At 37.2% G+C, this 71,192-nt stretch overlaps 7 protein-coding genes and 1 long non-coding RNA gene across 8 annotated transcripts; 5 read left to right on the forward strand and 3 right to left on the reverse strand.

Annotated features, from left to right (window-relative positions):
* Window positions 1-8,146: 8,146 nt before the first annotated feature.
* LOC110622398 (secoisolariciresinol dehydrogenase) lies at window positions 8,147-9,280 on the forward strand. The gene is made up of 2 exons (XM_021766889.2): window positions 8,147-8,256; window positions 8,334-9,280. Exons 1-2 carry the CDS (start codon window positions 8,219-8,221, stop codon window positions 9,127-9,129), a joined length of 834 nt encoding a protein of 277 aa, XP_021622581.1. The 5' UTR covers window positions 8,147-8,218; the 3' UTR covers window positions 9,130-9,280.
* A 3,243-nt stretch (window positions 9,281-12,523) lies between these two features.
* LOC110623587 (secoisolariciresinol dehydrogenase) lies at window positions 12,524-13,649 on the forward strand. Its single transcript, XM_021768581.2, has 2 exons — window positions 12,524-12,660; window positions 12,738-13,649. Exons 1-2 carry the CDS (start codon window positions 12,623-12,625, stop codon window positions 13,531-13,533), a joined length of 834 nt encoding a protein of 277 aa, XP_021624273.1. The 5' UTR covers window positions 12,524-12,622; the 3' UTR covers window positions 13,534-13,649.
* Window positions 13,650-14,878: 1,229 nt separating this feature from the next.
* LOC110623583 (secoisolariciresinol dehydrogenase) lies at window positions 14,879-16,032 on the forward strand. The gene is made up of 2 exons (XM_021768578.2): window positions 14,879-15,038; window positions 15,108-16,032. The coding sequence occupies exons 1-2, from the start codon at window positions 15,001-15,003 to the stop codon at window positions 15,907-15,909; spliced, it is 840 nt and encodes a 279-aa protein (XP_021624270.1). The 5' UTR covers window positions 14,879-15,000; the 3' UTR covers window positions 15,910-16,032.
* A 635-nt stretch (window positions 16,033-16,667) lies between these two features.
* On the reverse strand, window positions 16,668-21,302 carry LOC110623173 (secoisolariciresinol dehydrogenase). The gene is made up of 4 exons (XM_021768104.2): window positions 21,190-21,302; window positions 20,014-20,101; window positions 19,728-19,948; window positions 16,668-18,077 (listed from the first exon to the last, which is right to left on the reverse strand). Exons 1-4 carry the CDS (start codon window positions 21,300-21,302, stop codon window positions 17,660-17,662), a joined length of 840 nt encoding a protein of 279 aa, XP_021623796.1. The 3' UTR covers window positions 16,668-17,659.
* LOC110623548 (secoisolariciresinol dehydrogenase) lies at window positions 21,281-22,505 on the forward strand. The gene is made up of 2 exons (XM_021768535.2): window positions 21,281-21,473; window positions 21,583-22,505. Exons 1-2 carry the CDS (start codon window positions 21,454-21,456, stop codon window positions 22,379-22,381), a joined length of 819 nt encoding a protein of 272 aa, XP_021624227.1. The 5' UTR covers window positions 21,281-21,453; the 3' UTR covers window positions 22,382-22,505.
* A 15,404-nt stretch (window positions 22,506-37,909) lies between these two features.
* On the reverse strand, window positions 37,910-46,356 carry LOC122724504. Its single transcript, XR_006351951.1, has 3 exons — window positions 46,218-46,356; window positions 38,541-38,612; window positions 37,910-38,074 (listed from the first exon to the last, which is right to left on the reverse strand). It is a non-coding gene; the product is annotated as an uncharacterized LOC122724504 (long non-coding RNA).
* Window positions 46,220-47,511, forward strand: LOC110623158 (secoisolariciresinol dehydrogenase). Its single transcript, XM_021768080.2, has 2 exons — window positions 46,220-46,424; window positions 46,501-47,511. Exons 1-2 carry the CDS (start codon window positions 46,387-46,389, stop codon window positions 47,297-47,299), a joined length of 837 nt encoding a protein of 278 aa, XP_021623772.1. The 5' UTR covers window positions 46,220-46,386; the 3' UTR covers window positions 47,300-47,511.
* An 861-nt stretch (window positions 47,512-48,372) lies between these two features.
* Window positions 48,373-50,207, reverse strand: LOC110623516 (secoisolariciresinol dehydrogenase). The gene is made up of 2 exons (XM_021768493.2): window positions 50,053-50,207; window positions 48,373-49,278 (listed from the first exon to the last, which is right to left on the reverse strand). Exons 1-2 carry the CDS (start codon window positions 50,085-50,087, stop codon window positions 48,489-48,491), a joined length of 825 nt encoding a protein of 274 aa, XP_021624185.1. The 5' UTR covers window positions 50,088-50,207; the 3' UTR covers window positions 48,373-48,488.
* Window positions 50,208-71,192: the final 20,985 nt, after the last annotated feature.

Raw genomic sequence — 71,192 nt, forward strand, 5'->3', positions numbered from 1 at the left:
AAATAGTAAATAAAGATAAGGTCAATGATTAGGGTTGATCTTCAGAGTTTGATATAATTAGGGGTGAGCATTCGGTCGGTTAATCGAACCGAACCGAATAAATCGAAAATTGAAATTTTAATTTTTATAAAAATCGAACCGAATCGATTTTAGTCAGAAATCGAACCGAATCTAATCGGTCTGATTCGATTCGATTCGGTTCGGTTTGATCGGTTTTGATTTTTAAAAATTTTTTAATTTTTTATACTTTATTTTTAATATTTTAAAATTTAATTAAAATATTTTAATCTTAATATGATTTAATTTCTCTATATTATTAAAAAAACATATTATTATCACTAATCGGTTCGGTTCGATTTTTTTCTGATCAAAATCGAACCGAATCAAAATAACTGAAATTTCTGAAATTAAAAACCGAACCGAACCGAAATGTATAAAAAATCAAATTAAATTTTCAAATTGATTCGGTTCGATCGATTTTTTCAATTTGAACCGAATACTGCTCACCCCTAAATATAATTTACAGTTTTATTTTTATTTTTTAAATTAAAATGAAATCGGTTGTTATATTTAATTTCTTTTCAACTCAAATAAATTTTTATTATAATTTAATCGAATGATATTTATATTAACCGAAATCAACGTATTTTTCATTACATGCAATTTAAAACATGAAGAGTTAAGTGAAAATTTTTAAAAATATCACTTTAAAACAAAATACAAAAAAATTCAAAAATTCTAACACGCTTAAGTTAATAGAAGAATGCATCATTAAATTAGATCGTTTTCTAATTCAAAATAAAAGTCTAGTCAGTTACGTTGAATTAATTTGGATACTTTATTCAATTTCTATAATATTTTATTGGTTAACAAACAAATAATCATTTTATATTTAATTTTAAATTCTAATCTTAATTTTATCTGTGCTTCCTTAATGGCTTGATTTAGATATAATATTAATTAGATTTTTTTTATTTCTATTATTATAAAAATTGTACTATTTCAATTTAATTTTTTTTATTTTTTATTTTATAAAAATTAAAATTAGCCATATTTTTACACCTACAATATATTTTATAGAAATATTATTTTATTGTTCTGTAATTATTTTAGATGCAATAATTTTTTTATTTTTGTAAAATTAAAATTAGCCACATTTATAAAAAAATTTAAAATAATATAAAAAAATTATTATTTTTTAATTTTTAAAAATTAAAATTAGTCACGTTACTTAAAAAGTTATAATAATATGCAAGAATTATTTTAATTTTTTAGTTTGTGTAAAATTAAAATAAGCCACATCGTATTTTTTTTATTTTTTAATTTTAGTAAAATTAAAATTAATCATATTTATATTTATGAAAAAATAAAAATAATATTCACAAATTATTTAAAAAATTTTATTTCATTTTTTTAATTTCTAAAAAATTAAAACTAAAGTTATAATTTTTATTTTAATAGTATATCATTTATAAAATTAATTAGATATTTTTTCTTTATTATTTGAAATGTAATATTTAAATTTAATTATTTAATTTAATTTTTATAATAATTTTTAATTTATATTTTTCAATTGTGTTTTTATTATTTTAATAAATGTAACGTTTAAACTTGAATGAATAATTTTTCATTATATAATTAATATGATATTAATTAGATAAATTTTATTTTAATAGTTCTAGAATACGATATTATTAAATGGTTTGAATGATTAACTAATAAAGAGATATATTGAATTGGATTGGATTATGGTTATACATTCAAATAAATAGTTTTAAGACGACGAAGATGGTTTAGATTTAAATTGGATCCAAACTAACCATTCAACACCTCTAAATTTGACCAAACTCAAACCGATTATCATTGATGAACATGTGCAATAATTTTAGTGTCAAACTCAAAATGAACATTAGTAATATAATTATTTTAGAGCCAAAGTAGAGACTCTCACAAAGCTAAGACTTCAATTAAATTAATGGAAAAAATAGACTCGTAAAACTTAATTAGACCTATAAGAAGAAAAAGACTTCTTGAATCTCTTAAAACCGTTGCAAAAGCAGAGCAAGCACTTATTTACGGACACTAGCATCCACATCACATTTCAACTTTTATATGTATAGGTGGAATCTGGTTTCCTCTATTCTATCCGTTAGAGGGACATTTTTCTATTCACTTAAAACTATAAGTTTTGAAGCCATATCATTTGCACTAAAAGGAGAATTTTGCTAAAAGAGCTAATTATGTCATAACTAACTTCCCATATGAAAGCTCTGATAAAGTATATTATATTAAACGTATAAAAACAGAGGTTATATAATCTTTACAAATGATAAGATAACCTTTACAGATGATAAGATTCGTAGCTGTACGAAGTTCTATTTACAGTAAACTAACTATATTTAAAATACAATAGTTATCCTATCATTTCCCCTCAAGTTGAACTATCTAGAAGAAAGATAGACAACTTATCTCTGAGATCGTGAAACTGTATCCGTGTTAAAGGCTTGGTAAGAATATCTGCAATCTGATCTTTCATAGATATATAGCAAACTTGAATTTCATTGGCTGTAACTTTCTCATGAACGAAATGAAGATCAATTTGTACATGTTTCATACGATTATGATAGATTGGATTGACCATAAGAGATGTAGCTCCCAAATTATTACACTACAAAATCGAAATTATTGGTTTCACACCTAACTCACACAACAAATTACGAAACTGAAGTACCTCATATGTTGTATTTGCTACAACACGATATTCTGCCTCTGTGGAGGAACGAGAAACTGTGTTTTTCTTTTTCGAACTCCAAGAAGCAAAATTACAAATAAGGTAAATTGCAAAACCAGTAGTGGATTTTTGATCCTCCATACATTCAACCCAATCTGCATCATTATAAGCCGAGATATGAGATGGGTTTGTCGGTTTGAATAGTAGTCCATAAGTAGAAGTCCCTTACAAGTAACGAAGAACGCGCTTGACCTCCGACTAGTGGTCTTCAGTTGGTTCTTTCATATACTATGCCAACTTGTTAACCGAATAAAAAATTTCAGGTCTTGTAAAGGAGAGGTACTGAAGACTGCCGATAGTGCTATAATACAATGTAACATTAGCAAGTTTACTGAATTTACTCAGACCTGATTTTTGTAAAGCAACAGGGGTTGAAATCGGCTTGGACGCATGCATGTTGACGCGTTTCAGCAAGTCTAAAATATACTTGGTTTGTATGAGCAGTAAAGTACCTTTCGACCAGTGCCCTTAAATTCCAAAAAAGTACCAAAACTTCCCTAAGTTCTTTAGTAAAAAGAATTTCCCCAAATGTTGTTCCACCTATTGAATTAATTCAGAACTCTTGCCTATCAAGATAAGATCATCTATATAGGCTAAACAATACATAGTATGTTCATTTGAGCGAAAAATGAACAATGAGTGATCTAACTTGGATTGAGTGAAGCCAAACAAAAGGAGAGAATCTTTTAAACAATTATGCCATTCTCGTAGTGCTTGTTTTAGTCCATAAAGAGAACGATGCAACTTACATAAATGATATGGTTTAGAATTATCAACAAGCTGCGTTATGTAAATTGTCTCGTTTAGCTTACTATGCAGAAATACATTCACAACATCGTAGTGCTGAATATCTCAATTATGAGAAACCGTAATACTTCAGACTGTACTGATTGTCGTTGATTTCACAACAAGAGAAAACATTTCTCCAAAATCTACTCCCGACCATTGGTGGAACCCTTTTGCTACAAGCCGAGCTTTGTAACGAGCTATAGAACCATCTGAATGTTCGTTAATCCAAAATACCCATTTACTGCCAACCACATTCTCCCCTTGCGGAGGTACAACAAGGTCCCAAGTCCCCACTTTCTGTAGAGAATTGAGTTCACTCGTCAATGCTTTACGCCACTTAGGATACTTCTTAGCTTCAGTTACTGAACCAAGTTGCAAAGGAGGGGGAATTGCAGTAAGAACCTTCAGTTTGGAGTGTTTAGTTTATGACTTAGTCAACATGGGATGGGTATGAGTGGAGATCGGAACAGGGGGTGTAGGTAAAGGAAGGGGAGGAATAACGGGTTCAAATAGAGGAGGCCGAGTGGGAGCTACATTTAGTAGGGATGATGAGGCGGTGGGTTCGGTGGAAGGGAAAGCTGAAGGCATAGAAGGAGCTAGAGTAGGAGGGAAAAAAGGTTCAACAACAGTTCCAGTAACTGGAGTTGGTTTCGGAATTAAGTGAAGAGGTGAAGGTCCCAAAATACCTTGACTTGTGTTGAAAGGATAGTGAACAACCGGCGATGGCACTTAAGAAGATTTAAAGGGAAAGTGAATCTCATCAAATATCACATGGTGAGAAATAAATAGCTTTCTAGTAGTAATATTATAACACTTATAGCCTTTGTGGAAAGAGCTATGTCCAAGAAAAACACAAGGTGCAGAATAATTTTCAAGTTTATGATTAGTATATGGACGCAAGAAAGGGTAACACAAGCAACTAAAAACTCGACGCTCATATAAGTCATTATTTCTAGAAAATAATTTTTCAAAGGGAGATAGATTGGCCAACATTGGTGTAACAATACCATTTAGCGAATAGACAGCAGACTCGAAAGCAAAATCCCAATATGACAGGGGAACCGATGCACTAGTCATCATAGTAAGTCCGGTTTCAACAATATGATGATGTTTTCGCTCTGCACAACCATTATGTTGTAGAGTATATAGATAGGAGACTCGTAAAGAAATGCCATTGTCAGACAAATATTTCGACAGAGACCAAAATTCTCTCTCCAATCACACCGAAACATTTTAATTTTAACAGAAAACATGTTCTCAACTAGAGCACGAAACTGAACAAAAGTAGAACAAATATCAGACTTATGTTTTAGACAATATAACCATGTATATTTGCTATAATAATTATAAAATAAAATATAATAATGGTTACCATTAAGAGAAGGTACTGGAGAAAATCTCCAAATATCGGAACAAATAAGTTCTAAAGGAGTAGTAGCTTGAAATGAAGACAAAGCAAAAGAAAGTCTATGCGACTTGCTAACAGTATAAGATGCACATAATGACTTCTTATTGGAATTAAAAACAATATTATTGTGACGCAAAGTAGACAACATAGCACGATCATGAGCATGCCCAAGCCGTGAATGCCACGAGCAAAAAGAAACATGGTACACGGAAGCAGAAAACACAACACCAGCAATTTATAGAGACCGCGATCAACCAGACCTCTATGAAGAACTTTCCTCGTGCGGATACCTTAACAAGAAAATATTCAAAGAAAAATTCAAGTGAAACCTTATTATCACAAGAAAAATTGCGAACAGATAATAAACTATAAGGAGAATGCTTAGAAAATAAAATATTATTTAATCGAAAATTGGAACCAAACGAAAAAGTATAGCCACCAGTATGAGAGATAGGAATTGTTTTACCATTACTAACTATGACTTCGTCTAGGCCATGATACTCAGACTCAAGAGAGAGATTATTGAGAGACCCAGTAAGGTGGTGCGTAACGCCTGTGTCCACTATTCAAGGCTAGGAAGAATTATCAGATTGAGAGTTGATATGGTGAGCTTGGGAATTGGTTAGATGTCAACGTTAACTAGGACACTGTCTGGAGATATGTCTAGTTCTATTGCAATTGTAACAGGTCAGAAAGCTAACAAATTGGCTAGTATTAAAAGTATTCAAAGCTGGAGACCCATGCGATCTCCCTCTAGGTGAATACCGTCCTCCTCGATGACCTCCTCTATGGGTGCAAGAGGAGGGAGAGCTGCGCGATTGATCACGAAGACCAATAAAGCAATAGATGGCAACGAGATTGCTTATTTCAAGCTTCATCAGTTGTTTCTCCTCTAATAGAAGTAGTCCGAGCAGATCCTTAAAAGACACAGGCTGTAACATTGCCTCAATCGACCTCACAAATGGCCGATAATTCAAATGTAAACCATCAAGTATTGCCCCAACCAAGTCATTTTCAGAAATAGGATTTTGAAGTTATTGTAATTGATTTGAAAGAACCTTTGCTCGCGCCATATACACCTCAACTGTCTCGTCATTCTGTTCAAGGTGATGCACAACACTTTTGAGATGCCAAATTTGGGTGGCCGAACCAGCATAATAAGTTGATTCAAGCTTGATCAAACACCCAACGCTGTCGAAACTCCAACTACATTATTTATCACACTTTCGGAAAGAAAAGAAAGTAATCAACTAAGAACAATTTGATCCTCACGAAACCAAATTATATGATCTGGATTCAGTTCATGTGAGTTCGATAACAAAGCAAGAGGTGGAGTATAGGTTTTGTCGATGTGTTTCTCAAGATTATACCCACCCAAAAATGACAGGATTTATATTTTCTAAACAACATAATTTACAGAGGTAAACTTGATAGTAATTTGATTGGAAACGTTTGGAATAGAAGAAATAAATGAGAAAATTATGGAAGACTGAACCGCAGGAGAAGAAGTAGATGGAGAGGAAACAAAATTTATATACATGTGCTTCTGGTTGCAAACCCAAGATCGATAACATCATTGAGCATGAGGGCAGTTGATAAAAACATGATCTACACTTATGTGCAGTAAAGGCAACAAGCATCAACATCAACTGATTTTTTCTCAAGATTTATCAAGATACCTTGCAAGAGTCTCCGCATGAAATTCTTGATTTTTAGAAATATATGTAACTTTTAGCTTCCACTCACCAAGAGAAGCATAGCTAACGACCATATTATCAGAATGAATAACTAAAATGTCAAATAAACTTGTCTTCCCTGATTAGACGCACATAAAAGAATCTTAAAAGTTTTGTTCACAGATTAATATTTACTTTCATTAACAGATTAATTTTTCATTTAAATTAAATATAAATTATCCTTAGTAACAAATAAAATAATATTTAAAATATTTCTACTGAATTAATTTTCCTCTCTTTCTCATCCACTCCTAGTCTCTCTCTCTCTATTAATTTTATTTCTCCATTTTGCCTCTCTCCCTCCTAGTTTTTCTCATTTCAATTATCATTGTCATTGCAAAATATTCAACAAAATGAAAAAATTTATATATATAATTTAAATCAAAACGCAAAATAACAGCAATATATATATCTTTTGAAAAATTAAAGAGACCCTTATCTATTTATCAAATAAAATAATTATTTTTATAATTTACTAAAAGTTATTTCATCATTTTCTTCTCTCTTAACTAATTAATCTATTTGGGGAGTGAGTACGGAGTGAATTATTGAAATTTTAGCAATTAGAAAAAATTAATTCAATCAAATGAAGAATTATTTTATTATAATTTATATTATACAAAAACTTTAAATGATAAATAAAAATAGCAGTAATTCAATTTAATTCTTCAAAATTCTCCCAAAACACTCAAATTGAAGCAAAAACATTCAGTTAGCACAAAATTGAAGAAAACTTGAGTTAGAACATTCCAATAATACAAACTAGTTCAATATTGAAGAATAAAATATATAATCCCGTAAAATAAGAAAATGAAGAATACAAATGCTCTGAGAAATTTTATATTGTCATTTTATTGTAACCAAAATAAATGTTTCCAAGTTTTAAATCTTAGAATTTTGACATATAATAATTTATTTTAAATTTTATGCTAAATTTATATTGGATTTAATTTTTACTTTCGTAACTTTTCGAAAAAAATTTTTTAAGACAATTTTCAAAAATATGAAAAATACTGTAGGTTTATCACAAAATTTGATATGAAAATTACATTATTTAGGAGTTAATTTTATATTTTATTTATTTTTTAAAAAGTAATTTTTTAATTTTTAAAAATTTTAATAATATTTTTTAATTTTTAACATATCTGTCTCAGCCAATGATGATTAGTTAGAAAGATTAATAATTTCTAACGAAATCTAAATATTCTTTTATTAAGTTTTCAACCCATTTTATAATGCTATTCCTGATCTACGTGATTGGATTTGAAACTACCATTTGATTGATATGCAAAGTCTTCCAAAAACCTAATTTTCAAAAATGGTGGGTAATAACCTTTTTTGTTTTTCAAAAATAGTGGGCTATTGACTATTTATTTCAAATTTTTTCAAAAGACTACTTTTCAAACATACTAGGCTATTTAGCTTACCAATCGTAAATTTTTATATATAATTCTCTACTCCCTATTGCTAATCTCTGCATATGAGAAAATCGAGATGAGCACAGATTCTTTCCAAACCTCCAACACCAAGAGGTAACAAATAGCAGTAAACAGCAGAAATAGAAAGAGTTTTCATGAATTTAATATAAAATTTTTTTTAATTCTTGCAGGCTAGAAGGTTTGGTGGCTATAATAACTGGTGGAGCCAGTGGAATAGGCGAGTGCTGTGCAAAGGTGTTTGTTAAACAAGGAGCCAAAGTTGTGATTGCAGACGTTCAAGATGAGCTGGGCCACTCTCTTTGCAGACAACTTGGAACTGAAGAAACAATCTCTTACATCCATTGTGACGTGTCATGTGATTCTGATGTCCAAAACGCAGTGGATTTAGCCGTCTCCAGATATGGAAAGCTCGATATTATGTTCAGCAATGCTGGGATTTCAGGGAAGATGGAGTCTAGCATTTTATCCACAGAATATGACGATATCAAAAGGGTTTTTGATGTGAACGTTTATGGAGCTTTCTTGGCAGCCAAACATGCAGCTAGGGTCATGATTCCTGCCAAGAAAGGCTGTATTATCTTCACTGCAAGTTCAGCCACAGTTACTTGCACACAGGCTCCTCATCCATACGTGGCATCAAAACATGCCCTGGTTGGTTTGGCCAAGAACTTGTGTGTCGAGCTGGGCCAATGTGGGATAAGAGTGAACTCTATTTCTCCACATATGGTTATAACTCCATTGGTGAGAAAAACTATGAACATGACGGTGAAGGAGTTGGAGGATATGATTTCTGCAACGGCTAACTTGAAAGAGTCAGTATTTGAAGGAGAAGATGTAGCAGAGGCAGCTGTTTATTTGGGAAGTGATGAGTCCAAGTATGTGAGTGGGATAAATCTAGTGATTGATGGAGGTTTTAGTCTTACAAATCCATCTTTTGCTTTTGCAATGAAAGGCTTAATCTCTTGAAGTGTTCTTCGTTTTGATCCCTTCGATTTAAAAAATAAGTTGGTATTCTGTTTTGTTTGTGGATGTGATTTATTGATCATGATCCTGCCATTTTTTCTCCTGTTGGAAAAGTTTTTCTATTAAATAATATTTGAGGAAAATATTTGCTTAATCTCCATCTATATATGTAGATTCAAGAGGTTTATATATTTAGTTAAATCCTCAATAAATTATTGGAAAAAATTAAAAATAATACAGTTGTGATTTTATAATTTTATAATTTTTGAGTTTATGATTTAATTTGTGTTAAAATTGTATTTTTTCGATTAAAATATTTATAAAAATAAATAAAATTTTAGAAATACCCAAATCAAATCATGAAAGAAGATATTTTATAAAACATTGAAATCAGATTGCTTATTTATATATATAAAAAATTCCTAAAACAACAAATAAAAAAATAGTTAATGAAATAAGTGAAAGAATCCAAGAATCAACCTTGCAATACCTGTTTCCCCTTCTTCCTTTACTTCTTCTATTTTCCTTTGTCAGCATTGAAGCCAACTCTTTAAGCAACACTTCTAATTACTATCGATGATTAGAAGTCTAGTACTCGTTGCATATATATAGTCTCTCCATCTGCAAATGATCTCGTTGGTATTAACAACACATGAAGTGGCAAAGATTTATGGGTAATTCTAGGTGCTCATTCGATTGATTCAATTTTAAATCGAACTGAATAAATTAAAAATTGAAGTTTTAGTATTTATAAAAATCGAGCCGAACTGATTTTAATAAGAAATCAAATTGAATTAAATCGATATGATTCGGTCTGATTCGATTCAATTTGATCGATTTGAATTTTTAATAAATTTTTTATTTTTTATATTTTATTTTTAGTATTTTAAAATTTAATTAGAATATTTTAATTTTAATATGATATAATTTTTTATATTATTAAAAATAATATATTATTATCACTAATCGATTGGTTTGATTTTTTTAATTTTTTCTGATTAAAATCGAATCAAATCGAATCAAAATAACTAAAATTTTTAAAATTAAAAATCGAATCGAAATGAATAAAAAATTAAATCGAATTTTTAAATTAATTCGATTCAGTCAAATTTTCCAGTTTGATCAGAATATTGTTGATTTATGTAATCCTAACTGATTTTTTTTTTATTTAGTTTATCTCAACTGGAATCAATATTTATAGTTAAAACTTTATTTGTTTGGCGCATAATATTTTTTAGCAGAATATTTATATACTTTTTAATATTTAGAGTATTTAAAATAATTAGTTAATAAAAAATATATTCATCACTAAATAAAAAATTAAGTCATTTTCTCCGTTTAAATTTTTTTTTAACACTTTTATATAATTTTGTTAATCTATTTTATTTTTTAATTAAAATTAAATAACAAAAAAATATTTTGTACATCTAAATATTAATTATTTTCTGAAATCATACAGATATTTAAAACAAATATGTCATGTTAAGTAATTAAAATTTAATACTATTTTTAAAACAATTGTTTTATCTATTTTTAAAAAAAAACTTAAAAATTAATTAAAAATTTATTTTTATAGAAATTGAAAATTTGAATTATGAAATTACGAAACATAGTTTTTATTAATTGGATCAATACCTTCAATTTTTTAGTAAGTCATTCAAGAAAATGAAAAAATCAATTATATTTTTCATATGATCTCCCTTTTGTATAGATTATAAATAAAATGAAATATTTATGAAATTTCGAATCAAATCTTATTTTATTATTTTAGATCGAAACAAATTAATAGAATTTTTTTTTATGTCCCCATGTCCTTTACGTGTGGCGATATAAAGGTAAAATTAAAATTTTTCTAGAGATTAAATAATGATTTTTTATTTTATTATTGATAAGAGTATTTTTAATATTTTTTTTTATAATTTATTAATTTAAGTAGAAATTTTTGGTGAAAAAATTTAAAATTTAAAATTTTAATGGAATTAAATTTTAGAGATGAAATTATTAGATTTTAAAAAGTGTTGGATTCCATGGATGGATCTATGTATGGGCCCATGGCCTAAGAGTATGCCATGGATGGATCTATGTATGGGCCATGGCCCTATGAAATTTTTTAAATTATCTAAGGAGATTTAAGTAATTTTCTTTTAACTCAAAAAAATTACTATTGAGTTCCTTAATTTTTTAAAAAATTATTAATTTATTTTTATTTAAAAATTACCTAATTAAAAAGTTTTTATATTTTATAAAATTAAATTCTTTAATTTTTATATTAAAAAATTTATTAATCTATCTTAAATTTATATTACTTAATCTATATAATTTATTATTCACTCTCTATAATTTCATATATTTATACTATTTACTCCATTTAGGTAGAATTAAAATAAATTAACTAATTATTTTTTTAAAAAATAAACTAAATAATTTAATTTTATAAAATATAAAAATATTTTAATAGAGTGATTTTAATATAAAAACAACTAATAAATTTTTAAAAATTTCATAATAATTCTCTCATAAATAAAATTTCTAATTTTCAATATTATTTTTATAGCAATTACCCTCATCCATATATTCCTCTCCATCTTTAATTTTTTACAATCCAAAAAATTTATTTCTAATTTTTAAAATTTTAATTTCAAGTATTTTACTTAAATTTTTAAATATATATTTAATAAATTATTTACTTATTATTTAATTTATTTTTATACACTATATTTACTATTATAAAGTAATTTTTTTCAATTGTTCTAATTAAATTTAAATATTAATTTAAAAATTTTATTTTTAGCATACATCTAAATAATTTTTTTTAAATAATTAAAATTAAAAATATTATTTAAAATGAAATTAGATCTTCTAACTTAAATATCTGAATTTATTATTATGAGATTTTTAAAAATAATTTATCCTGATGAATATCTTAATTTCAAAATATTCATATAAATTATTTTTCCTCACTCTCTCACTCACCCTCTCCATAGTCTCTCTTTCTCTATTATTTTTTTTTCTCCATTTTTTTTCTATCTTTTTCATCATAAATGATTCTTTTACTTGATCTAACTTGATAGAAAATTTTAATTTATTAGACCTTTCAATATAATTAAATAAAAAATTTTTAAAAAATCATATAAATTAAAATTTTATTATGTTTTAATTCTTATCGATAATAAATATCAGAATTAAAATCGATTATAATTTTGTATTTATTATAAAAATTTTTAAAGAATGCATTAGACTAAATGAATATTTTCAATTTTCTCATTTCAATTATGATTATCTAAACAAATTCAAAAAAAATGCAAACATCAATCTAAATAAAAGCACAAATAATAAATTCAATCTATAAATAAAAAATATATACTCCTCCTCAAACTCTGATCTGTTATTTTTTAAGATTTAATACCTCGAAAGGCCGGACTAGCAATAATCATAAATATATGTTATATGATTCTCTTCTCCCTTGTTGCTAATCTCTCCATTGGAGAAAATCAAGATGAGCACAGATTCTTCCCAAACCTCCAACACCAAGAGGTAACAAATAGCAGTAAACAGCAGAAATAAAAAGAGTTTTCATGGATTTAATTTATCATTTTTATTAATTCTCGCAGGCTACAAGGTCTGGTGGCTATAATAACTGGTGGAGCCAGTGGAATCGGCGAGTGCTGTGCAAAGGTATTTGTTAAACAAGAAGCCAAAGTTGTGATCGCCGATATCCAAGATGAGTTGGGTAACTCTCTTTGCAGACAACTTGGATCTGAACAAACAATCTCTTACATCCACTGTGACGTCACATGTGATTCTGATGTCCAAAACGCAGTGGATTTAGCCATAACCAGATATGGAAAGCTTGATATCATGTTCAGCAATGCTGGAATTGCCGGAAAGCCGGAGCTTAGCATTTTATCAACAGAAAATGAAGATTTCAAAAGGGTTTTTGATGTGAACGTGTATGGAGCTTTCTTGGCAGCCAAACATGCAGCCAGGGTCATGGTTCCAGCCAAGAAAGGCTGTATTATTTTTACTGCAAGTATGGTCTCAGTTAATTGCCCACAGGCTCCTCATCCATATGTGGCATCAAAACATGCCCTGGTTGGTTTGGCCAAGAACTTGTGCGTGGAGCTGGGCCAATATGGGATAAGAGTGAACTCAATTTCTCCATATGTGGTTATAACTCCGCAGGCGAGGAAGACTTTGAGCATGCCGGTGAATGAGATGGAGGATGTGATTTGTGCGGCGGCTAACTTGAAAAAGGCAGTGCTTGAAGGGGAAGATGTAGCAGAGGCAGCTGTTTATTTGGGAAGTAATGCGTCCAAGTATGTGAGTGGGATCAATTTAGTGGTTGATGGAGGTTTTAGTCTTACCAATCCATCTTTTGCTCTGGCAATGAAAGGCTTAATCTCTTGAGATTTTCACCATTTTGATCTCTTCTTAAGTAATAAGTTGGTGTCCCCTTTTGTTTCAATTGAATGTTGTTTACTGATATGATTACGAATTTTCCTGCTGAAAATATTTGCTTCTGATCTGTGTGTGTATGTAAATTCAAGATATAATAATTATGTCTACTCTATTGAAAATACTGATAATAGGATGTTTATGTTTTGAGTTTATTGTAGAATTTCTAGAATTTCAAATATTTTTTACCTCAATAACAATGATGACCGCCGAGTCTCATTTATACCGGGTAAGAGCGGGTCCAAGAGAATAATGCTGGCCCAAAACTCATGAAGTCTTCCTTCAATTGACCGGTCCAACGTTTCAAAACTCGGACCAGATACGTAGAGCAGGTCGGATCGATCGTAAGTTCAAGACCAATTGATAATGATCCAGCCCAGTGATGTGACGTGAAGGAAAGCAACAAGTCCAATTACTTTGGAGTTCTGTCCACAGGCCCGCCGAAAAATTAAATGGCTGTTTTGCGTGGAAAGGAATTGAAACATCTGTACGTAACTTGAGAAATAGAAATAAGTGATACTATAGTAAAAACGCCATTAAACATTACTAGTAAATAAAAAAAATAAAAAAAATAAGAAAAATGTTTTTCTCTCCATTTAAATTCACACTCATACTTTAAATTTTAAAATTAATGCTTTTAAAATTAAAGCATTACGTATCAAATATAATAAAATTAATTAATTTAATTATAAAATATAATGATTGATTTATTAGGTTTTCAAATTTTCCAAATTAAATAATAATTTATTTTCTTTTAATAAAAATACAAATGAAAAACTTAGAACGATTAATTAATTTTATAATACAACTAGGCAAATCCCCTTTGTCGTTAATATCAATTTTATAGGTAAGATAAAACCTATTCTTTTTCGGTCCGTTTTGTCTTTTATTCATTGTGGAATCTTTTCTAGGTTGGAGAAATAGTTTCCAAAAGATTCCTTATTCACGTGATTGCACATTTTTTTTTTAATATAAAATTACATTTTATTATTTAAAATAAAATCAAAATTTTAAAAAACTCAAATCGAAACGCAAATCAATACGTTGAAATTCTTAAAAACAATTGAATTTGACTTCTTCAAAATTTTAAAATAGAAAATGAGACATCTTATACGGCAATGATAATATATTGTAATGGGAGTTGGTAAAGCGAAAAATAAGTAGACAACCGGTTTCGATTAATTTAAGATTAAAATTTTTTTTGGTAAACTGTTATGGTCAAATAATTAATATAAAAACATTTTTTTAAGAAAAAAGAAGTTCTCTTTATCTTCAACAAATAAATGCTAGATTGAATTCTCAATACCAAATTAAAAAATTGATAATAAGTATTCTCCTACTTCTCACAATTATGTAAGAAAATATAATATTTCTGCATGCAAGATCAATATTGAATGATCTTAGCTCAACAGGATCAAGATGAGCACAAATTCTTCTCAAATCTCCGCCACCAACAGGTAACTAAACTAACCTGTAGAATTTGTTCTTTATGATTGGCAAATGTAAAGTTCGATTTTTGTCTGCAGGCTAGAAGGTAAGGTGGCTTTGATAACAGGCGGAGCCAGTGGAATAGGAGAGTCCAGTGCTAGGCTGTTTGTCAAACAAGGAGCCAAAGTCGTCATCGCTGATGTCCAAGATGAGCTTGGCCTTTCTCTTTGCAAAGAAATTGGCTCAGAAGTTATTTCCTATATCCATTGTGATGTAACATGTGATTCCGATGTCCAAAAGGCAGTGGATTTGGCTATCTCCAAGTATGGAAAGCTCGATATTATGTTCAGCAACGCTGCAGTTTCAGGCAACTCACCTCCAATGATTTTAGCCACAGAAAATGAAGATTTCAAAAGGGTATTCGATGTCAATGTATTTGGTGCTTTCTTGGCAGCCAAACACGCTGCCAGGGTCATGATCCCAGCCAAGAAAGGCTGTATTCTCTTTACTTCAAGTGCTCTTTCAGTGACTTGCGCAGGAGGTCCCCATCCATATGTGGCATCAAAACATGCAGTGGTTGGCTTGGCCAAGAACCTGTGTGTGGAATTGGGCCAATATGGTATAAGAGTCAACGTTGTTTCTCCATTTGTAGTAGTGACCCCAATGATGAGGAAATCTATGGGCCTCATTGTAATGGAGAAGGAGAAGATCCAAGAAGCTGTGTCTTGTGCAGCTAACTTGAAAGGGGTTGTGTTGGACGGAGAAGATATAGCATATGCAGCTTTGTATTTAGCAAGTGATGAGTCCAAGTACGTGAGTGGGATGAATCTGTTGGTTGATGGAGGATTTAGCCTTACCAATCCTTCGTTTGCTGTGGCAATGAAAAGCCTCTTCTCTTGAGTCACTGTAATGTTTGGTCAACTCTCATGTTATATTTGGGCGATTATATATGCTTGTTCCTTAATTGTACGCATCTGAAATAAGAATATTTTCTACCTGGAATAAACAAATTTAGCATGTTTATGTTTGGGTTAAATTGAAACTAGAATTCAAGGATTAAAATAAAAAATTAACGCATGGTGTAGTACTCAATTTCACATGTTTATTTATATGTTTCATTAAATTAAGGGACTAAATAATAAATTACCAATAATATTTGATAATTGCCGGACTTTCTACACCTTGAGATAAGGTCGGGCTCTAAAGAAAAAGATAAATCCAAAATCTATCGGGCCATTCTCAAGCAAATCGACCCACTGCAGTAAGTTCTAATCCAAACACATGGGCAGGCCGGTTGACTCATAAGCGCGGGCCCAACAGAAGATAACCCGTATGGCGGCGATATGACGTGAGAGAGAATAGCTGACCCAGCCATTTCGCAGCCTTAACAGCACGCGCGCCGGGAGAATTAAATGGCCGCTTGGCGTGGAGGGTGCTCTGACGCATCCATACATACGGGTCCGAGTGACATAGAGACAGGTGGTTTGCAGCCCGCTTGGCGTGGAGGGTACTCTGACGCGTCTGTACGTACGAGTCTGAGTGACAGAAAAATAAGTGGCACTGTAGTAAAGAGACGATTAGACTTCACTGGCAGACAAAAAGAATAAGGATAAAAGGGAAGAAACGTGATTTTTCCGACCAAACTTATATATATATTTTAAATCCTATTTTCTGGATCACATGATATCAATATTTATTGATGATATTTGGAGAAAAATGTCAACTTTTCTATATCAAATTTCTGTTAATAAATAGAAGCCTAAAAAACGGTTAAAATACTCGGCAAATTTTGTTACTTCCTAATGCAAGAAGCATGTCAAAGATTTAAAACACCTTCTACTTACATTTCCTCTCATTCATTCTAAATGACTGCGGGTTTTCATGGCTGATCATTTGAGCAGTATATAAGCCTAAAAATCAAATCACCCATCTGCACAAAAACAATGAGAGCTCTTACAAGTTATCTGGTGTTCTTACCTTCACTGATATTGTCTGTGAATTATAATTACTCTTGTCTTGGTTATTGTTTCACCGAAGGATACCTTGTCCACATTTCAAACCACTTGTCCGACAACAGAAATCTAAGTCTTCATTGCTGGTCTGGCGACGACAATCTGGGTAACCATGAATTATCATCATCTGCAGAATTTGAGTTCCATTTTTGTCTGAACATTTGGGGAACCACAAAATTCTGGTGCGACTTCAGTTGGAATCACCACCAGTATGGTGGCATTTTTAAAGTATTTTGGGTAGGGCGTAAGCTAGTGCAGATGTGCAACCATAAAAATTGTGTTTGGTCTGCAAGAGATGATGGGATTTATCTGTTGGATATTGTTAGTGGAATTTTTGTTAAGAAATATATATGGGAAGCCAAGTGGCATCAACCTCAGACAAGGGGTGCTAAATAAACATTGCAATTATAGGTAATTTTAAACATAAATTTTCGTCATTTATTTTTTTTAATTTTAGATAAATTTAAATATCTTGACGTAAATTAATGAATATTGAAATGAGTGGTCTGATAATGAATAAATTTTACGGGATAAATCAAAGAAATAGATAATATATGTTTGGAAAAAAAAAATTCACAAACACATTAATTTCTTGAAAATAAGTACTACAAGAATCTTGCAGAATATAAACGAAATGATTAAGAGTGGGGACTCGGAGAAAATGTTTCCAATGCTATTGCAAAGGAAGGGTTGGTGAGACTGTAGCCTCCATCAACCACCAGATTGATCACACTCACATACTTAGCCTCATCACTGGCCAAATACAAGGCTGCCTGAGCAATACCTTCAGGTTCCAAAACAGCACCTTTCAAAATCTCTCCTGATGAAATAAACTCATCAGTCTTCTTCTTCCCCATATTCAAAATATCAGTAGTCATGGGACTTGCAACTCCAAATGGAGAAATACTATTAACCCTAATCTCATATTGTCCCAACTCCACGCACAAGTTCTTGGCAAGCCCCACCACTGCATGCTTTGATGCCGTAAAAGCATGTAACGGGAAGTTAGACTTTGATGACCGCTGGACCTCATCTACCCTGGATAAGACCGGATATAATTAGAAAACAGCGCTGGCCCAAACTCATAAAACCCCTTTAGTTGACCCATCCAGTATCTCAAGTCTTGACCCAGACACACGGGGCAGCCAGGTCGATCGCGGGTCGAGTCCAACAGGAGGTAATCCAGCCCAGTGATATGACGTGAGGAAGAATAGTAGGCCTAATCACTTCGCAACTCTGCCCGCGCATGCGAGCCGAGGGGAATTAAATGGCTGCTTGGCGTGGAGAGGGAGTCTGACACGTCTGTACGTACGGATCTGAGTGATAGAGACAGGTGACACTGTAGTAGAGAGGCAAAAGGGATAAAAAGGGAGAAACGTCTTCCTCTCCATCTAATCTTACACTCATACTGTAAACCTTATTTTTTAAATCTCATAACATCAATTGGCGCCGTCTTGATGTCTACCTGCCACGACACTCTGGGGCCTTCCTTCAGCTCCACTACAGCAAAACCCTCAGCCCAACCCTATATGGAGTTCTTGTTCTCCAAGAAAATAAACAACCCTTCTCAGGGGGAAAAATAATATAAGCTCTGGTTAGCCCGGACCAGGCAAAAGAAAGTAGAAAACAAGCGGGCCATAGGGGTGAAATCCCAACTTAGGCTAATGGACTCGAAGGAACACATGAAGAGAATTGAGTTAGGGGCAAGCATACGGGGAGTTATCCCCAAGTATCGAAAGACCTCAACAAAAAACGTAGAAAAAGAGAAGGTCAAGCCAAACTCACGTTGCTTGACAAAGAAAAGTAGGTTAAGGTCCCTCTGGGGGTCAATCAGACCAGAGGGAGGAGGATCGGGAAGAACGATCCTCTCATTGCGATGGGAAGTCCTAATACGGAAAAGAGGGGTATCCAGGTACTCCCGAGAAAAGAAGGTCGCAAGAAAGAAAGAGGTGACACTAGACTCTAGGTTCATGACGTCAGGAAAAAGATGGAGCACACAGAGAGCAGCAGGAGAAGAAGAGTCTAGCGAGGGTTTGAAATTTTGAATTTGAAAACAGTGAAGACAAAGAAGAGACATTTTGAGGAGAGCCGTTCTCGGACCGCGCAGTCATAATGGGTTCTAGGGATTTATAGAGGAGAGCCGTTTTCGGACTGCGCAGTCATAATGGGTTCTAAGGATTTACCTTCTCATCAATCATGCAATAACTGTTGAGGAGGTAAAAGGACAATTGATGACTGTTAGACCTCATCTACCCTGAACAAGGCCGGACCCAAAAAAAAGTGTTGGCCCAAAGCTCAAGTCCCCTTTAGCTGACCCATCCAGTATCTCAAGTCTTGATCCAGACACACGAGATCAGCTGAGTCGACCATGGGCCGAGTCCAGCCCGGTGATGTGACGTGAGGAAGAATAGCAAGCCCAGTCACTTCGTAGCCCTGTTTGTATGCGCGCCGGGGGAAATTAAATGACCGCCTGACGTGGAAAAGAGTCTGACACGTCGGTACGTACGGATCTGAGTGACAAAGACAGATGGCGTTATAGCAGAAATGTCGTTAGACGTTACTAGCAGACAAAAGAAAAATGGATAAAAAAGAATGAACGTCTTTCTCTCCATCTAAACTTACACTCGTGTAAAACTTATTTTTTGGATCTCAGAACATCATACTTGAATTAAATAATATGTGGCATTTTTTGGCTGGAATCAGTACCTGGCTGCATGTTTGGCTCGCAAGAAAGCGCCAAACAAATTCACATCTAACAATTTCTTGAAGCTTTCATTAGTACAAGCCAAGATTCCAGGTTCTCCATCTCCTCCGATTCCAACATTGTTGAACATTATATCAAGTTTTCCATACATGGAGATAGCTGTATCTACATCGATTTTGACATCTGTTTCACAAGTTATATCACAAAGGACATAAGAGAGTTTCTGGGGAGTTGAATTCTTCGCAGAAGGATTGGCACTTGCTCTTCTCGGCGAACTGTGATAAGTACCCTGGCTCCATGTTGGAGAAATAGCCTAGCAGTGGACTGTCCAATCCCACTGGCTCCACCAGTTATTAATGCTACCTTTTCTTCTATCCTGCAAATTAGAGCAGTATCATTAATTTCTTACAACTTATGTTTTGAAAATAAAAAAAGCAGTGGTTTTTAGTCTTGAAAATTAAAAAACTCAAATGAAGAATTGAATTGCCTTCTAGTGCTGGAACTCATATTCAATTTCTGAGTAGTAGATAATGAATGAAAGGAAGATGGGAGATAAATCTAATACAGAGATTATTGTATACTTGTGAATTCTGCTTCCTCGCAGAATTGGCTTTTTATAGGCAAAGGATATAGCGTGACTGCCCAATCTCGAAGGTGCAGTGGAAGCTGCAGTTTTCATAGTAATAAATCTCTACGACGACTTGCACATTTTTCTAAAGACGACTTGACAAATCTTCGTCAAAGTCCATCGCGACACGGGTCTCGCATGTAACGTTTTTAGTCTTTGGTTTCTCTCCCTACTTTTTGCTCACGTTTTTAATTTAACTCACTTTTTGCACATTTTTTTGCTAAATCATGAAATCAAGAATTTTAACTTAAAGAATAAAGGAATTAATTAAGCTTTTTTTTATATAATTTAAAATTGAGTTAAATTGAAACTTTTGAGTTATTGTAGAGAAAAATAAATGAAAAATTCGTTAATTTGAACATGTACGATAAGTATATAACATTTACCCATAGGTTGGATCACTTAAAGTGTTTAGTATATTATTATAATATCATATTAATTTATTAAAGAGGAGAGTATTTTTGCTGTTGTTATTAAAAAAAATAGTATCACTCCATTTAGTCATGGATTTTATTTTTATCAAACAAAAATCAGATGCACTCATAAAATAAATTTAAAAAATTTCAAATTTTACTCCTCTAATTTTCAATTTCTATTTCAAAAAAAAAATAACTATCTCTCGTCTTCTTTGAAAAACGTGTGAGTCCAAATTAGGCTCTTTTTGTCTATAAAATGTATTTCAATTTTTAAAGATAATTTTAATATAATTTAATAATGAAATATTTATTTTAATAAAGAAAAAAAGAAAGAAATTAAAATAGCCTAAGTCTTGCTCTAAAGGATGCAGAAAAATCAAACAAAAACTCGGTAGAGAAACCAAAGAATATAAATGTTACCTGCGAGAGCGGCAACCGCGATGGACTTTGACGAAGATTTGTCCGTCGTCTTTACAAAAATATGCAATTCGTCGTAGAGGTTTATTAATATGAAACTGCAGCTTCGACGGCATCTTCGAGATTAGGCAGTCATGTTGCGTATACCCTTTGCCTATAAAAGCCCAATTCTGCAAGGAAGCAGAATTCACTAGCATACAATAATCTCTTTATTAGATTTATCTCCCATCTTCTTTACATTCATTGTCTACCCCTCAGCAATTGAAGATGACTTCCAGCACTAGAAGGTAATTTCAATTTCCGTTTGAGTTTTTTTAATTTTCAAGACTAAAAACCACTGGTTATTTTCAAAACATAAGTTGTAAAGAAAATTATTGATACTTCTTTATTTTGCAGGCTACAAGGAAAGGTAGCATTGATAACTGGTGGAGCCAGTGGGATTGGAAAGTCCACTGCGAGGCTATTTCTCCAACATGGAGCCAAGGTACTTATTACAGTTCGCCGAGAAGATCAAGGACAATCCTTCTGCCAAGAATTCAACTCCCCAGAAACTATCTCTTACGTCCTTTGTGATATAACTTGTGAATCAGATATCAAAAACGCTGTAGATACAGCTATCTCCAGGTACGGGAAGCTTGATATAATGTTCAACAATGCTGGAATTGGAGGTAACGGAGAACCTGGAATCTTGGCTTCTACTAATGAAAGTTTCAAGAAATTGTTAGATGTGAATTTGTTTGGTGCTTTCTTGGGAGCCAAACATGCAGCTAGAGTAATGATTCCAGCCAAAAAAGGCTGCATATTATTCACTTCAAGTCTAGCTTCAGTGTGTTGCGTAGATGCATCGTTGCATGCTTATACAGCATCAAAGCATGCAGTTGTGGGGCTTGCTAAGAACTTGTGCGTGGAGTTGGGACAATATGGGATTAGGGTTAATAGTATTTCGCCATTTGGAGTTGCAACTCCCATGACTACTAATGCTTTGAACATGGTGAAGAAGGAGGCTGAAGAGTTGATCTCGTCAACTGGGATTTTGAAAGATGCTGTTTTGGAACCTGAAGATATTGCTCAGGCAGCCTTGTTCTTGGCCAGCGATGAGGCTAAGTATGTGAGTGGGATCAATTTGGTGATTGATGGAGGCTATAGTCTTACCAACCCTTCCTTTGGAATGGCATTGAAAAGTATTTTTTCTTGAGTCTCCAAATTAATTTGTTTGTGAAAAATCATTCTCTTCTGAAATTAAATATTTTATATTTGTTTTATTTTTCATGTAAAATCATCCATTGTTAATTTATTTAATGCTTGGATTGTTTTCTTCATTTTTATATATAAAATGAGTTGTTAATTCTCACTAAAAAAAATTAATTACATATTTCAGGGATAAATAGTTAATAATTTAATGATTAATATTTATGATAATCAATAATTTACTTTTTTTTTAATCAGAATCAATAATTTACTTTATCGGCAAATTTTTTAATAATTTAATTAGTAAATTTCAACGTTATTCGTTTTTTTTATATAGTATTTGATTTTCTATTTTTTAAAAACATTGTCGCATAAATATATTTAAAATAGCGACAAAAAATTATTATTTTATATAATTTAAAAATAATCATGAGTTAAAAATAACAGTTTAAGACTCGCTATATCTATTGGATTTATTCAGCTAACAAATTGCAATACACTCCCAACTCCACAAATTAAAAAAAAATATATACCAAATCTACAGGCTTCTTCCAAATGCTCACCAACAAAAACCTATAAACATAGTATAAAAATCTCATTTATCACAAATATATTCTACCTAAAATTTATATTAGATGAAGAAGAATAGATTGGAAATGTATCAAAAACAGTGCAATATGATAAAATCTTATAATAACTGGGCTCTAGATGCTCAGGTTGTGGCTAAGCTCGCACTAAAAAGGTTGAGTCGTAGTTCTATTATGGTCCAATACATGGGCATACTCCTTGTACAAGCCCTGAACTTGCTTTGATGAACCGAGTAGGGCGCCGACCTGCACGTGGGAACCTGGCCTTAGATATCTGTTAGCCCATAAAACAACAAATCTCGTGATACTCGGGATCGTGTCCAAGTTGCATCGGATGGAATTAAATGGCCACCTGATGATAAGAAAGGATGCAGTACATTCGTACGTACGACTAGCGTGACTATGACAGGAGGATACGAATGTAGGACGGTGGTTACACGTCACTAAAGGACAAAAGAGAAAAGAAATAAAAGGAAACAAAGGGGGAAGGACAAACTAAGCTTACCAAAATATACTCTGAGGCTAACCCCTTACTGCATCTCAAACATCAATTGCCAGCATCTCTGGAAAACGAAGGAGATCTTTTCATCACCGGAGTTCTCATCCTCATTTCACCCACTAAGATCCACATGGCCAGTCACGGCGAAAACTATACCGAAAACACTCCAAACTACTTGAACTCAACTTAGGAAGGTCCACAGTTCTCATTCTCTAGCCCAACCACCCAATAAATTAGTCACCCATATTGTTTAGCCCTTCACCAAGCTTAGCCGGGACCATGCCCCAAACTACACTACCTGAACAAGAACTTGAAAGCATGGCTCTCCAGTTACAGAATATTGCCTACTTGCTAGGCCATATATTATAGCAGAGAGGGCTCAGTGCCCTATTGAGCATACCACCTGCAGCCGAGAGACTCAACAAAGAGGCCCAACCCACATTAAACTATCAAATACCTCAATAGAGCAGTAGGAGGACAGACGATGGAGACGGAAAAGCCAGTCCGAGAAACGAGCCGATAGCTCGAGCTAGAGGCATGATAGTGAGGGAGCTTATCGAGAATGATAAGGCTGAGAGCTACTCTTCTAAACCAGTAGAAAGATCGAAGAATGAAGAGTTAGAAATAAACTACCGCCTGGAGAAGAGGCCTGAAAGGAACGACGGGACGTAGACCAGAAGCTAGAAAGATTGAAAGAGCAACTACTGACAAAACTGGGAGCACGAGACAACAACAGTCCCCTATTGCCAACCTCATTGTTGTTTATGAAACGGGTTCAACATGAAACCATACTAAAGAAGTTCATGATGCCAACTATGGTAGCCTATGACGAGACAGGAAACCCTCGAGAGTATGTATTGAACTAAAGACATTCATGGAATTGCAGACTCATTTGAATGCCCAGATGTGTAAGGTCTTCCCTACCACCTTAACAGGACCATCTCGGGCATGGTTTAATAGCTTGGAGTCAGGGAGCATCAAGAACTTCATAGACTTGGCCAGTGTATTCATTAGCAGATTCATTGCCGGAGTTCTTTGTAACGACCCGAAAACCGGACCGCTACCGGCGCTAGGATCCAGATCGACTTAAGGTCGTTGGGACCCATAGCAAGCCTACTATATATCCTGTGTACCTGATAAAATCCCATACATGATCATACATTCATAAAAACTTTAAACTTTTTATACACCAAGCTTGACCTGTGCATGCATCATAACTGTAAACATACAAACCCTATACTAGAGCCCTCATCAAATGCTCTTGTTGGGTCAACATTACATACATCAAGCTTGGTTCAACATATATCATCATTAAATATTAACATAAGATCATGTACAAAAAGGGATTAACCATATATTAGGGCCAAGCACAATACTAATCCTCATTACATCACTGGACAATACCTTACATAACATTACATTATTTTACATATCATGTCCACTACTAATCTATTATATAGACATAGTTTTTACCCTTGATGACTTCTCGGTCTATCCTGAACCTGCAAACCTGGGGGTTAGAGGAAAAGGGTGAGCTACAAGAGCCCAGTGAGCAGAACAACAAAACTGTTTATAAACACATGCCATCATGAAATGCATCACATCACAAACAATTCACATCACGGATGGATTTGTCACCAATAACCCTCTACATAATCCAATTGTGCCAGGGGCATAGTGCAGACCACACCTGGTCTTTCTCTTACATATACATATCATAACATTATCCAACCATGCCGAGGGCGTAGTGCAGGCCACACCCGGACTTTCTCTTACATAGTGCTAGGGGCGTAGTGCAGGCCACACCTGGTCTTCCATATCATAATATAGCATATCATATCGAGGGCTAATGGATCATCCAATATCCATCCACATCAACAGCAAATTATGCAATGCATCATATTCGTGATTTCTAATGCAACAACCTATAAACATGGCAATCGTGATGCATGAAAATGCTTAGGAGTTTAATTACTTTCAAAATAGAAAGTAGTTCTATTCTACTCACCTCTGGCTGACTCTAAACTAACTCTGAAGCAGCTAACACTGCTGGCCTCCTTGGTTCCTCGGGTCTGATCCTACACAGGTGGACTCAAATGAGGGACCAAACATACTCTATAAAGACTCAAAAAAAACTCCCCAAAAACCCCCTAAAACATCACCAAAACATGCATAGAAAACATGCAAAAGGAGGCTGAACAAGGCACTTTTGGCGGCAGGTTCGGTGGCCAAAAGTCCCTCCAGAGCCGAAAGTCAGGCACTTTCGGGAGCAGGGTTCAGCGGCCGAAACTCCTTCCAGAGCCGAAAGTCACCCACTTTTGGGGTCAAGTTCGGCGGCCGAAACCTCCCTCCAGAGCCGAAAGTCCAACTTTCGGGGGCGAGGTTTGGCGGCCTAAACTGCCTTCCCTGGCAGGTTTGGCGGCTGAACCTTGCTTCGGCGGCCGAACCTGGATCTTTCTGAGTGGCAAAATCCGATTCTGCCATCCCACACTCAGCCATCCCAACTTTTCAACATGCATTCAACTATTCTAAAACATGCATAAACACTTATTCAAGCATATAGGGGCATAAAACTAGCCTATACCCCAACAAACATCACATTAAGCATACATTTAACATTTAACTAACATAAACCCTAACATTTTACCCCTAGCCTAAACATGCATCAAAACCCTTAACCCCTTCTTAAAACTTACTTAAAACATGAAAGAAGAGAAGGATCTACACTTACCTCTTGAAGCTCGAGAGGAGGGTGATCCAAACTTGGAGATTGGGAGAGATCGAGCTCCGGGAGTCTCCAAGCTTCAAAAACTTGATCTTAGCTTAAAAATCTTCAAGACAAAGTAAAAACTCATCAAAAACCTGAAGGGATTGAAGAAAAACAACAAATCGACCATGGAAGGGTGAAATCTCACCTATGCTCGAAAATAGAGAGAGAAAACTCGCCCATTTTCGGACAAGGGGCCTTTTATAGGTGGCTGGCCAGACCACCTTCGGGGGCCAAAGGTGCCTCCGCAAGAGGCCAATGTTCGGCGGCCGAACCTGGCTTTTTCCTTCCTTGGTCTTTTCTTTCAAAACTCAATTTCTTTCTTTATTAAAACTATAAAAACACATAAAAACACTTTAGAAAACCATATTTTACCCTTCTAGAGGGTTTCGACATCCGAGATTCCGCCGAAAAGTGGGAATTCCGATGCTGGAGTCTAGTCGGGTATTACATTCTTGCAGAAAGAAAAATAAGCTACTTGGAAACCGTGCAGCAGAGGAGGAATGAATCCCTGAGAGAGTATGTGGCCAAATTCAACTCTGAAGCTTTGCTAATACTCGAGCTAGATGAGGGAAGGGCAGTAGAAGCCATGCAGAAAGGCACAAGCTCCACGGAGTTCTTTGAGTCGCTATGCAGAAAGCCCCTTACTACCTTGTCAGAGATAATAAAAAGAGCAAAGAAATATATAAGGCAGGATGATGCCTTGACAACTAGCTGATTTTCCAGGGATGATAGAGAAAGAGGCAGAGTTGGGGAGGACAAGAGACAAGACAGGTCATAGAGGAGACAGGACCAAGGACCGGAGGCATTGAACAAACACAAATGGGAAAGAAAGGAACAGAGACCTTATCAACCTTGGCTCCCCACTGAGGTCACTCCCCTGAATGTGTCTAGAGCCGAAGTGCTCGTAGCAGTCCAGGACAAAGATTTTGTGCAATGGTCCAAGCCCATGAAAGCAGAGGTAAGCCGAAGGGACTCGGATAAATACTGCCAAACCACAGAACACACGGCCATGACACAAACAACTATTATTAGTTAATAAACGAGATAGAAAGGTTGATTAAGAGAGGCCATCTTCAAAATTTTATAAAGAAGCCAGAGGGCCAGAGAGCCAGAGGCAACAAGAAGGTGCAGCTGGAGAAATGCCTAGGAGATAGATCGTAGCACCAATAAACGACGACTCCAGCGGAACAATCAACATGATTGTCGGGAGGACTGGAGGCTATATGAGTAGGAAAGGGAAGAAGAGAGGTAAAAATGAAAATGAAAGCGGCGCGAAAGTGATGCAAGTCACTGAGCACTCCCCAATAGCCATCTCCTTTTCCTCAAAGGATGCACAGGGGGTGCAGATGCCCCACAATGATGCCTTGGTCATCAAAGTAGTCATCCATAACTTCAGGGTTCATAAGGTGCTCGTAGACGACGGCAACAAAGTGAATCTATAACCCTACCGGGTCTTCCAACAGATGAAAATACTCGAAGAGCAGCTCGTCAGGGACCAAGCTCGAGTCAAAGGGATAGGGAGAACCCCAGTAGTGGTAGAAGGTAATGTGAAAGTAGCCCTCACTCTAGGAGAGCTACCCTTGTCACGGACTCACTACATAGTTTTCCTGGTGGTGAAGTTACCTCTGAGTTACAATGCCATCTTGGAAAGACTAATACTGTATGATTTTGAAGCAGTGACTAGCATTCAATATCTAACCATTAAGTTCCCAATAGAGGCAAGGGTCGAAATCGTCTAGGGAAGGCAGGAGGAGTCCAGAGCTGTATACCTGGCCACGGTAGAGGAACAATGCACCCCAACAGAGGAGATAAACCCTGAAATTATGAAGGTCAGAGATGAAAGGAAGGAGGCCATGACCAAACCTATGGACAAGCTAGAGACCTTCCCATTATCCAGAGAAGAAAGCAACAAGGTCTTCATCATCAATTCGAGCCTAAAAGAAAGCCAAAAGGAAGCTGCAATGGCCTTAATCTGGGGGCATGCCTGAAGCTTTGCTTAGAAGCCCTTGAATATGTTGGGGATTGATCCTGAGGTAATGACTCACAAACTGAACATTCTCCCTGATGCTAAGTGACAAAGCAGTTGTCGAAGCCGGTCAAAATAAATAACCTTTTTAACTACCAACAATATTAAAACTGTAGACAGTGGTAAAAGGATCGTATCCACAGGGAATTGATACTTATTTACCTTCCTTGAGTAGACCAAATGAACAAACAGAAAATAAATAAACAATGAAAATAAATTGCGAGTAAAGTAAATAAGGGGGGTTTGAGATTGATTTGATTAAACTAATGGTGGAAACAATAAAGTAAAGCAAATAATAAAAATAAAGAGAAAACAAATAAGAGAAAAGCTCTAGTTGAAGATTCGGATTCACTTTAAGTTGATGGGATTGATCATTGACTCATATGTTCCTTTGTTGATTCAATAAATTGGCCATGGAGATTGAAGAAGCTTCTCACATCCATTATCTCTCTTTTAGGTTAAATCAATTAGGGATAGTCCTCCAATTAATTACTAATTAACAATTGCCAAAGAACGTCTTTGAGCCACAGGCCTTATACAATAGTCAATCGCATAAAGAAATAGAGAGAACCAATTCTAGTCACCCACATGCATGGAGACAACACTAGATCATGCAATTTCCTTGGTTTTTACACCAAGTGTTCTTATATTTGAGCAATCCAAGCAAATACGGACTAAGATTATTCAAACAACAATATATTACCTTGAAATCAAAGATCAATAGAGATCCGCACGACAAAGCAATAATATCTTAAAGCACCAAATTACATGAATATTGAAAAGCAACTAAAGATTAACCATGTAGTTCAAGTCTCTCAATCCAAAAATACAACCAAAGTTTCACCAAATCCTCAACTAGAAAAAAGGTTTCAGCCACTCATGGCTGAAACAAAAACTAAAAATAAAGAAAGGAAGAAAAAGAGAAGATGTCACTTGCAATCCCGTAGGTGTCTCCCAAGGGGAGTGTAAAGACCATGTAGAGGCTTCTTATGTGGCTTTTTATAGTTGAAAAGTGCTGCCCTAGGTCATACTTACTGCCCAAGAGGTATTTTCTGCCCAAGATGTGTCTGAAAAGGAAAGAATCGCGCTTTTCGGCTTCAGAAGGAAGGCTGCGCGAAAATGCACTGCTGAAGGAAGTTGGTGCGCGCGGTTTGCTCTCAGAAAGGGAAGGAGGCGCAGATTGTGCTTCCTAAATAAGTTTAGATGCTGACCTTGCTTCCTAATTAGTGTAGAGACTGTCCAAGGTGCTGCCCATATGCAACTTGCTGCCCAAGTTGTTGCAAAAGAGGAAAGAATCGGACTGCAAGGCTTCAGAAGGAAGTTGGCGCGCAGATTGCCTTCAGAATAGGAAAGGAGCGTACCTTGTGCTTGAAAAGGAAGGAAGAGCGATCCAAGGCTGCCAATAGAGGAAGAAAAGTCGTGGCTTGATGTTCATAAGGAAATATGCACGTACTAAGGCTTTCAGAAGAGGAAGGATGCGCAGATCATGCTTCCAGAAGAGGTGGCGCGCGCATGGATTGCAAAAGAGGCAGGAGAATGCAGTCATTAATGTGCAGAAGTGGAAAGATATATGTCCAGTCTTTCCTTTTTAGGTGGAGCCTTCATTTGAATTTTAAACGCTGAACGCAGAAGAGGCAAGTGTGCCTTGATGAGACCTTGCTGCCTAAATTGGAAGATTTGACTGCTGCAGTACGTGCACATCTTTGAATAAGGAAAGAAAGATCTGCGATTCGAAATTCAAATAATTTCCTGACTGAGCTTTCCTTATTTGCTTTTGTCTCTGCACTTTCCTCATTTGAAGACTTTCCTTTTCTGAAAACCTGCCTTATTTGAAAACTTTCCTTTCTTAGCACATGTTCTAAATAAGGCAGGAAAGATTCTGCAGTTCGAATTTCGGACAGTTTGCTGACTGTGCTTTCTGACTCTTTCCTTATTTGGCACTTTCCATATATGAAGACTTTCCTTATTTGGAACTTTCCATATATGAAAACTTTCCTTTTCTGGAACTTTCCATATTTGGCACTTTTTGGCAGTTTTAAGAGCATTTTCTCCAGATTGTCTCTTTACACCTAATATCTGCAAAACATGGTTAAAACCGCAAAATTAGGTAGAAAAGGTGTAAATAAACATCAAGATTATCATGATAAAGTGGGCTAAATTATGCTCTGTCAAATACCCCCACACCTAGCCTTTTGCTTGTCCTCAAGCAAACAAACATAGTTAAACAAACTCTCTTTGCTTTGATCCTTATTTCCACTTAAGCTCTTACTCTAGACCCCTATTTTGAATCATTGCAATAAAGAATGTATGCATCAAGGTTACTTACCTCTTTCCTTGTTTCCCTTTACTTACCATGGCTAGGATTGGTTTTCCTCAAGAGAGACCATGCACATTATATATTAAGACTTTTTCTAGCTTTTGGTGTGACTTGCCCTTACCTTGAAGTACTTTATTCAGGCTTTTGCACTTTAGATCTTGCTTGGAAAGGTCACCAACCTATTTTTGATGTACTTTTAAATCTTTCAGTGGGTCACCTATCCAAGTGGCTATTTAGCCTTGTTCATAGTCTTTTGACCATTGGAACAATTTTCTCCATTTTTTTTTTATGCTTTTGAGGGCTTTGCCTTTGCTGAATTTTCTTTCTCTCAATGAATTGGGCAAATCAACACCTATTGCTAAATCAAGTCATGTTAAGTTCATTCACACAATTTCATTTTTGTCATCTTCAATCGAGGGTCATCAGTATATTTTTCACCATTGGTAAGCTCCAAGATTCAATTCAAAAAGCAATTCCCAAACATGAATACATCTTATTGCAATTGATTCAACCTAGGGTTAAAGAGTCATCACATCAATGGGGTCATGGAAAGAAAGTTCATCAACATAGCTCATCAATTTGAGTAAAGCAAATCAGAAAGAAGAAGACCATGGTTGATCAAACACAAACTGAAAGGAAAACTGAAAAGAAAATGCAAACTAAAAGAAAAAACTGAAAGGAAAATGCAAACTGAAAGGAAAAATGTGTCTAAAGCAAAAAATTAAAAATTTCAGAGATCCGCACCCCCACACCTAAATCATGCATTGTCCTCAATGTATAGAAAACATAAAAGAACAAAGGAAACTGAGTACTCCCCTGGTGTGGTGTTGTATGGTGCGATCCACTTGGCAAGTTGCCTCAAGTAATTGGGGGAGGAAAAGGGTCCCAACAGAATTAAGTGAATAGTGTAGCATGCCTTTTGATTTAGTCATAACCCATCTTATTTCTTTCATGTACTCGTGAAGTAACATGATCAGTTTCTCCTCTTTCAGATGAGGTGTGCCTCTAGCCCTTATGTTTGCATTTTTTAGCACTTCGAGCTTCAATTGATATTTCTCCATATGTAGCTGCAGTTTAGCATTGAGTTCGGGCAAAACAAATTCTACCTTATCTGGAGGCTTGGGCAAGCATAGATCTGCATGCTCCTTTGGTTTGGGTGCTTGGAATACCATTTGTTCCTTGTGAGCCTGGGCTGTTTGCATTGGAAGGCTGAAAGGAGTTTCAGATTCTTCTTTCTGCGCAGAACTTACCTGAAAGGGAGGCGGAAGACCACTGATCTGCGATTGAAGCTGAAAGGACACAACTGAAAGGCTTTCAGGTACTCCTTCTTGCGCAAGGTTGGTCTGCAATGGGAGGCTGGAAGGAGTTTCATGCGATGGAAGCTGAAGAAGTGTGACTGGAAGTGTTGCAGGACTGTCCTGCGCAAGGTTGATCTGCGCACCAAGCTGAAGTGGTGCGATCTGCTTCTGTTCATTCTGCGCATGGCTGCAGTCCACCTGTTGGATGCAACAGTCAGTTTCTTTCAGTTCTGGCTCTTTCTGGCTCTCTTTCCTGCAAGGATCATCATTTAGCATATCATTTTGATTTACATAAAAAACATCTTGGCTCATAAAATCAATGATATCTAAAGCAACAAGTTCTGTTTGATCAGTTTGATTGGACAAACTATCTTCTGGTTGGGTTTCTTCAGCAACTTGTTCTTGTACTTGCCATCTTTCATCATCAGCTTGACGCTCTTCCTCTTTTCTTACCATGTCTTCTCTCCATTTGGCGGCTACTCGATCCACTTCCTGTTGGAAATTGTGCAAAGTCTCCAACATCTTATAAAGATTAGTTCTGGTATCTTCAGGTATTGCATATCTCGGCTGTCCATAGAATCTTTCACATGCATGTACTTGTTGGAGTTGTTGTTCTTCAAAAGCTTGTTCAGCTTGGTCTATAACAAAACTTCTCATAGCAGCGATTTGTTCATAAAGTTCCACAAGGCGGAAAGGTGTACTTACCGCGTCTTGTTCTATGGTTAAATCTTTCAATAAAGATGTTAGAAAAGAAAGATCAGATCTACTTACCTCATCCATGATTCAGATGTGCGATTGAGATGTTTCAGAAGATGGTCTGCGATGACGTGCTCTCCTTTTTTTTTTTTTTTTTTAAATTTGGTCCTGAAAGAAAAACAAATAAGTTAAATCAACTCCCCGGCAACGGCGCCAATTTTGACAAAGCGGTTGTCGAAGCCGGTCAAAATAAATAACCTTTTTAACTACCAACAATATTAAAACTGTAGACAGTGGTAAAAGGATCGTATCCACAGGGAATTGATACTTATTTACCTTCCTTGAGTAGACCAAATGAACAAACAGAAAATAAATAAACAATGAAAATAAATTGCGAGTAAAGTAAATAAGGGGGGTTTGAGATTGATTTGATTAAACTAATGGTGGAAACAATAAAGTAAAGCAAATAATAAAAATAAAGAGAAAACAAATAAGAGAAAAGCTCTAGTTGAAGATTCGGATTCACTTTAAGTTGATGGGATTGATCATTGACTCATATGTTCCTTTGTTGATTCAATAAATTGGCCATGGAGATTGAAGAAGCTTCTCACATCCATTATCTCTCTTTTAGGTTAAATCAATTAGGGATAGTCCTCCAATTAATTACTAATTAACAATTGCCAAAGAACGTCTTTGAGCCACAGGCCTTATACAATAGTCAATCGCATAAAGAAATAGAGAGAACCAATTCTAGTCACCCACATGCATGGAGACAACACTAGATCATGCAATTTCCTTGGTTTTTACACCAAGTGTTCTTATATTTGAGCAATCCAAGCAAATACGGACTAAGATTATTCAAACAACAATATATTACCTTGAAATCAAAGATCAATAGAGATCCGCACGACAAAGCAATAATATCTTAAAGCACCAAATTACATGAATATTGAAAAGCAACTAAAGATTAACCATGTAGTTCAAGTCTCTCAATCCAAAAATACAACCAAAGTTTCACCAAATCCTCAACTAGAAAAAAGGTTTCAGCCACTCATGGCTGAAACAAAAACTAAAAATAAAGAAAGGAAGAAAAAGAGAAGATGTCACTTGCAATCCCGTAGGTGTCTCCCAAGGGGAGTGTAAAGACCATGTAGAGGCTTCTTATGTGGCTTTTTATAGTTGAAAAGTGCTGCCCTAGGTCATACTTACTGCCCAAGAGGTATTTTCTGCCCAAGATGTGTCTGAAAAGGAAAGAATCGCGCTTTTCGGCTTCAGAAGGAAGGCTGCGCGAAAATGCACTGCTGAAGGAAGTTGGTGCGCGCGGTTTGCTCTCAGAAAGGGAAGGAGGCGCAGATTGTGCTTCCTAAATAAGTTTAGATGCTGACCTTGCTTCCTAATTAGTGTAGAGACTGTCCAAGGTGCTGCCCATATGCAACTTGCTGCCCAAGTTGTTGCAAAAGAGGAAAGAATCGGACTGCAAGGCTTCAGAAGGAAGTTGGCGCGCAGATTGCCTTCAGAATAGGAAAGGAGCGTACCTTGTGCTTGAAAAGGAAGGAAGAGCGATCCAAGGCTGCCAATAGAGGAAGAAAAGTCGTGGCTTGATGTTCATAAGGAAATATGCACGTACTAAGGCTTTCAGAAGAGGAAGGATGCGCAGATCATGCTTCCAGAAGAGGTGGCGCGCGCATGGATTGCAAAAGAGGCAGGAGAATGCAGTCATTAATGTGCAGAAGTGGAAAGATATATGTCCAGTCTTTCCTTTTTAGGTGGAGCCTTCATTTGAATTTTAAACGCTGAACGCAGAAGAGGCAAGTGTGCCTTGATGAGACCTTGCTGCCTAAATTGGAAGATTTGACTGCTGCAGTACATGCACATCTTTGAATAAGGAAAGAAAGATCTGCGATTCGAAATTCAAATAATTTCCTGACTGAGCTTTCCTTATTTGCTTTTGTCTCTACACTTTCCTCATTTGAAGACTTTCCTTTTCTGAAAATCTGCCTTATTTGAAAACTTTCCTTTCTTAGCACATGTTCTAAATAAGGCAGGAAAGATTCTGCAGTTCGAATTTCGGACAGTTTGCTGACTGTGCTTTCTGACTCTTTCCTTATTTGGCACTTTCCATATATGAAGACTTTCCATATATGAAGACTTTCCTTATTTGGAACTTTCCATATATGAAAACTTTCCTTTTCTGGAACTTTCCATATTTGGCACTTTTTGGCAGTTTTAAGAGCATTTTCTCCAGATTGTCTCTTTACACCTAATATCTGCAAAACATGGTTAAAACCGCAAAATTAGGTAGAAAAGGTGTAAATAAACATCAAGATTATCATGATAAAGTGGGCTAAATTATGCTCTGTCACTAAGCCAATGAAACAGAAGAAGAGAATCTTTGGGAAGGAGGAGCAATAGGCCACAAGGGACAACGTGGAGAAATTAGAAAAGGCTGGGTTTATTAGGGGAAGTAATGTGTCCATAGTGGTTAGCTAACCCTGTGTTAGTAAAAATGGCCAACGGGAAGTATAGGATATGTACAGACTTCACCAACCTAAACCAGGTCTGTCCAAAAGATTGTTATCTCCTCATAGATATTAATAAAATGGTCGATTCTACTGCTGGTTTTGAGTACTTATCGTCTGTAGATACAATATCGGGATATCACCAAATCCCCATGGATAAGTCAGATGAAGAGAAGACCTCCATTATAACTGAAGATGAGACATATTGCTATAAGGCTATGCCTTGTGGGTTGAAAAATGCCGGGGCAACATACTAGCAACTGATGAATAAAATCTTCAAAGACCAGATAGGGAGAAATGTAAAGGTGTGTGTCGATGACATGGTAGTTAAAAGCCAAACCTTCTACCAACATCTGACTGATCTAGAAGAAGTCTTTCGAGTACTGTAGCGGTACAGAATGAGGTTGAATCCTGCGAAATGTGCTTTTTTCATCATAGGAGGAAAATTTTTAGGCTATATAGTCAGTGTGAAAGGTATAGAGCCAAACCTAGAAAAGGAAGAAGTCATATTGAACATGCCTGAATCGACCTGTGTGAGGGATATACAGAGGCTAACAGGGAGAGTAGTAGCACTTAATAGATTCATGTCCAGATCTGTAAAGAGATGTCTACCCTTCTTCAAGAATTTAAGGAAAGTCCCAAATTTTGAATGGTCGGAGGATTGCCGAGAGACTTTCAAGAGCCTTAAGAAATATTTTAACTCCCCACATGTGCTTAGCAGTCCTTTGGCATGGGAAGAGCTGTTGATCTACTTATCTGCATCAGAATAGGCGGTAAGTGCCATACTGATAAGGGAAGAGGCAGGGATTCAGAAGTCGGTCTCTATGTCAGCAAAGTACTTAAGGACGCCAAGATCATGTATATGAACATAGAAAATTTGGCATTTTCTCTATTACTAGCCGTAAGGAAATTCAGAATGTATCTAGAGGATCGCCAAGGAGTGGTAATGATTGATCATCCTTTGAAAAAGATCATGCACAAGCTTGGAACTTTAGGGAGGATGCAAGCATGGTCAATAGAAATCAGCCCGTATTGTCTCATTTATCGACCTCAGACAACAATTAAAGCACATACCTTAGCCGACTTCATAGCTGAATGCTCCTTCAGCACAATCGAGAAAGAACAGAGTAATGCGCTATCGACCTCAGAGAAAGAGGTAGGAAGCAAACCCTAGTATATAGGATCTATTTGTGGATGGGGCATCAAGTTCTACAAGTAGTGGGGTAGGAATCCTTCTGAAAGGGCCTAATGAATTCAAAGTATATTATACCTTAGGCTTTGGGTTACCAGCATCCAATAACATGGTTAAGTATGAAGCTCTTCTAAACGAAATACAAATAGCCTTGGAAGTAGGGGCAACTGACCTCAGAATAAATAGCGATTCACAACTGATAGTGAACCAAATAATAGGGGTATACCAGGCAAAGGACCAGTCATGCAAGAGTACTTAGCTAAAGTACGAGTCCTAGAAGCCGAGCTCGGTGAGCAAGGAATTATAGTTGAATACCGAAGAATACCTGGAGAGAAAAATAAAGAAGCAGATCTACTTAGTTAACTGTCTATAGAAGAGTTAGAGCAACTCTTAGACAAAGTGTATGTGCAGCAAATTGATGTTCCCACTTTTTGAAAAGCCAGCCTCTATTATGCAAGTCAATGAAGAACGAAGCTGGATGACCCCATACCTTGAATACCTTAAGGCTGCAAAATTACCAGAAAACAAAGCAAAAGCTCAAAAAATCACTGCTAATTACCAGGCGATAAGAGGGACTCTATATAGGAGAGGAAAGTCCAGCCTATGGTTAAGGTGTGTAGGGCCGAAGGAGGCATCCAAGATAATCCAAGAGATACACTAGTGGGTCTGTAGAGTTCATGAAGGAGCAACCACATTGGCAAACAAGATCTTTCGACAGGGGTATTACTGGCCTACAGCGAAAAAAAAAGCCAGAGAATTTGTGAAGAAATGTGATATCTATCAAAGGTTTGCTAATGCCACCAATAGTCTAAATACACCACAGTTAAGTATATCAAGCCCGTGGCCGTTCTCACAGTGGGGGGACAGAAATTTTGGAACCATTCCCTAATACTGTGGGACAGAAGAGGTTTGTGATCGTGACTATAGAATACTTCTCCAAGTAGCCCGAGGCAGAGGCTGTGCTTACCATTACGACCCAAAAAGTGATAGAATTTGTATAGGGCAACATACCTGCCAGTTTGGGATACCCAGGACACTCATATCAGATAACGGAAAGCAATTTGACTGCAACTCTTTCCAAAATTTCACAAGAAACATGGATATATATGGTATCAATTTTCCTCAGTAGCTCATCCACAGATGAATTACCAAACTGATGTGATGAATCGACCTGTCCTCCAAGGGCTTAAAAACGATTAGACGGTGCTAAAAAGAATTGGGCAGCTGAATTGCATAGCATCTTGTGGGTATTATGTAATAGACCTTGGACATCAACAGGGAAAACCTCGTTCACACTAGCATTTGGGACAAAAGCTATAGTTCCCATAGAGCTTGTAATGATCTGGAAACCAGACCGCTACCGGCGCTAGGATCCAGATCGACTTAAGGTCGCCGGGACCCGTAGCAAGCCTACTATACATCATGTACACCTGATAAAATCTCATACATAATCATACATTTTCATAAAAACTTTAAACTTTTCATATACCAAGCTTGACCTGTGCATGCACTAAAACTGTATACATAAAACCCCTTACTGGAGCCCTCATCAAATGCTCCAGTTGGGTCAACATCTCATATGTCAAGCCTGATTCAACATATATCATCATTAAAACATTTCATAAAGATCATGTACCAAAAGGGATTAACCATACATTAGGGCCAAGCACAATACTAATCCTCATTACATTACTGAACAATACCTTATATTACATTACAAGTCCACTACTAATCTATTACATAGACTATACCATAACCTTGCTGACTTTCCCATAGCTACCTGAGCTCCTGCAAACCTGGGGGTTAGGGGAAAGGGGTGAGCTACAAAAGCCTAGTGAGCAGAATAGTAAAAACAATTTAATAAACATATGCTTTCATGGAATGCATCACAACACAAACAATTTACATCACGGATGGACTGACCCAAAAATCCCTCTACTCTGTGTCCGGCCCTAGATGGAGCTCCTCAGGACTTCTATTACATAACATAAGCTCTGTGCCAGGGGCGTAGTGCAGGCCACACCTGGTCTTTCCTGTACTCTGTGCCAGGGGCGTAGAATGGCAGCCCTGGTCTTTCATTACATAACATAATATCTAGAGGGCTAATGGGTCGTCCTATTATCCATCCACATCAACAACCAATTATACAATGCGGCATATTCGTGAAATCTAATGCATCCAACCTATTTTATATACATGATGCATGAACATGCTTAAAACATTTGATTTCTTGAAATAAAAGATTAGTTTAGTTCTACTCACCTCTGGCTGACTCTGAACTAACTCTGAAGCAGCTATCTCACTGTTGGTCACCTCGGTTCCTCAGGTTTGATCCTACACAGGTGGACTCAAATGAGGGACCAAACATACTCTAACATGACTCTAATATCTCCCCAAAAAACCCCCTAAAACATCATAAACATGCATGGAAAAACAGGCAAAGGAAGACTGGGCAGGGGACTTTCGGCGGCAGGTTCGGCGACCAAAGGTCCCCACAGAGCCGAAAGTCAAGTACTTTCGGGGGCAGGGTTCAGTGGCCGAAGGTCCTTCCAGAGCCGAAATTCACAACCTTCGGGGGCAGGTTCGGCGGCCGAAACTCCCCTCCAGAGCTGAAAGTACAAACTTTCGGGGGCGAGTTTAGGCGGCCAAAATTGCCTCCCCTGGTAGGTTCGGCGGCTGAACCTTGCTTCGGCGGCCGAACCTGGATCCTCCTGGGTGGCAGAACCCGATTCTGCCATCCCACATTCAGCCATCCCAACTTCCCAACATGCATTCAACTAGTCTAAAACATGCATAAACACTTATTCAAGCATATAGGGGCATAAAACTAGCCTAAACCCCAACAAACATCAACATAGCATCACATAAACATACATTTACCATTTAACTAACATAAACCCTAACATTTTACAACTAGCCTAAAAATGCATCAAAACCCCTTAACCCTTCATAAAACTTACTTAAAAACATAAGAGAAGATGAGGATCGACACTTATCTCTTAAAGATCGAGAGGAGATGCGATCCCAAACTTAGAGATATGGAGGAACGAGCTCCGGGGGTCTCCAAGCTTCAAAACTTTGATCTTAGCTTAAAATCTTCAAAACATGGTAAAAACTCATAAAAATCTTGAAGGATTTGAGGAGAAAACACGAGATCATCAAGGGGGTGGCGGAGACTCACCTTGTCCGGAAATAGAGCGAGAAAACTCACCCATTTTCGGATAGGGAACCTTTTATAGGTGGCTGGCCAGACCACCTTTGGAGGCCAAAAGTGCCTCCGTAACTCCACCATGTTCGGCGGCCGAATCTGGGTTTCTCCTCCAAAATATTTTCTTTCAAAACTCAATTTTCTTTCTTCATTAAAACCATAAAACATATCAAAACATTTTAGAAAACCTTTATTTTACCCTTCTAGAAGGCTCCGACATCCGAGAAATTCCAGATTCCAATGGAGATTCCGCCGAAAGGTAGGAATTCCGATGCCGGGGTCTAGCTGGGTATTACAGAGCTGCAGATCCCCACTCACTAGGTTCAATTCAATGATGAAAACATCAGTGGTGAGAAATTGAAGAGCAACTTGGATACCCTAAAGAAAATCAGGGATGAAGCACAAGTGTGAACAACTGCTTATCAGCAAAAAAGCAGCTTGGTACTACAACCAGAAAGTCTGGGAGAGAAACTTGAAGGTTAGGGACTTAGCCCTGAGGATACTAGAAGCCACAGGAAAAGTGGTTGATGTAGGAAAGCTAACACCAACCTAGGAAGGACCGTTTAGAGTCGCCAAAGTCATCAGATCGGGAGTATATAGAATCGAAGATTTGCAGGAGAATCCAGAACCTCACGCCTGCAACATCCAGTATTTGAAGAGGTAGTTTCCATAAGATTTACAATGTAACTATTATAGTGAGGATATGAATAAAAAACTTCTTTTCTATTCTCAAAATACTCTTGAAAAGCGATGAAGACCTCAATGAGGTAAGTGACCAATCTCAAAAATAAGACCGCCGGTACTACAAAATCGGTTGAGGAGATGAAGACCTCAATAAGATAAGTGACTGGTCTCGAAAATAAGACTGTCCACACCACAAAACTGATTGAGGAGATGAATACCTCAATGAGGTAGGTGACGGGTCTTGAAAATAAGCTAGCCAGCACCACAAAGTTGGCCAGCACCATAAAACTAGTTGAGGAGATGAAGAGCTCAATGAGGTAGGTGACCGGTCTTAGAAATAATATCGTCGGCACCATAAAATTGATTGAAGAGATGAAGACCTTAATGAGGTAAGTGATTGGTCTCGAAAATAGGCTGCCAACACCACAAAACCAATTGAGAAAATGAAGACCTCAATGAGGTGGGTGATCAATCTTGGAAATAGATTGTCGACACTACAAAATCGATTGAGGAAATGAAGACCTCAATGAGGTGGGTGACTGGTCTCGAAAACAGACTGCTAGCACCACAAAACCAATTGAGAAAATAAAGACCTCAATGAGGTGGATGACTAGTCTCGAAAACAAATCGCCGGCACCACAAAATTGATTGAGGAGTTAAAGACCATGCTAAAGGCCCATACTAGCAAAAATATAAGCCAAAAGAAAAAAAACCCAGGGTGTCGACCTCATAAAATGACCTCGGCACCAAGGCCCATACTAGCAAAAATATAGGCCAAAAGAAATAAAGGCAGGGTGCCGACCTCACAAAATGACCTCGGCACCAAGGCCCATATTAGCAAAAACATAAGCCAAAAGAAATAAACGCATGGTGTTGACCTCACAATAAGACCTTGGCACTCTCAAGGCAAAACCAAAATAAAACTAAGGCCAGGAACTGACTCCTGAAATGGACCTCGATCCTGTGAATATCAAATTGCAAATAAGGAAAAAATACAACTTTGGAACAATATAAACCAAGACAGAGCTGCATGAAAACTAAAGGCAATCTTAGGAAATGCCAACCTCAAAAACTAACCTCTAGCACTAAATTAGCTCAAAGAAAGAGCTCACAACCCGACCATCTAAAGGCACTAGAGGAGTAGAAGGCATAAAATCTAACGCGTTCAATAAACAGAATCCAAAACGCAATAAGTTATATGTTTTTACTGGCAAAACATCAAACGAGTGGCTAGCTCGGCATTGCTCACAAACAATATATGAAAAAATAATTTAAGTATGGAAATACAAACAAAATCTAAATAGACGGAAAAATAAAAGCAAGCAACTGGAAAATAACAAAAAGGTTCAGAATTTTTATTAATCACTCTTTCCCTACACCATTCGAATGGGTTACAAAAGCAGCAAGGGAAGGGAGAGCAAAACTAACTAGGTCATTTACAAGATTGCCCTCCTGCAGTCCAAGGGGCAAGGAAGGGGGATTCTTGAGCAGGGGATTATTGTCCTCTCTGTAGCAAACCTCCTCACAGTCGAAATCGAGTTCGAGGGCTCATAGGTCAGCCAATGGAGTGGAGGGGGCATCACAAGCAGCTTTGAGGCCCTGGTTAAAGCCTAAAGCGAACATGCAAAAAGCCTCCTTATATATTCTTTCCTTTAACTCTGCCAAGCCCTTATACTCCTCCAACCGTGCTTCGCAAGCCTATTGAATTTTCTCCTTTAGCTCTGAGAGTCCTTGAACTCCTGCAGCCGCACTTCACAGGCCCACTGAACTCTGTCCTCTACAGCCCGAACATCCCTTAATAAGGAGGCACACCTCTCCTTTATGGCAGAAACCTCTTGGCAGAGTTCCCGCTACTGAAGTCAAGACTCCTCCGCTGCTGAGGTCATGCCCTTCAAGTCCTTGATGTGTTTGTTAAGCTCATGCTAGAGGACAGTAGCACAAGTCAAGGCCTCATCGCGCTATGCCCAAGCCTCATCGCGTTGACGATGAATCTCCTCCAAAGCAGATAACTGCATGAGGGCTTCATCTCGCTAAGACTCCACCGCAGAAGCCTGTTGGGAAGCTTTGGAAACCTCCTCCCTATCTCCCCCAACTACTTGGTCAGGTCTTTGATTTGCCTCCGGAACTCAATAATGTGCCCACGAGCCTCATTAGTGGCAACCAGATTCTCGTCCCGACATGCCTCAGCAATGCGCTCGTCCATCAAGCTCTGGAGAGACCAATTTCGAGCATTGATCTCCATGAATATGCCAAAGGACTATCATACAAAAGAAAAAGTAAAGTTTGAAAAGCTAGAAACTCAAAAACGCTTTGAAAAAAGTCAAACAACTTACCATGAGGAACATCTCTCTTAAACTGTCCCCGAGATCCTCTAGGGAACGCGAGCTAAAAGCCACCTGCTGCTTAGTGGCCCAAGTCAGATGACTAATGAGCGCCATAAAACAAGGGTCAAAAGCATCCAGGACCCCTCAAACATCTTACTACTCAGCATCTCAGCCACGAGAGCTGGCTTTGACTCTATGGTCACCTCAATCACATTTAACAACTCATTGTCTAGGTTAGACAACAAGTACATTACCACCATTTTCCCCTCATCAATGGGAAGGGAAAGGGCTGCCTCTATAGGTTCTGAAGTCTGGGCACATTTAGCAGCCCTGCCTTTGATTGTGATAGCACTCACAGCTTGAATGGGTGGGACATCCAAGGGAGCAGTTCTGATGCCCTCTTTCTAGCTACTCTCAATCAACTCGCTAATCGCGATAGGCTCTTTAGGAACTTCCTTTGGAGCGGAAGGAGCCTTGGAAGAAGCCGGCGCTTTAGGAGAGACCGACGTCTTAGAAGTCGTTGAACGAGAGCCTCTGACACGGGCACTAAAGCCAGAGAAGGTGCAGGGGTAGGAGCAGAATGACAAGCTGAAGATGCGAGATCTGTGGCATGAAAAACATCTTTGGTCACATCAGCTATAGACTTGTTGGCCTCAAAGGCGGCCAGAGTCTCCTTCGCTCTCCTAGTATAGAGTGAAGTCCTTGAAAAGCTTGATGGAACCTATTGGCATGGCAGAAGCTGAAAAGGAAATATCAGTCCAGTCAGAGCTCGAAACAACAAAAGAAAAATATAAAAAGAAAGAAAACTAAAAAAAATACCAGCTTTCCGACAGTCCTGCAGGTTAGACATAAATATGCACTTCTCGGCGTCATATTTATTCTTTACATAGGTCAGTTGGAGAAAGCAAATTCGGTCTACTAGACTTAACCTAGGAAGTTATTACAGTCCTAAGGAATTTCTCTCCAAGAGAGGTTGATATCCCAGTTAACCCTTGAGCTTTCCTTTCCTTTAGCTCGACAACCACAAAATTATCTACCCAACCTTTAATCAAGTCCTTGTACCTTGTGAATATAAATAACCTAGCCCGAGGACAAAAATAGCAAAATCCATGGGTAGACCTAACTAGGTGGAAGAAAGTACAAACAACTCGATAGAAAGGACAAAACTCTAACACAGACAGATGGACTCAAAATAGCACATGAATAGAATAGAGTTAGGGGACAACATTCGTGGAATCACCCTAAAATGACGGAAAACCTCGATAAAGAAAAGGGTAAAAGGAAAGGTCAGCCTAAAGTCACGCTGTTTGACGAAAAAAACCAAGTTACCCCCTGCTGAGTGTCTATCAGGTTCGTCGGCAGTGGGTAAGGGAGAACAATTCATTCATTGGGCAAAGGAGCTCCAATTTTAAAAATAATGGTGTTAGAATAGTCACGGAAAAAATAGTGTCAGAAGAAGGAAGGAGTAACAGAGGACACCAGACTCACTACATTGGGAATTCTAATAGAAGCCATGAGAGGAGTAAGACGTACCTCGAATTAAAAAATCATGGATTATAGAGAAAAAAAAGAGCAAGATAGCAGAAGCAGCGCAAGAGGCAGAGTAACGAGTGAAAGCAAGAGCATAAGTTTGAAATAGATAAAGGTAAAGAAGAGACATTTTGACAGAATTCTTCTAGAGTCGTGCGATAATAATTGAAATCTCAAAATTTACCCGCTCATAAATCATGAGATAATTAATAAGCAGGTAAATGGGCATTTGATAACGACCGGGCCCTGGACGCTCAAGCTGTGGCTAAGCCCGGACTAGAAAGGCTGGGCCTTAGTTTTATTAGGGTCCAATACATGGGCCTACTCCTTGTACAAGTCCTGGACTTGTCCTGACGAGTCGGCCAAGGCACGGACCTACATGTGGGGGACCTAGCCTCAGATATCTGTTAGCCCCATGGGGCAACAAACTCCGTGATACTCAGAATCGTGTCCAAATAGTACCGGATGGAATTAAATGGCCGTCTGACGATAGGAAAGGATGCAGTATATCTATATGTACGGTCAATATGACTATGATAGGATTATATGAACGCAGAACAGCGGTTACACATCGATAGAAGAAAAAAAAGAATAAAAAAATAAATTATGAAATAATTAATAAGCAGGTAAAGGGGCAGTTGATAACGATCGGGCCCTGGACGCTCAAGCCGTGGCTAAGCCCGAGCTAGAAAGACTGGGCCTTTGTTTTATTAGGGTCCAATACATGGGCCTACTACTTGTACAAGTCATGGACTTGTCCTGGCAAGTCGGCCAAGGCACGGACCTACATGTGGGGGACCTGGCTTCAGATATCTGTTAGCCTCATGGGGCAACAAACTCCGTGATATTCAGAATCGTGTCCAAGTAGTACCGAATGAAATTAAATGGCCGTCTGACGATAGGAAAGAATGCAGTATATCTATATGTACGGCTAATATGACTATGATAGGATTATATGAACGCAGGACAACGGTTACACATCGATAGAGAAAAAAATAAAAAAAAATAAAAGAAGAGAGACAAACCAAATTTACTAAAATATATTTTCAATCTAATCTCTTACGACGATTAATATTTATAATAGATATATATGTCTCAACTTTTTAAGAATATTTGGCGATCAAACACAATATGCAATGAAAGATTACATACAAGTAAGAGGTGTGATGTAGATATGTAGAGGAAGTGTAAAGTCACAAGATATAATTTTAAAAATAAATAAATAAATAAATAATATATATATATATGACAGATACGAAAAAGTAATTTTGCATTTTTTATTTTGCCCCACTTGCCCACAAAGAAGGCAGTTTTCATCTCTATCCCTCCCTGAATAATTTTTCTGATGACAGTTGAGGAAATTTGGTAAGATATGATTGTGTGGCTTTAATGTTTTGTTTTTGTTGTGAAAGGGGCGAGGCAAATGTTTTTGGGTCCACTAGCTTTTTTTTTCTTCTAAATTGTCTAAAAGAGAGATTTGTCAAACCATGGTCGGTGGAGAAAGTTATTTCGAATTTTGGGGAGAGGAAAAAAATTTCAGATTCTTTTTCACTTTCAGATTGGATGGTTGAATTTGTATCAGCCGTAGTATCAAGCTATTAATAAAAAAATAATAATTTGTTTCAACAGTGCTATCACGCTATTAATAAAAAAATAATAATTTTTTTTATATCTATTAAAAATATTAATATAAAAATTATATTATAAAATATTAATTTAATATAAATTAAATTATATATTCAAAATAAAAATAAGTGGCTTTTAAAAAAATAAAATAAAAATAAGTAAAATTACAATATATTTTTTATATTTTTAAATTAATAATTATATTTTAATTATTACTATATGTATTTTTTATGATATTAAAAAATTACCGTTATTTATTAAAAAAATATTATATATATTATTTTAATGTAATTTAAATTATAGATTTTGATATAAAAATTAGTGAAAATACAGTATTTGTTTTTTTTAATAAATATTAATTAATTATTATAAAAGGAGGGGAATTAATTGAAAAAAAAAAGAGTAGGGAAGAAAATTTAAAACCAAAGAAGGAAATGAGAAAATAAAAGAATGAGAGAAAATGAGATTGAGGAAAATAATCAACTAATAAACAATTATCTTGTATTGAATACTTGCACCTATCCTTACTGATTGACTAAGAAACAAAGAAAACTTTATTTTACTTACTGTCGTTTTCTGCAGACATGAATTCTCTTCTGAACATCAAGGAATCAGTCAGACTATTTTAGAGATTATAAAGATGATGCAGTAGTGAAGGAAGATTATTCACAAACACCATAGGAAAGCTTTTCTCACTTGTTTCTGGTGATTTTCTTCAATCAGTTCTTGGGGAAACATGAGTTCAGCTCTTTCAACAGCTTCGGCCACCAGAAGGTAAAATGACAAGCTGGCTTCTAAACTCTTTCAATTTCTACAACAATGAAAAAAAAATTCAAATACCCTTTTGCAGGCTAGAGGGCAAAGTAGCACTAATTACTGGTGGAGCCAGTGGCATAGGCGAGAGCACAGCTAGGCTATTTATCAAACATGGAGCCAAGGTACTCATCGCAGACGTTCAAGATGATCTTGGCCACTCACTCTGCCAAGAATTCGACTCCCAAGAAACTCTCTCTTACATCTACTGCGATGTCACTTGTGATTCTGATGTTCAAAACGCTGTGGATACTGCAGTCTCCAGGTATGGAAAGCTCGACATAATGTTCAGCAATGCAGGAATTTCAGGCAAACCAGAAACAAGAATCCTATCTACTGAGAATGAAGAATTCAAGAAAGTGCTTGATGTGAATGCTTTTGGTGCTTTCTTGGGAGCCAAACATGCTGCTAGAGTAATGATCCCAGCCAAGAAAGGCTGCATACTGTTCACATCAAGTTTAGTTTCAGTGTGTTGCATGGGTTCTCCATATCCATACATAGCATCAAAATATGCAGTGGTGGGGCTCGCCAAGAACTTATGTGTGGAGCTGGGGAAGTATGGGATTAGAGTTAACAGTATTTCGCCATTTGGGGTTGCAACTCAAATGGTGAGAGATGCTTTTGGGAATAGGGAGAAGAAGGAAATTGAGGAAATTATTTCATCAGTGGCTAACTTGAAAGAGGTGGTGTTGGAAGCTGATGATATTGCAGAGGCAGCTTTGTATCTTGCAAGTGATGAGTCTAAGTATATCAGTGGAATCAATTTGGCTGTTGATGGAGGTTACAGTCTCACTAATCCAACTTTTTCATCGGCAATGAAAAGCCTCTTCTCTTAAGAAGATTGTCTTGAACCTCTGTGTTCTTCTTCCTCTTCTTCTTGTGACAGGACCAAAGCATCTCAATAAGTGAAACTTTAGTGTTTGTCCTGTAGCTTTCAGCTTGTAATATGAAAGTTATATGGCAACTATAAAGTATTAATTATTGTCAATTCACAATTATTGAAACACCAATGCAGCTAATTGTCAACAGCTTTCTGCTTATTTTTTAAGTCAGTGACATACACTCGTCTGCCAATTAGTGGTTCCACATGTCATTTTTTTTTATTTGCCCTCGATTTAACAAAAAAAAAAAAAAAAGCTTCATCATTGCTAGGTTATCTAGCTAAATGCTGATTTATATAAATAAAAAGAAAAATAAAAGGCAGAGGAATTAAGATAATTTATATATGAAGTTTAATTTTTATATAAATACACAAATTAAATAAATATTAATAAAAAATAGAAACCGCCTGCAATAAAAATAATTAATATCTAATATCAAACATAATTAGATTTTATTTGATAATTTTTTCTTTTTTAATAATGCAATTGGCAGATCAAAGATCATAACATATTGACTGATTACTCATATGAATGGATCAATGTGATTTTGGTATAAACACCCAAGTAAAATCCTAACTTTTTATTTTTCTTATTGCGTGTGAAATTTGAGAGGAAAATCTCATGATCCTATTTTCAATTTCCACATCCATAACTTTGCTTTGTAGCCTATTGCTAATTCCTAATATGCTTTTGTATAGCCTTTATTAGATTCACTCTTCTATGTCCAGCTTGCTCACCCTTGTTTCAAGGCTTCTGTGTTTAATAATGTTAATGCTCTGTTGATATTTGCACCTACAAGAAATCCAAGATAGAGAATTGGAAGAGAACCAGTTTCACAAGCAGCAAGTATGTAGTCGTGCTTAGTCTTAATCCAATAATTAAAGGTACATCACTGACCTAGTAGATCGTAATTCGAGTCACTACTCCTCGATATCCTGCATATAGCTGCCTTTCACGTTAATGCCAAAGACCGATCCAAAAGCTAGATCATTGATAAATTGAAAACATATATAGCCGAATTCACAATCTCAAAATAAGTAATGTGTTACTTCCACCAATGAGAATTTGAAAGCCAGTCAGTGGGCAAGAAACTTAGAAGTGTTGTACCTCTCTTCAACAACAAGAATGTAATATGGTAAGCAAGTTAAGAATCTGGGTATTGGAACATTTGGAATGATGGGTTATAAATAGTAAATCCCCCATCAATAAAAAGATTATGCCCACTAATATATCTACCCTCATCACTAGCAAGATATAGTGCAGCATTGGCAACATCCTCTGCCTTAAGTGTCACACCCTTCAAGTTCCCAAGTGAATTCATCAAATTCTCCAGTCCCTCATCATCAAGCCCCACAAATTTTTTGGCCAAAGGGGTAGAAAGCGCATAAGGGGACAAGCAATTCACTCTGATCCCAAATTGCCCAAGCTCAACTGCTGCATTTCTTGTAAGTCCTAAAACAGCATGCTTTGAGCAACAATATGCATGTGAGGCTGCAGCACCTACTCTTGAACTCACACTAGCAGTGGAAATAATGCTGCCTCTACGTGCCGGAATCATTACACGGGCAGCGTGTTTGATACCAAGGAAAACTCCGGTCACGTTAATGCTAAGAACACGTTCGAAGTCGGCCTTTTCGTTGTCGATTATACGTGGTTTGTTTTCGTCCGCAATCCCTGCATTGTTGAACATTATGTCAAGTTTGCCATAGGTAGCAACTGCTTTGTCTACTGCATTTTTAATGTGGGTCTCATCTGTGACATCGCAGTGGACGTAGGTGGAGTTTGATGGGCCTAAGGCTTCAGCCACCGAATGGCCTAATTCGTCTTGGATATCTGCAATAACAACTTTGGCTCCGTGGTGGGCGAAGACTTTGGCCGTGCATTCACCAATTCCGCTTGCGCCGCCTGTGATTAGGGCTACTTTTCCCTCAAGCCTGCATCAACGAACCAAAATGTACAAATATATGAGTTAGTGGTATTAATTCAATTATTATATATTTAATATAATTTCAAAAGTTAATTTTCGTTTTATAGACATTTGAAATGCAACCAAAAAAGAAAACAATATCATCCAATAACTTGGTTGCCATTGAAATTACAATAATGCAACAAATAAGAGTGATTAATTTAATTTAACGGTACGAACATTTAATTAAATTAAATTTCAAAGGCGTCGGTGGAGTGTAAAATAATTAAAATTTTATATATATTTGAAAGAAAAAAAAAATTAATTGTCTTTATATAACATATTAGCAGTAACAACCGGAAAACGGATCCTTAAAGGTGACAGTAGACTTTAGCAAAAAAACAGTGACAGTGGACTTTAATGTTACTTAGTTTAAAGATCAGGAGGTTTTATGTAATTTGCCCTAAAAAAAACTTATCCTTCATTTTTCTTTCCCTTTCTTTTTCCCAGAATTCTCCGATCCCTTGTTTAAAGAAACAGAGTAACTAGAAAGCAATAGTAAAAGCAATGATCTAATAACTAAACCTAGTAATCAAGTAACAGATTGAAAGAACACAAAAGATCATCGACTCAATAATAAACTCGCAAACAATCGATTCATCAGAAAACAATCATCACCTCCGGCGGTGGACGGACATGCAGGTAAAGCCGCCACAATCACCATCAACGATGTAAATAAAAGCAAAAACAAGAGGAGAAGAAAAAGAAACATGAGATGATGAAGTTTAAAATTGACTCATACCTTCTTGCAACTGCAGAGATAAATGAAGACGCCATTTCTGAATTCTCTCTCCCACGCTACTCGGTGAAAGGGCCTTTTGTGAAGAATAGAAAATAAGGAGGTCAGTTCTAATGGGAGATATAAACTGATAAATGGGCAGGTATTGGCGAAAATTAAACTATTCTTATTGGGTTTATATCAGCAGTATTTTTTTGTTTTTTTTTTGAAAGCAAATATCAGCAGTATTTGTATTTCTCTTTAAAAATTAATTTAAATTATATGAATTATTTGAATTCGTTTAATTTTATATATTTTTAATTAATAATTTATATAAAAAATATTTTTATTAAAAATTTTCATTTAAAATTTTAATATTTTTAAAAAATATTTAAATTTTAATTTTTAAATAAAAATATATAAAAAATTTATAAATATTATTATAAAATATATTTTTTATATTAAATTAATTATTTATATAAATGAATTTAAATATTGAGTATTCTATTTATAAAATTTGAATTCAGAATATTAATTTTTCTAAATTTAAATTCATTTTAAATTTATTATAATTATATAAATTCATAATATTAGGATTTAATAATTTATTCTCTTAGGATTCAATTGGAATTGAGTACTCAAAAATACTCTATACATTGTCGGTTGTAATAAATAGTACTCTATACATTGTCGGTTGTAATAAATAGTTATTTTAATTCATTTTATTTTTTTATATAAAAATATAATTTTTTATTAATTTTTTAATTATAATATTTTAAAATATTAAATTTTATTAAATATTAAAAATTTTTAAAAATTTATAAAATTAAATAAAATTATAATAATTAATTTATATATTATTATAATATAAAAAATAAATAGATAATAATTTTAAAATAATTAATAAAAAATAGATGAATAAAGATTATAAAATGAAAGAATATATAAATAAATATGGTAAACGTTGGGAACGGGAAATCGAAAGGAGGGTACTAAGTGAATTATGTGTAGTTATCTGTCAAGCCAAATCTGGCAAGGCGTACAAGTTATATAATTTTTAATGGTTGGCCCGTCGTTATTTTCTAAAATATATTAGGTAATTATAATATTAATTTTAAGAAAAAATTACATAGTATAAAAAATTTAGAAAAAGTTATTTTTTCTAATTAATGCACCATCTTATTTTTAAAATTTAATATTTTAATTCTTAAATTTTATTATGTCTCCATTATCATCAGTGATAAAGATAAATAATTAAAATATTCTTTTTAAAATTTAATATTTTAATTTCTAAAATTTAATTCTATCAAATTTAAAAATTTCTCTTAAAAAATAATTTATTTATAATTATTTTACAAACATCAATCAATTAAAGTAATTTAAATTTAAGAAAAAAATTAAATTTAAATTTAATATTTATATAATAATAAATTTAATATGTACAGTTCTAATTTAATAATAAATATATTTAAATAAACATGAGAGATCTCATATTTTATTTTTTTAATTTTTATTTTAAAAAAAACAATTATCACAAAAAACACACCTTTCTTTTTCCGGTCACTTTCTATTAGATTAAAGGCTGAAGCAACTGATTGGCTAGTTTAAAGATTTTGGCATCCGAGGACTCCAAGAGTGCACATATTACTGTAGAACTGTAGGATAAGAGCAAAGGGGTTAACATCAGATGTAGGCTAAGAACCAGACTCTGGATGAAGGGATCAACATCAGAAGGAAGCATGTAACCTTGGGCCCATACAGACATTTGCCTTTCAAAGCCTTCATCCATAAACTATTGGTGGTAAGATTAATTTTCCAATGGTTCGACCAGGCTGAAAATTTAAATTTTTTTGAAATTATTCATTTTTAAATTGGTATCCTTCAATTATGTTCGAAATTTCGGTGATACTTTATAAATCATTTTTGCAGTCTTATATATCAATCCGTTCGAGATCAATCGTATAATAGGTCGGCCTTATGAAAAATCAATTTTACAAGGGGTCTGACGACATCTGCTTTGTTCGAGTCACGCGAATCTGCTTCGTAAGAAGTCGTCTTTACGAGAGATCTACCTAATAAAAATTGACTCTGTTCGAAATCTATTTCATCATTTCACCTATATGTTTTTGCTAAATCTTTCATAATTTTTTTTTTAAATATAGAAGTTATTAATATTTAAAAAATATTCATAATTCAATTCGATTATCTCTAATTTTATAAGAAAGCATGCACATTAAATTGGTATAATATATATCCTATTAATTTTTAATAAAAAATAATAATAAAACTATTGCATTAAAAAAATATTTAATAAATTTATAAAAAATATAAAAATTAATCTATTAATAATAATAATATTTAAAAATTAAATAATAAATTTCTCAAATTAAAATTCACGAGATAGATCTGAATGAAATCATAAAAAATAAAAAATTTCACAAATAAATAAAAACAGAATATTAAGTTGGCGGCTGTGACAGCTGTTCCTATGCGTATAAATTTAATATAAAAACTAGGCTTTTCGAAGCGTCCAAACGGCCACCACCCTACGAAAAATTGAGAGATTCCTATTTTGTTTTCTTCTAACCTCTTCAATTATTGCAATTTTTTGTTAATATTTAAAAATTTAAATTTTTTAAAAACCCAATATTTTTTAAAACTCAAATTTGAAAAACTATTGCATTACGGTTTGAGCACATTCATTCAATAATATTCAGTAGCTACTTAGAGTTTTCAATTGAATTTCAACCAACTTTTATTAAAAGTTTGTTATTAATTAATTAGTCTGTTTTAATAAATTTAATCTTTATTTTTTTTATTTTAAATATATTTTCATTAATTTATATTTTTATTCGTCTGTCATCCTTATACAGATAATCTATTTATAAATACGATAATTTTATTATTATCAGATTGATTATTTAATTTTTTTAATATTTTTTAATATATTTTTTATTATTACGAGTTTTATTTTTATATTGAGGTTGATAATTAATTTACTCTGATTACTTCGAATTTATTCTAACTGAAATCAAATTTTAATTGGTTTGAATTTCATCCCATGCAATACACTAGAGCTCATTAATCGCCAGTCTTTAACCTTATAAACTTCTTAAATTAGCTGTCACTTTTATTAAGTTTGTAACTATAATTTATCCTATTACTTGATTAATTAGAAAATAATATAGATATTTATTATTGTTTAAAATATTAAATTTGATTGATTAAATAAATTTCTATTTAAATTTAAATTGGTTAAAAATGTTATTTAAATACTTAAATTCTATTTAATCAATTTTTTTTTATAATTGAAAACAAAATTTAAAAAATAAATAATAAATTCGTAACTTTTATATTCGCTTCTTTTCAATATATATTCCTTTTATTTAAGATATTTTTCAAAAAATTAAAAACATTAATTTAAATGTAAATATAATATTACTTATAAATATCTAATAAATTTCTATATTATTAATGTTTTAAAAAAATTTAATTATAAAAGAATAAATGTTATACTATTTACTTTTAAAATATCTATTATTAATGACATTATAATAATTTAAATGTTAAAAATTAAATTTTCATTTTGTTTAAAATTAAAAAGGAATGATGCAATGAAAAAATATATTTTTTAATTATAAAAATAATAAAAATTAATTTTCTAATAAAAAGCTTAAAAAATAATAAAAATTAAATTTACAATTTTATAACAATAAGTAAGGCTTAAGGCCCAAGTCCCAACCGATCCAAATATTACACAAGGATCGTCGAGAAAAGTAATAATCTCTGTTTTACGAAAAAAATATTTTTTCACATTTTTTAGTGTTTGATCTATTTAAAAAATTTAATCACAAAAATATTTTTTATTTAAAAAATAAATTATTTTAAAAAATTAAATTTAAATTAAATAATACAAAATAAGTTATTTCATTAGAAAATATTTTATATGAAAAATATTTTTTATTATATTTTTTTATTTATCTTTTGAGGTTTTTTAAATAAATCTAAAAATAATTTAAAAGCTATAATTATCATACATTTTAAGAATTAAAATCAAAGTGATAAAATTATCCACTATTTTACAAATTAAATTCTAATTGCAAATTGTTGTTTAATTATTTTTCAAAAATTATGTAATATTTAATTGAAATTTTAAATTTAATTATTATTAATTGATGGTGCATCACAATCGTTCAAAATAAATCATGAGCTGTGTTGACGAAATAGGTCTACGCGGTAAGAATCAGGTGAATAAGAAATGCAGTTTATCCCAAGAAAAGAAATATCCAGATACCATAATACCAGACGCATCATCAAAACTCGCCCTTCTCTCGAATAGACGAGACTTAGTATAAAATTACTGTTAACAGGCGTAATCTAGCGTATATCCATTACACATATAATTACGGGATTGTCAACTTATTAGTTGACGATATCCCTTATCAAGCAGTCGGACACATTATCGTCGAATTATTAGAAAATTCTATATTTATCACTACCTTCTTATGGTATAAAAAGAGAAGGATCTCGGAAGTAAAAGTATGTTATTTTCTAATACTACTCAAATTCTAAGTAATTCATTACATTCTCTCTATTTTTCAGTATACTAACTTGAGTATCGGACTTCACGTTCTCTTCTTTGTAGATTCTATCCAGTCATAACTCAGTTTCTATCTAGTCATAACTAAGTTTCATTCTGGTCACGTCGTCAATCTAATATTTGTAACATCATTTAGTTCCATTGCCAGGAATCCATTAAACTCTATCTGATCATTTGGATTAAAATCGATTTCTTGTTCTTTTTTCTTTTAGAAAAGGAATATAATCGGAATCGTACATGTCATTACGGGAGGGCCTGATAAGGGCAAAGGGAAAAATAAGCGTGTAGCAGAGGATGTCATATTTGTCCATCAGGAACCACAGACCAAACAAGAGGTAAGGTTCGATCCTATAGACAAAGTGGTCGAATTCTTTTAAAATGATTTGCTGGTCGTTAAGATCCTCTTGAACCAATACGAGGTAAGACAGGTACTTGTAGATATTGGTAGTTTTGTTAATCTCCTCACCTTAAATGTTTTTAACAAGTTAGGCTTAGATAAAAGCAGCCTTGTCAGAATTTTCTATCCTTTAGTGGGATTAAAAGATAAGACCGTGGCAGTACTGGATACCATCAACCTTCCCTTGGTATTGGGTGATGAGAAATATAGGCGAGAGTTGTATGCGAGAGTTTGCGATGGTAGATATCCCATTTGCGTACAATGTGATACTCGATCATCTAGTGATCAAGCATAATTTAGCCACATTTTTATCATAATTATTATTGTTTATTTACATATTTTTTTAGTTTAATTTATGGTTTTTATCTTATTTTTACAGAAAAGGAAGAAATTGGAAAATTGGAGAAACAGTGCAAAAAATTGACAGAAAAGTGATTGGGTCAGTGATTTGCCCAAAACACTCAAATCACCGGGCAAATCACTTTGACAGCAGAAACCTGGAGGCAACAGGCAGAAGTGATATGGGCAAGTGATTTGCCCAAGACACTCGAAGACACTGGCCAAATCACTCGCAGAAGACAGAGAGCAAAAAACTGGACTGACTCACAGAAAAGTGATTGGGTCAGTGATTTGCCCAAAACACTCAGATCACCGGGCAAATCACTTTGACAGCAGAAACTGACAGAAGAGCGGGAAATTGGGCAGAAAACATAAATCCGAATTTTCAGAAGTCCAATTCCAACCCAATCACTACCAACATAAAACCAAGAGCCACGAAAGAGCTTCTCATCCAAGAAATTCCAATTGCAATTAAATTCAACATCAAAAGAGGAGTCAAACACCAAATCAAAAAGGGATTTTGAAACCCTAGATGGATGGAATTCTTCAGCTATAAAAGGAGAGCCTCCAAACCAGCAGAGCATCTTCTGATCATCTCTCAGCTTCAGAAACTCTCCAGAAACGCAGCAATCTCTTCTTTCTTTTTTTCTTTTGTGATTTTGTCCACCATGAGTGGCTAAACACTTTCCTTTCTAGTTGAAGTTGGAAAATTCAGATTTGTGATGAATTGGGAGATTTAAATCTCAATTTTTAAACTTCTATTTATTTTCAATATTTATGCAATTTGATCTTTCTATAATTGTTGCTTTGCTTTTAGAATCAATTTAGGCCTATTGCTTTTAATTGCTTGAGTAACAATTGTTTGAATAATTTAAGTCCGTAATTGCTTATATTATTTGAACACAAATTTAATCAAGTTTGTAATACCCGGCTAGACTCCGGTATCGGAATTCCTATCGTTTGGTGGAATCTCGGATGTCGGAGACCTCTAGAAGGGTAGAACCATGTTTTATAAAAATGTTTTCATGTTTTTAATGGTTTTAAAGTATGAAATTTAAATGAGTTTTTGCATGAAAAGTATTTGGAGGAAAACCCAGGTTCGGCCGCCGAAAGTCAAGTTCGGCCGCCGAACATGCATGCGTTTTGGAGGCACGTTAGGCCCCCGAAAGCATGAGTGAGGGAAGTTCAGGTTCGGCCGCCGAAAGTCAAGTTCGGCCGCCGAACATGGCATGCATGCGGAGGCACATTCGGCCCCCGAACGTGGCCTGGCCAGCCACCTATAAAAGGGTCCCTTAGCCGAAAATGGGCGAGCTTTTTCTCCTCATTTCGGCCAAGGTGAGCATTCCGCCATCCTTCCCCAATCTTGAGTTTTTCCTTCCTTTTTCCATGATCTTTACAAGTTTATAACTTTGGTTTTGAAGATCTTTGAGCTTAGAACGAGTTTTGGAGCTTGGAGACCAAAAGTTGGAACTTCTCCCATCTCCAAGTTTAGATCTCCTCAACCCTCGATCTTCAAGAGGTAAGAGCCGATCTTAAGCTCAATGTATGATTTAAACAAGTTTTATGAAGTTTTAAGGGGTAGATTGCATGTTAGGATATATGTTGAACCTATGGGTTTTTGATGACTTTTTGAACAATGTAGCTTGATTGTGTATGATTGAAGTGTTGTAGATGGGGTATATGCATGTTTGAGGCCCCTAGGAACTTGTATGCATGCTTTGGTTGAAAAATATGCATGTTTGGAAGGTTTGGAGGCGGAATGTGCAAAGGGAGCCAAGTTTCTGCCCTTTGGCAGAAACCAGGTTCGGCAGCCGAAGGTACTTTCGGCCGCCGAACATGGCTGGGGAGGCAGGCCTTTCGGCTGCCGAAGTTGCCCCCGAAAGGAGACTTTCGTCTCTGTCTGGGACTTTCGGCCGCCGAAGGTGCCGCCGAACCTACCTGAGTTTCGTCTCTGTCCAGGACTTTCGGCCGCCGAAGGTGCCGCCGAAAGTGCCCTGTTCAACCATTTCTTGCATGTTTTTATGTGATGTTTTCATGATGTTATAGGGGGTTTTTGGGGAGTATATTAGAGTTATGTTTATGTATGTTTGGTCCCTCATTGGAGTCCACCTGTAATACCCGGCTAGACTCCGGTGTCGGAATTCCTATCGTCCGGTGGAATCTCGGATGTCGGAGACCTCTAGAAGGGTAGAATCATGTTTTTATGAAATGTTTTTATGTTTTAATGGTTTTAAGTGTGAAATTAAATGAGTTTTGGCATGAAAAGTCCTTGGAGGAAAACCCAGGTTCGGCCGCCGAAAGTCAAGTTCGGCCGCCGAACGTGCATGCGTTTTGGAGGCACGTTAGGCCCTCGAAAGCATGAGTGAGGGTAGTCAAGGTTCGGCCGCCGAAAGTCAAGTTCGGCCGCCGAACATTTGCATGGTTGCGGAGGCACATTCGGCCCCCGAACGTGGTCTGGCCAGCCACTATAAAAGGGTCCCTTAGCCGAAAACGGGCGAGCTTTTTCCCCATTTTCAGCCAAGGTGAGCTTTCCGCCGTCCCTCACCCATTTTCAATGTTCTTCCTCTAAATCTTTCAATATTTTTACTTGTTTTCACTTGTGTTGGAAGATTTAAGCTTTTGAAACAAGTTTTGGAGCTTTGGGAACTCAGGAGCTCATTTGCGTGGATCTCCAAGTTTAGGTCGTCTCCCTCTCGATCTTCAAGAGGTAAGAGCCGATCTTAAGCTCCTTATGTGTTTTAAGTAAGTTTTATGCAAGATCTATGGGTAGAAATGCATGTTAGGGTATTTGTTGAGTTATGGGTTAATGTTGATATTTTGAACAATGTGGCTTGCTTGAGTATGTTTGAAGTGTTGTAGTTGGGGTATATGTATGTTTGAGGCCCCTAGGAACTTGTATGCATGCTTTGGTTGAAAAATATGTATGATTTATGGTTTTGGGAGGCAGGAGGTTCATTTGAACCAAGTTTCTGCCCGTTTGGCAGAAACCAGGTTCGGCAGCCGAAGGGAGTTTCGGCCGCCGAACCCCTCTTGTGGAGGCAGCATTCGGCTGCCGAAGGTGCTCCCGAAAAGAGACTTTCGTCTCTGTCTGGCACTTTCGGCCGCCGAAGGTGCCGCCGAACCTGCCTGACTTTCGTCTCTGGAGGGACTTTCGGCCGCCGAACCTGCCGCCGAAAGTGCCCTGTTCAGCCACTCCATGCATATCTCTATGTGATATTTTCAGGATGTTTTAGGGGGGTTTTTGGGGAGTAGTTTAGAATTATGTTCAAGTATGTTTGGTCCCTCATTTGAGTCCACCTGTGTAGGTTCGGACCCGAGGAACCGAGGACCCCAGCAGTGAGTTCAGCTGCGGTGTTGTCAGAGTCAGCCAGAGGTGAGTGGAACTAAAACTTAATCTTTTAAATTAAATGCTTTATCATGTTTCATGCATCATAATTATGCAATAGGATGATTGCATTAGTTTTCACGAATATGCCGCATTGCATAAATTATTGTTGTTGTGGGTGAATGTCGGATGACCCAGTTAGTCCAAGACAGGAAGACCAGGCCCCATGCTACAGGCTTGGCACAGAGTAAGAAAGACCAGGCCCCAGTCTACAGGCCTGGCACAAAGTAAGGCACGGTTATGGGACTCGAAGACCAGGAGCCCAGAGGAGGCCCTGGAAAATGGTAAGTAATGTATGTTCTGACAGGAAAGACCAGGACCCCATTCTACAGGCCTGGCACAGAGTTAACTTGGACTAATTGGTGACGAGTTCACCCAACCCTTATGTGAATTGTCTGTGTTATGATGCACTCCATTTGAGCATAGTGTTAATGTGTTTTCCTAGCTCTACTCACTGGGCTTTTAACTCACCCCTCTCCCTTTACCCCCAGGCTTGCAGGTACAGGATATAGCAGGAGTCAGGATAGTGTAAAGAAGCCATGTTATGTAATAGCTAGCAATGGACATGATCAAATTGTAATGTAAAAGTACAGTATAGTTATGTAATGAGGTTTATGGATGTTATTGTGTGCTTGACCATAGAATGTTGTATCCCTTTTTATACATGATCTTAGAGATTTTGATGTTTATGTAAACCAGCTCAACACAGGTTATGTTACCCCTTTGAGGGCACCGATGAGATCCCACAGAGGGATCAAGGTTATGTTAATGTTTATGCACAGGTTGAGTTTGGTTGATGAGTATGCAAGGAAAGTTTTAAATTTTTATGCTTATTGTTGATCATGTATGGGATTATACAGGTTTACAGGTCTTATATCATGCTTGCTACGGGTCCCGGCGGCCTTAAGTCGACCCGGATCCTAGCGCCGGTAGCGGTCCGATTTTCGGGTCGTTACAGAATGGTATCAAAGCCCTAGGTTCATATGGTCGGACCTAGAGTGTCGGGCTCATAGAGGTTATAGAAGGTCAAGCACAATAGGAAAAGATCATGTCCACTAGGATAGGATGTGGAGTCCTGTCTTGCATGATGATGTGAAATGCCATGATTTTATGCATGTGCATTAATGATATGCTACGATATGTGATGTATGTGATGAGGGTTCATGTGTGCCCACATGAACCATATGATGCTAATGTTGCTTGTGATGTGTACTGTTTTTTTCAGAAAACAGGATGAGAGGAACTCGTCGATCAGCAAGATTGACTGGAGTACCACCTGAGGATGAGGGCATGAGCGCCCGTCCTCCTACATTGCCTAGGGCAATGTCAAGCAGGTCCAACAGGGACAGAGTAGCAAGAGACCCTAGAAGGTCTTTGGATCTGGGTAGAAGCAGATCAGTCAGAGGAACAGTTCAGGGAGGAGCGTCAGAGGATATGGGGGATGATATGGACGTGGATCAGAGGAGGGATGGCAGTTTGGGAGTCAGTATGCCAGAAGAAGGAATGGGAGAGTCCCAAGGAGGCACTCAGGCCTCGGGATTTGTACAGCCACCTCACTACCCACATTTCTCACAACATCCCGGGTATTCGATGGGAGGTACATCGGATTACCCTAGTTTCACCCCTTATCCCACACAGATGCCATACCCACCATATTACCCACCATACTCTCAGTACCCAATGTATCCACCTCCACCCTACTATCCAAATCCAGCAAACCCTACCTCAGAAAATGTTGCACCATCTCCACCACCTGCAGAACCAGCAGCCCCAGTTGTTCAGCCACCTAGACCTAGCTCAGCCAGTGGGAGCAAGGTTAAGATGACAGACTATATGAAGCTGGGTGCTCCCCAGTTTGAAACCTGTGATGATCCGTTCGTGTACTTGGAGCGGGTCAAGGCAATTACAGATGAGATAGGGGCGGATGACAGTAGAGCCATTCAGATGGCCGGGTTCACGCTTAAGTGCAAGAAGGCACGGGAGTGGTTCAAGAACTATGTGAACCCGAGAGTGGACAGCATGACTTGGGAAGAGTTTGCAAACGAGTTTGCAGGATGGGCTTTCCCTGATAGTTCAAGGGAATTGAAGATGATAGAATTCGAACAGTTGAGGCAAACTGATGACATGAGTGTAGACGAATATACTGACAGGTTTATGGAGTTGCTGCCATTTGCAGGGCAAGACCTTAGCACAGACCAGAAGAAGTCGAGGAGGTATATCATGAAGCTCCATCCCAGGTATTCCTCCTTGGTACAGTCAGCAGATAGAGAGAGTTTTCACGCCATAGTAGACATGGCTAGGAGAATGGAGGCTAGTGCCATCATTCAGGGGACAGTTAAGCAGACAGTGGCACAAGCTTCTGGTTCTAAAACTCCGGGAGGGGGAAGGGTAGATCCCTCTACCTTGAGTGCAGCAACTTCAGGCAGTAAGAGATGGAGTAAACCCAAGGGTAAGAAGAATAAGTTCTGGAACAAGGTCAAATCTAGTCTGGGATTTGGGAGTGGCTCAAGCTCTGGTGCGGATAATGCAGTATGTGCGAGGTGTGGTAGGCCACACAAGGGAGTATGTCGGCTTGGGACAAACACTTGCTTCAGATGTGGTCAGGAGGGGCATATAGCTCGAGATTGTCCAAGAGCGGCCCCGATGGCTCAGTCCCAGCAGACAGCTTCAGGCAGTGTAGCGCAGCCAGCAGCTCCAGCCATGACTCAGGCCAGTGGCAGAGGCAGAGGGAGAGGAGCAGCCTCTTCTTCAGCAGGCTTCAGAGGTGAAGGTCCATCAGCTCCAGCACGGATCTTCACAATGACACAGCAGGAGGCAGATGCATCTAACACCGTGGTGGCAGGTAACTTAATTATTGGTTGTTCAGATGTATAGGCCTTGATGGACCCTGGTGCATCTCATTCTTTTATTGCCCCGAGGGCCGTAGCGAGGTTGGGGTTGATGATCTCTGGGTTAGAGTGTCCTCTCTGGGTCAGTGGACCCAAGTGTGATCCATCAGTGGCAGAGTCAGTCTGTCAGTGTAGTCCAGTTTTTGTTGAGGGGAGATGCATGTCCGCCGACCTTGTGGTTCTAGATTTGACAGACTTTGACGTCATTCTAGGGATGGACTGGTTATCTACCCATGGTGCTACCTTGGACTGCAGGGACAAGGTAGTCAGGTTCAGAGGTCAGGATGGATCAGAGGTTGTCTTCAGAGGAGACAGGAGAGGTACACCTAGAGGTATGATCTCAGCTCTTCAGGCTCGTAGGTTGCTTAGGAAGGGATGTCAGGGGTATTTGGCTCATGTGAGAGAGCTAAATAGTCAGGTTAGAGAGCCCGCCTCGGTGCCAGTGGTTAGAGAGTTCTTAGATGTGTTCCCAGACGAGCTGCCAGGTTTACCACCTGCAAGGGAGATAGAGTTCGAAATAGAACTGATGCCTGGAACTCGACCGATCTCTATCCCTCCCTACAGGATGGCGCCAGCAGAATTGAAGGAGTTGAAGGAGCAGTTACAGGAGCTGGTAGACAAGGGCTTCATCCGACCGAGTACCTCACCCTGGGGTGCTCCAGTGCTGTTTGTGAAAAAGAAGGATGGATCTCTTAGACTTTGTATCGACTACAGGCAGTTGAACAAAGTCACTACCAAGAATAAGTACCCATTGCCAAGGATCGACGATCTATTCGACCAGCTAGCAGGAGCGGGTTGTTTCTCCAAAATAGATCTGAGATCGGGGTACCATCAGTTGAGGATCAGGGAAGAGGACGTGCCAAAGACAGCTTTCAGGACCAGATATGGGCATTTTGAGTTCCTTGTGATGCCGTTCGGGTTAACCAACGCCCCTGCAGCATTCATGGATCTCATGAACAGAGTGTTTAGCCAGTACCTGGATCACTTTGTTATTGTCTTCATAGATGATATCTTGGTGTATTCCAGGAATGCAGAGGAGCATGCCCATCATCTGAGGTTGGTTTTGCAGACCTTGAGGGAACATGGCTTGTATGCCAAGTTCTCTAAATGTGAGTTCTGGCTGAGGAGCATTTCGTTCTTGGGGCATGTAGTGTCAGAGAATGGAATTGAGGTAGACCCCAAGAAGACAGAAACTGTAGCTAACTGGCCTAGACCCACTTCAGTGACAGAGATTAGAAGTTTCCTGGGTTTCGCAGGTTATTACAGGAGGTTCGTACAGGACTTCTCGAAAATAGCAGCTCCTCTGACCAGACTGACCAGGAAGAATCAAAAGTTTCTGTGGACCGACCAGTGCGAAGAGAGTTTTGAAGAGCTTAAGAAGAGGTTGACTTCAGCACCAGTTTTAGCTCTGCCATCTAGGGATGAGGACTTTACAGTCTTTTGTGATGCGTCCCGTGTGGGACTGGGTTGTGTGCTTATGCAGAATGAAAGGGTGATTGCTTATGCTTCTAGGCAGCTAAAGAAGCATGAGTTGAATTACCCCACACATGACCTGGAGATGGCAGCAGTAATCTTTGCACTCAAGATGTGGAGGCATTACCTCTATGGGGTAAAATGTGAGATCTTCACAGATCATAAGAGCCTGCAGTACATCTTGAGTCAGAGGGATCTGAATTTGAGACAGAGGAGATGGGTAGAGTTGCTGAGTGACTATGATTGCAAGATTCAGTATCATCCGGGTAAGGCGAATGTCGTGGCAGACGCCCTAAGCCGGAAGTCACTAGGCAGTCTATCCCACATGTCGGCAGAGAGGAGGCCAGTGGTGAAGGAGTTCTACAAGCTCATTGAGGAAGGTCTACAGATGGAGTTGTCTGGTACAGGTGCCTTGGTGGCCCAGATGAGAGTGGCACCCGTGTTTCTGGAGCAGGTGGCTCAGAAACAGCATGAGGACCCGGAGTTAGTAAAGATTGCCAGGACTGTTCAGTCAGGCAATGACAGTGAGTTCAGATTTGACAGCAAGGGGATCCTCCGCTATGGGAGCAGACTATGTGTACCAGATGACATTGGGCTAAAAGGAGACATTATGAGAGAGGCTCATAATGCAAGATACAGCATTCACCCAGGAGCCACCAAGATGTATCAAGATTTGAAGAAAGTTTATTGGTGGCCAGCGATGAAGAAAGAAGTGGCACAGTTTGTGTCCGCCTGCGAAGTATGTCAGAGGGTGAAGCTGGAACATCAGAAGCCGGCTGGAATGCTTAACCCGCTACCTATTCCAGAGTGGAAATGGGAGAATATAGCTATGGACTTCGTAGTGGGGTTACCGGCGACGTCCAACAGATTGGACTCCATATGGGTGATTGTGGACAGACTCACCAAATCTGCTCACTTCATCCCTGTCAGGAGTGGCTATTCTGTGGACAAGTTGGCGCAGGTGTACGTTGATGAGATAGTTAGACTGCATGGGGTTCCTGTTTCTATAGTGTCAGATAGAGGGCCCCAGTTCACCTCCAGATTTTGGCGGAGTCTGCAGAATGCCATGGGTACTAGGTTGGATTTCAGTACTGCCTTCCACCCCCAGACTGATGGACAGTCAGAAAGGACCATCCAGACCATAGAAGATATGCTCAGAATGTGTGTGCTGGACTTTGGCGGTTCTTGGAGGCAGCATCTACCTTTGGTGGAGTTTGCCTACAACAACAGCCATCATGCTAGCATCGGGATGGCTCCATATGAAGCTTTGTACGGAAGGAAGTGCAGATCACCTGTTTGCTGGGAGGAAGTTGGAGAAAAGGCCTTGGCAGGGCCTGAGTTAGTAGAGATCACCAGCAGGGTGGTACCCATAATCAGAGAAAGGATCAAGACTGCTGCAAGCAGACAGAAGAGCTATGCAGACGTCCGCAGAAGACAGTTAGAGTTTCAGGAGGGGGATCTGGTATTGCTCAAGGTGTCTCCAATGAAGGGAGTGGTTCGCTTCGGTAAGAAAGGTAAACTAGCTCCACGATACATCAGACCCTTTGAAATCTTGCAAAAGATTGGGAATGTGTCGTACAAGCTGGATTTACCTGCTTCAATGGAAAGAATCCATCCGGTTTTCCATGTTTCAATGTTGAGGAAGTTTGTGTCAGATCCAAGCAAGGTTCTTAGTGAGCCTGATGTGGAGGTCCAAGAGGATCTCACCTATGTTGAACAGCCAGTACGGATCATAGACACCCAGATCAGAAAGTTAAGAAACAAGGAAATCCCGATGGTGAAAGTCCTGTGGAACCACCACAATTTAGAGGAATGCACTTGGGAGACACGGGAGTCTATGCTCCAGCAGTACCCTCATCTCTTTTAAGGTTAGATCCCTATGTGTTTATGTGCCTTGTATATGTGTTATGTTCTTTGTCATGCTATGTGTGCTAGTGAGGAACATTCGGGGACGAATGTTCTTAAGGGGGGAAGAATGTAATACCCGGCTAGACTCCGGTATCGGAATTCCTATCGTTTGGTGGAATCTCGGATGTTGGAGACCTCTAGAAGGGTAGAACCATGTTTTATAAAAATGTTTTCATGTTTTTAATGGTTTTAAAGTATGAAATTTAAATGAGTTTTTGCATGAAAAGTCTTTGGAGGAAAACCCAGGTTCGGCCGCCGAAAGTCAAGTTCGGCCGCCGAACATGCATGCGTTTTGGAGGCACGTTAGGCCCCCGAAAGCATGAGTGAGGGAAGTTCAGGTTCGGCCGCCGAAAGTCAAGTTCGGCCGCCGAACATGGCATGCATGCGGAGGCACATTCGGCCCCCGAACGTGGCCTGGCCAGCCACCTATAAAAGGGTCCCTTAGCCGAAAATGGGCGAGCTTTTTCTCCCCATTTCGGCCAAGGTGAGCATTCCGCCATCCTTCCCCAATCTTGAGTTTTTCCTTCCTTTTTCCATGATCTTTACAAGTTTATAACTTTGGTTTTGAAGATCTTTGAGCTTAGAACGAGTTTTGGAGCTTGGAGACCAAAAGTTGGAACTTCTCCCATCTCCAAGTTTAGATCTCCTCAACCCTCGATCTTCAAGAGGTAAGAGCCGATCTTAAGCTCAATGTATGATTTAAACAAGTTTTATGAAGTTTTAAGGGGTAGAATGCATGTTAGGGTATATGTTGAACCTATGGGTTTTTTATGACTTTTTGAACAATGTAGCTTGATTGTGTATGATTGAAGTGTTGTAGATGGGGTATATGCATGTTTGAGGCCCCTAGGAACTTGTATGCATGCTTTGGTTGAAAAATATGCATGTTTGGAAGGTTTGGAGGCGGAATGTGCAAAGGGAGCCAAGTTTATGCCCTTTGGCAAAAACCAGATTCGGCAGCCGAAGGTACTTTCGGCCGCCGAACATGGCTGGGGAGGCAGGCCTTTTGGCTGCCGAAGTTGCCCCCGAAAGGAGACTTTCGTCTCTGTCTGGGACTTTCGGCCGCCGAAGGTGCCGCCGAACCTACCTGAGTTTCGTCTCTGTCCAGGACTTTCGGCCGCCGAAGGTGCCGCTGAAAGTGCCCTGTTCAACCATTTCTTGCATGTTTTTATGTGATGTTTTCATGATGTTATAGGGGGTTTTTGGGGAGTATATTAGAGTTATGTTTATGTATGTTTGGTCCCTCATTGGAGTCCACCTGTGTAGGTTCGGACCCGAGGAACCGAGGGCCCCAGCAGTGAGCCAGCTGCTACAGAGTTTGTCAGAGCTAGTCAGAGGTGAGTGGAATAAACCTTAAGTTTTAAAATAAATGAGATATGAATTTTGAGCATGATCCATGCATCATGAATGCCATGAGTTATAGTAGGTTGCTTGCATTAGTATTCACGAATATGTTGCATTGCATAATATGATGATGATGTGGATTGGTTATTGGGTGATCCTTTAGTCCTCATATGATATGATGATGTTATGGCATGATATGGTATGGAAGTCCAGGTTGTACCCATTCTACGTCCCTGGCACGATGTAAGAGGAAGTCCAGGTTGTACCCATTCTACGTCCCTGGCACAGTTGGACTGTATGATATGTTATGTTAAGAGAAAGACCGGTTGTACCCATTCTACGTCCCGGCACAGTTGGACTATGTAGAGGACTATAGGTGACAATACAATCCGAGATGTGATTAGTTGTGATGTGTTGCATTCCATGAAAGCATGAAATTTTAATATATTGTTTCCACTATTCTGCTCACTGGGCTTTGTAGCTCACTCCTCTCCCCTAACCCCAGATGTGCAGGTACAGGGTAGACCAGGAGGTTAGCCAGAGATATGAAGAGTGTATGTAATAGTTAGTTTGTGGACATGACAGTTGTATTATGATGTAATGTGAGAGTTTCCAGTATACTATAGTTATGTTATGTGTAATGATATTGAGGATTAGATATTGTGCTTGACATTATGTATTGAGGTATCCCTTTTATTACATGATCAAAATGTTTTATAATGTTATAGAAGCCAACTCATCTCATGATGTATATTGCCTTTTTAGGCATTGTTGAGATCCCACAGAGGGATCATGATTATGATTATGACTATGTACAGATTATGTTCAGGTTGAGTTGGATGTTTGAAAGAAAGGTTTTAAATTCTTTATGTATTTTCTTGATCATGTATGGGATTAAACAGGTTTCCAGGATGTATGACTGGCTTGCTACGGGTCCCGGCGGCCTTAAGTCGACCTGGATCCTAGCGCCGATAGCGGTCCGATTTTCGGGTCGTTACAAAGTTGCATGATCTAAACTTGACCACGCGGTTGGCAAGGTTAGAATTAGGTTTCTCTAAATCTTAATGCAGTTAACAGTTGTTCGATGCCAAAGGCCCCAAGGACGTTCCTTGGCAACTTATTAACTAGTGTTTGATTAGCGAACATTTCCTAATCAAACTAGAACTAAGGAGGAATTTGGATTGTGAGAAGCGTCTTCCACATCCTAAACTAATTTATTGAGATAAATAGGAGTATTAAAGAATCAATGATCAATTCTAAACAATCTGAAATAGATCCATACTTCAACTAGAAGCTTTTCTCTTATTGATTTACTCATCTTTAAATTATTGCTTTCTTTTGTTATTTAGTGTTAATCCATCAACTCAAAACCCCCCTCTTTTAATTACTTGTTATTTACTTGACCTAGTCATTATTAGGAAAATCATTGGTGTCAATTCCCTGTGGTTCGACCCTATTGCCACTATCTACAAGTTTATTGTTGATTGTTTAATAGGTTTATTTTTGACGGCTTCAACAACCGCTTATCAAAAATTGACGCCGTTGCCGGGGAATTGATCTAACTAACGTATTTTCCTTTTGTGACCAGGGCTGATCGTAAAGAAGCTCTTCTTTACGATCCTGAAATTGAACGCACTGCCAAGACCTTACAAGCATGGCTACGGTAAGTATGTCTTTTCTCTCTTCTCAAATTTCTGAACTAACCTCTATGGTGAGAAATTATGGTATAGGTCAAGCCCAACAACTTCAACAAGCACATGCAGGATTCTATGGACAGCCAAGACATAATCCCTACCTTGACACATACAATTCAGGTTGGGGAGACAATATGAGCTATGGCTATACAAGGACAGACCACTACCATGACTACCAAAGAGATCTGCAATACAATCCATGTTGGGGGGACAATCCGAATTATGGCTATGCAAGGGCTGACTACTACCAAAACTATCAAGCCCAAGCAACACCTCAAAACTCCAATATGGAACTTGAAGAGATGGTAAGGAAATTGGAAATTTCTGGGAAAATTATCCAACAGCAAGTGGATCAAGCGGTCAATTCAATGAACGCGCACATATTAAGAAGAGAGGAAGAGCTTCAAGATCTATGGGACGATGACGAAGAAACAGACCAAGCTGCTGAGTCTGCTGCACAAATCACCACTACATTTGAAGCTGAACCAGATACCCGATTCCAGGTTACTGCAAAATTTTCTGCACCAGCAAATTCACCCAATGCCACACCTGCCACTGCTGAAATTGCATCGACAATTGCTGAACCTGCTGTCCAAAAATCAGCAAGTGCTGAATCTGCCACCATTGCATCCCTTGTTGCTGTCCAAACACCAGCAACCTCAAAAATTGACACAACTGAACCAGAAGATGTTGCACTTACTGAACCAGCAACATACACCACTGAATCAGCCACTATTGCATCCCCTGCTGTTGTCCAAAATCTTGAGCAACAAGTGAGCCAAATGGCCACTTCAATGAGCAAATTTGAGTCTCAAGGAAAGCTACCCTCCCAAACTGAGATAAATCCAAGACAAAATGCTAGTGCCATCACATTGAGGAGTAGAAAAGAGCTACAAGACAGCAAGGCTAAAAAATTGCAAAAACAGGCCATGGAAGAAATTCTGCCAGAAAGTGATCAGGGCAGTGATTTGCCCAATTCACTAGTAGAAACTGACCCGATCGCTGGGCAAACTGAGCTGTCCAGCAGTGATTTGCCCAAATCACCAGAGAAGGCAGAGAGTGATCTGCCCAAATCAACAGACCAGGTAGAATCCAGTCAAAGGCAGAAACAGCAACTTATGGAGAAATTCAAGGTACCTCCTCCCTTCCCAAAGAGATTTGCAAGATCCCAAAAGGAGAAAGAGGAAAAAGAGATATTGGAGACACTTCGCAAAGTGGAAATCAACATACCCCTAATTGATGCTATCAAACAAATACCAAGGTATGCTAAATTTCTCAAAGAGCTATGCACCAATAGGAGGAAACTTGCTGAACATAAAAAGGTAAGTGTGGGGGAGTGTGTCTCAGCTGTCATTCAAAGGAAACCTCCCACCAAATGCAAGGATAGAGGAATGTTTGCAATTTCATGCAAAATAGGCAACATAGGAATAAAGAAGGCCATGTGTGACCTTGCAGCTTCAATAAATGTCATGTCTCTTTCTATTTTTAACTTGTTGAATGCAGGTACACTCAAGGGCACCAGCATTATGATCCAATTGGCTGATCGATCTGTTGTCTACCCCAAGGGAGTGTTAGAAGATGTGTTGGTGCAAGTGGACCAATTAGTCTTTCCAGCAGATTTTTATGTTATTGACATGGAGGAAGACAAGGGCAAAATCACCTCTGATATCCTACTTGGAAGACCATTCTTAAGTACAGCAAGAACTAAAATTGATGTGCATGATGGCACATTGACTATGGAGTTTGAAGGGGAAGTTATCAAATTTAATGTTTATGATGCCATGAAATTCCCCAATGATGTTTCTCCTGTTTATGGCCTTGATGTTATTGATGATTTACGTCAAGAAATTTTTGATTTTGATCAAGAAAATTTACTTTATGATGGTCTTTGCAGGAAAGGAGAAGTGGACAGCAATATCACTGAAACAGAAAAAACAGCAGACTGCTGTAACTTGCTGGATGTGGGTGATTTGCCCAGTGATTTGCCCAGATCACCAGATAATCTGCTCAAATCACAGACCAAATCACTAGAGCAGACAGACTTGACAGACAGTGATTTGCCCAGATCACCAGATAATCTGCCCAAATCACAGCCCAAATCAGACAGCAAACAGCAGAAATCAGCACAAACAGCAACTGCACCAGAATTGAAACCATTGCCCAGCCACCTCAAATATGCCTACTTGGGAGCTGGAAATTCACTTCCAGCAATTATTTCTAACCAGCTCAGCCAAGAAGAAGAGGAAAAGCTCCTTGATCTGTTGAGGAAGCACAAGAAAGCAATTGGGTGGACCTTGGAGGACATAAAAGGCACCTCAAGACCATTCGGTGGAGGCTCAAGACAGGATGCAGCACATGGAAAGCATGTTGCAGCTGCTGGTTCAACATTTTCTGCCCACAGACCAGCCACGACAGTGATTTGACCAGTGATTTGCCCAAATCACCCACATCCCAGGCAGTCCCTTTCCTTCTCCTTATTAATTTTTTTTCATATTTATGTTTAAACATTGAGGACAATGTTTGGGATAGGTGTGGGGGTATTTGCTGTTAGGTTTAGGTTATATTTTTTCCGTTTACATTATCTTTTTGCTTTCTTTTTATTTCTTTTTGCATCTTTTTGCCCCATAAACACACACAAAAATTTTTTCACACATTTTTTTCACTTTTTGTACACACACACACAGAATTTTGACTTAGCTTTTGCTCTACTCAGCATAGATAACAAGGTTAAAAGAGCTTCCTATCTCATGACCCCATTGATTTTCCACCCCTTTAAGCCTAAATTGAATCAATTATAGTGTGCTACCTTCACTTTGGAAGTTCTTTTCTTAAATTGAATCTCTAAATTTGCATTGGTCAAGGGAAATAAAAATATAAATACATGCAAATAAAAAGTTAGTGTAACTCCCTATGAGGTGATTTGCCCAAACTGTCATGAAAAGAAAAGAAAAAGAAAAACCAGCACAAAGCACAAATCACAAAACCTGTTCCTATGGCCAAATAAGCTATGAACAGAGCTAGTAGCCACTTGAAGAAGTGACTAACTGAGTAACCGGGGGTGGGTATCACCAATATGCACCTTCGCGTAAAAAGGTTAGTGACTTTTTCAGGCAAGAATAAAAAAAAAGTGCTGCTG

The sequence above is a fragment of the Manihot esculenta genome, chromosome 9 (assembly GCF_001659605.2).
Source record: "Manihot esculenta cultivar AM560-2 chromosome 9, M.esculenta_v8, whole genome shotgun sequence".
Lineage (NCBI taxonomy): Eukaryota > Viridiplantae > Streptophyta > Magnoliopsida > Malpighiales > Euphorbiaceae > Manihot > Manihot esculenta.

Coding starts and splice junctions, on each gene's coding strand:
- LOC110622398 (XM_021766889.2), top strand. CDS start 8,219: ATGAGCACAGATTCTTTCCAAACCTCCAACACCAAGAG. Junction 8,257..8,333: donor CAAACCTCCAACACCAAGAG/GTAACAAATAGC, acceptor TAATTCTTGCAG/GCTAGAAGGTTTGGTGGCTA.
- LOC110623587 (XM_021768581.2), top strand. CDS start 12,623: ATGAGCACAGATTCTTCCCAAACCTCCAACACCAAGAG. Junction 12,661..12,737: donor CAAACCTCCAACACCAAGAG/GTAACAAATAGC, acceptor TAATTCTCGCAG/GCTACAAGGTCTGGTGGCTA.
- LOC110623583 (XM_021768578.2), top strand. CDS start 15,001: ATGAGCACAAATTCTTCTCAAATCTCCGCCACCAACAG. Junction 15,039..15,107: donor CAAATCTCCGCCACCAACAG/GTAACTAAACTA, acceptor TTTTGTCTGCAG/GCTAGAAGGTAAGGTGGCTT.
- LOC110623173 (XM_021768104.2), bottom strand. CDS start 21,302: ATGCCGTCGAAGCTGCAGTTTCATATTAATAAACCTCTACGACGAATT. Junction 19,949..20,013: donor TTCTCCAACATGGAGCCAGG/GTACTTATCACA, acceptor TCAACTCCCCAG/AAACTCTCTTATGTCCTTTG. Junction 18,078..19,727: donor CGAGCCAAACATGCAGCCAG/GTACTGATTCCA, acceptor TGTTTTCTAATT/ATATCCGGTCTTATCCAGGG.
- LOC110623548 (XM_021768535.2), top strand. CDS start 21,454: ATGACTTCCAGCACTAGAAG. Junction 21,474..21,582: donor ATGACTTCCAGCACTAGAAG/GTAATTTCAATT, acceptor TTTATTTTGCAG/GCTACAAGGAAAGGTAGCAT.
- LOC110623158 (XM_021768080.2), top strand. CDS start 46,387: ATGAGTTCAGCTCTTTCAACAGCTTCGGCCACCAGAAG. Junction 46,425..46,500: donor ACAGCTTCGGCCACCAGAAG/GTAAAATGACAA, acceptor ACCCTTTTGCAG/GCTAGAGGGCAAAGTAGCAC.
- LOC110623516 (XM_021768493.2), bottom strand. CDS start 50,087: ATGGCGTCTTCATTTATCTCTGCAGTTGCAAGAAG. Junction 49,279..50,052: donor ATCTCTGCAGTTGCAAGAAG/GTATGAGTCAAT, acceptor TCGTTGATGCAG/GCTTGAGGGAAAAGTAGCCC.